Raw genomic sequence first — 59,321 nt, forward strand, 5'->3', positions numbered from 1 at the left:
CACACTGAGCTGAGCTCCCCTGTGCTTTGCAGATGAAGTCGTGGCTGTTTCTCAGCAGGCTCCCAGAAAGTGCTTTCTTCCCAAACTGCAGATTTCTCAGGAAAAAAAAAAAATCAAAATTCCTGAGTAAAAGCCCATTGGTCAAAGTGAGGCTGCTGCCCCCCCCCCCCCCCCCCCGCCCCCTCAGCACTGCCTGCTGCTCTGCTTGCCCTTTGCTTGCTCTCAGCACTGCAGAGAGGGGCAGAAAGTGGAATTGGCTCTGGCTGAGGGCTGCCAAGAGGCTTGCGCTGGCCCTTGCCTCCTGTGACCTCCATCTGCTGAACCGTGGAAGTCTGGGGTGATTTGGGCATTGGGTATGCCCCGGTGGAGGTTGGACATGAGGCTGGTGCAGCCCAGCACCTTGGCACATCCCAGTGTTTGTTTTGAGGCAGGGACCCCAAATCCTGCAGGAGGCAGGAAGGGTGAGAGGGAGAGAACACATTCCTGGTCCTGCGCAGTAGGGATTGCTCCATGCCGTGCAAGCTTTTCCAAGGCTCTTGGTAGCTTTACAAAGTCTTGGCTGTGCAGGGATATTCTTACAAACCACAGAGCTATGCAAACCCTCCCGGACTCCTGCCGAGCACTTCAGTGACATCTTGTGATCTCCAGGGAGGCAAGGCAGCTCTCTGAGATGGCTTAAGATGGTTGGGAAAGCCAATGGGATGCAAAGAGGGAAAAAATCCTCTTCTGAGCCAGCAAGAGAGAAACCGAAAACAAAAAATGTTTTCACTCCAAGCATCCCACTGGAGTCCTCCTGCTGCACTTTGCAGGTCTTTTGCCATGGTTCATTTGGTAGCACATGTGTAAATAGACAAAACTGGGACACAAAAGGACTTTTCCATTCAAGAGCAGAACCAGTGGCATGTCTCCTTGCAGAGGTGTCATTTGGATGCTAAGACAGTGTGAAAAGTTTCTTCCTGAAGGGTCACAGTCATCCTTCTTCCACAAATACTCTGGTTTGTGACAAATGAACCCCATGAGCCCCACGGTGACCTCCCTCTCCTGCTCAGCCCTGTCCCAACACCCGCGCACAGTGCAGAGCCCCAGGCCACAAGGAGGGCCACAAGCAGACCGCCACATTGCCCTCCCCTGCAGCCTTTCCCCTGATCCCAAAGCACCCACCCCATCTGTGTGCCAAACCAGGAGGATGAGGCACCGCAGTCTGGCTCCACAGACAAGAAAGCCCAGGACAGAGCGGTGGTGGTGGACCCAGGAGACCCCAGAAGTCCTGGGTCAGCCCTACTGGCTGGGTTGATGGGACAAAATCCACCAGCACCTCCACAGACTGCCATCTGCACAACAAATACCCAAAAGGGCTCACAAACCTCTCCCCCTACCACTGCCTTCAGCACCCAGATCCTCCAAATCCCTGCTAGCTTTAGACCAAGCACCTCCCAGGAGCCTTCCACCTGCCCTCCTGGGCCCCTGCCATGGATCCAGCCCAGAAGGACAGAACATCCCCAGGCAGCAGCCTGTCCCTGCCGCCCCCCCTCCACACCAGCAGCACACATGGACAGACTCATCCCTCTGCTATTAAAAGTCTCTAAATGCCAGCAGTAAAACTGGGAGAGGTTCTTTGAAACTAATAAGCCTTTACAGGAGTTATGCTATGTTTAATAACACTTAATGACTTGTCACATGCCAGAGGACTTAAAGTCCCTATTTAGCAATAATTTACAACATGCAGCAAGCTGAGGACAGTCTAACGGGGAAACTCGCGGCAGCTCCAGCTGCTGCGAAGGGAAAGTGTTGGGCAGCACTGTGTGCAGAGCAGGATGTGGACAGAGCCGTCACAGGCATTTGGGGGGGGGGATAAGGAGGGAACACCACCAGAACAAACCAGAGCCCCGCATCGCAGCCCCACAACTGCTTTCCTTGTTTTTCAGCTTCCCTCCCCGGGGGCTTTCACCCAGCCGTGATTTACAGCACACGCTGCGGACCTGGTGCTCCTGCGATAACACGGGGCTTTGCGACAACCTGACACCACCACATCAATCCTGCAGCTGCGGATGAGACCTAGGGATTACATTATATTTTTATCATAATCTTCAAAGCAAAATTGCCTTTTGATTTCAGATTTGTGCCACAGGCTAACAAAGCACACCTACACTGCCTCAGCACTGCCAATAAAAGCAATAGCACCATGTACAACATTATTTGTCAGTGTTGTGCTGTTGTTTGGCTGTTTATCATGTCTGTGACCCACCTGGTTCTTCTCCACCTATTTTTGCTACTCCGAAGCAGTTCATCCCCTGATACCCACAGATTATTTTTTGTTTGTTTGTTTGTTTTTGAGATCCTAGCACAGAGCAATGTCCCAGGATTAGCAGAGAGCTGTGCTGTGTGCCATGCATATGGGAAAACAGCAAATGGAAAACATCACCCTGCAGCTTTGCTCTCCGAGCGTTTCTCTGCATCTGTTACCTAATCTCCCCTCTCTTTGACATTGATCTTCCCTGCTGTAACACCCAGCCTTTGAATCGCCAAACCTGACCCGATCACTTTGCACTTAACCACCCCCAAAGCTGTATAAAACCTGCCCCCAGCCCCCAGATCCAAACTCTGGGGCGCCAGGATGCAGCCGAAGTGGCTCTGATGCAGACGGACGCAGAGGAGCAGAAAGGGAGGAAAGAGAGGATGGAAGAGGAGCGAACCCAGGCAAACCCCGGCCCCTCGCCTCGCCATCCCCGCAGCAGGGAAGGGAGCCGGGAGCTCTGCGAATCTGAGCTGGGGGCACGGCGGCGCTCAGCCCTGCGGGGCTGCTCCGGGGGCAGACACAGACACAGAGGACATGGAGCCGTGGGTCTGGCCTCAGAGCCCTGCCTGCCCCGGTGCCGTGCCTCGGGGTCAGCATCTTCCCTGCCCCAGCCTGCCCAGGCCTCAGCCGCAGCCCCGAGGAGGGAAAGGCCGCAGACAGCCTCACGCGGCCTGCAAAGGGGAAAAAACCCAATGGGTGTCTGAAAGACTGAGGGCAGAGGTTTATCCCCCTGCCTGGGACTTTGAGCTGCTCCCAGGGGCTGGGGTTGAGGCTTGGAATCAAGGAAGGGCCCTGGGCGCTTCCTGTAGCCCGAAGACCCCGGGGAGCAGCAAGCAGGGAGGCCCAGACCCCCGCAGCCCCTGCCCGGGCACGGAGCGGGTTTGTGCCCGCAGCCACGGCAGGGGGATCGGGGCGTCCCGGGCTGGGGGGGCACCGGGATTAGAGGGTTAACGGAGCGGGTGGGAGGGCGCACGTGACCCAAGCGGTGCAGTGGGCTGGGGTGGGTGGGTGTGAGTGTGCTGGGGGTGCTGGGCGAGCCCTCCCTTCCAGCCCCAACCCCCCCCCCCCCCCCCCAGCCCCGCACAAAATCCGCTCCCCGCGGCCGCCCCGGCCCCTCCAACCTGCAGCATGGAGGCGAGGGGCTGCCCGGCCTTCCCCACCGGCCGCCGGGCCGGGCCCCCCCCGGGGCCACCGCGGACCCCCGGCCCCTTCGTGGCCGGGCAGCCAGGACCCCCCCGGCACCCGCCGCCGCTCAGCCCCCACTGCCCGCCGGACAAGGCAGAGCCCCGGTATTTGGGTGCCACCAGCCCGGGGCCCCTCGCCGTGGCCGTCAGTGGGAAGCCCTTCTACCCGGCCGGGGCTGCAGGTACCGGGAGCTGCGGGGTGGAGGTGGGAGCCGGGGCCGGTACTCCCCCAGCCCTTTTCTTTCCTCTTTTCTGCCCCCGCACGGAGCCCGATCCTGCCGTCGGCCCCGGGGATGCGCCGTGCGGGCTGCCCTCAGTGCCTCCGGGCCCCCTTATCGCCGACACGCTCCCGCTGTCGCGACATGGCCCTGTTAGAGCACAGACCGCCACGGTCGGGCGGCCTCGACCCCGGCAAGCCCGAGGGGAGCGGGGATCCCGGCCAGGGCGGCGGGGCCGGGAGCGGGGAGAGTTCAAGCTCCGGGGATGGAAAAGCGGCCCCGTCCCTCGGGGGGGATGCGTCCGGCCGCCGCCCGGGCCCGGCCTCACCGGCAGCGCCCGGCGCCCGACGGCAGCTCCTGGGCCGGGAGCGGCGGGGTCCCGGGGGGTCCCGGCTCGGGGCCGCCGCCAGGCTCGGGCAGGACGCGGCGCTTCCCCCGGGCCCGCTCCTCTCCTCGCTCTTTCCCTCCCGGACGAGGCCGTCGGAGACCGCCGAGGGCTCCGGTTCATCCCGTCCCGCGGGCCTTTTATGTCCCCGTTCGCTTTAATAGAACCCCCCAAAAAAAAGGGGAAAAAAAAGGAAAAAAAGGAAAAAAGAAAAAAAAAGGCAGCACCGCAGTGTAATGGGAACCAGGTGGGGCTCGGCACAACAGGTAGAGAAAGCCACGGGGCACGGGGAGCCCCCACTGCCACCCCCCGGGCCGGGCCGTACCGGGGCCGCGCTTACCTGCTCCGGGTGCCGGCAGCCGCGTTCTCTCCCCCGGTTCCTGGGAGCCCTTCCCGTGCCCCGTCCCTTCACTAATGATCCCTCCGAGTGCTCCTTTCCCCTCCCGGTTCACCCAATAATCGTGCAGCTGTTCCCCAGCTGCTGGCTTCCCCAGCGCCGCAAAATTGGTCAGGGGGTGTTGGTTTGGGGGGTATCTGTGTCTTCCCTTTTTCCCATCCTCTTTGTCCCCCTGCGACTCTGTTTATTTAGCTACACGCCTGTATCCTGCTCCCTTCCTGCCTTCTCCTTTTTGGCCATTTATTTATTTGTCTCCAATGCTGGAACCCGCTGGACACTTGGAAATGCGGTGCCTTTGGAAAGGGGAAAAACCCCGAACCCGACGCATTTATCAGACCGGTTTGTGCAGCGGATTTTTTTTTACTTTGTTTTTCCTGATTTTCAGTTGTTTTTTTTTTTTTTTTTTTTTTCCGCCTTCGCTCTGCTCCTTGGTGGGGCTTGTTTTTTATCACTAAACCCCCTGGCCCAGCTCTAGCCCGGGCTCAGCCCGGCCGAGCCCTTTGAAAGACAAAGCCGGGAGGAAGCGGCAGCTCGGCCTCATCCCTTCACCGTTACCCGCCGCCGGGGCATGGACACAGGTCGGTACCGAGAGGGAAGGGGAGCAGTCGCCCCCCCCAAAATCCCGCCCCAAGATAACATTTTCCCGTTAATTCAAAGCAGATGCACCTCGACTCTTGTCTGTGCGCAGTAACCCCCAAATTGCCTTAATTATGAAACAACCAAAAATCAAAAAGGAAAGTCCAGAAAAGGCCGCTCCGGGGGCTGGTTGCGGGGGAGCACAGAGCCCCTCGAGGGTGTGCGGGGACCCCACTCCGCTGAGATGTGACGGTAACGGGCCAGGAAGGAGGATCTGTCCCCAAGGAGGTGATTTCCCCCTCGCCGGCCCCAAGCGCTGCGCCGTGCCCAGCACCCAGCGGTGGGCCGCATCCTGCCCATCTCCAGGGCTGAGCCCACCGGGAGGGCTTCTGGCCTCTACCTGCTGCCAGCCCAAGTCCCTGGAGGTGGAAGTAGTTGGGTGGGGGCAAAAGAATGGATTTCAGTTCATCTCCTGTCCGGGTAAAGCCCCTGTGTGTCCCCTGCGACTGCTGGGGGACCAGGTCCCCATCACCAGTTCTGCTCCTCAGGGGACCCCGCAGCACCAGATCCTGGCCAGAGCCGCTCAGACTCTGAGCTCTGCATGTCCCTCCATGGGGACAAGCACCCCTCCCTGGGGGACAAAGGCAGTCGTGGTGCCTCTGAAACACTGGCAGGGATTTGGCTCCTGGAGTCCATTCTGTGAGACTCCCCACAGGCCAAGCAGCAGTGCGGGGCGGGGGGGAACCCCAACTTATTGCTCTGGCTCCTGTCGTGCAGGAGGGAGGGGAAAGGAGCAAAGAGGGTGGGGTTTTTTGTTTGTTTGGTTTTTACTCCTTTTTGAATTGTTTCCTGAGAGTTACGGCTGAAGGAAATGTAGTACCAGCAGCAGGCAGAGGCTTTTTGGGGTGCGCTGTGCCTGTCCCACCTTGAACCGAGCTGAGCCATAGGACTCTGGATGTGGCCCAGGCTCTGTAGCTCCAATGGCTCTGCCCCAGGAGGAGGCAGCAGCCTGTGCAGGAAGGGAGCAGGGCGAGCTGAGCAAAGCTCGGCCAGGAAGGTGAACCCTCACTCGCCTGCCTCTGCCCCGCCGCACACCCTGTACCCATCAGAGCAGCTCCTGAGAGGCGCCCCAAGTGCGGGTCCTGCGGTGCCGAGCACCCACCAAGCTGTCCCCTGGCACCCTTGGGGAGCCAGCCCCCCGCTCCCCCAGGGCGAGGGCTTTGCTCTCCACGCTCCCTGCCATGACTTTGACCCAGACGGAGCCCCTTTCCCCTGGAGCTGCACCCACACAACTCATGGGGTGATGCGGAATGCACCCAAAATGCAGTCTTCATCCTCTCCCCGCAGGAACGGGGGGCTCCTTGCGTTAACCAACCCGCCTTGTGACTCTCCCCTCCCAGGTGGTGAGAAGGGATGCAAAGGCGAGTACCAGGTGGTGCCCGCAGCCTGCCGAGCCCCCAGCAAAGCCCCGGGACAGCTGGGCTGCATGCTGGCAGCACCCCTGGGCAGCCTGCGGGAGCACCCAGCTCCCCCGCTGCCCGAGTCCCTGCCGCTGGGCAGGAGCAAGAGCAAGAAGCGGAGGAACAGGACAACCTTCAGCACTTTCCAGCTGGAGGAGCTGGAGAAGGTTTTCCAGAAGACGCACTACCCCGACGTCTACTCTCGGGAGCAGCTGGCGCTGCGGACGGACCTGACCGAGGCCAGGGTGCAGGTACGGCTCGGGGCTCTCGGCATCTTGCTAAGGGGTCGTGCCAGGCAGGGCTGGAGGACACTTTCCTCTCCTGCGCAGCAGAGCTTGTGGAGGTGATGCTGAGTGAGGGGCTGGTGCTTCCTGGGGGATTGGGCCAAGCCCCAGGGAGGAAATCCCAGCCCTGGTGCTCGCTGCGCCCACCATCACAGTGGTGCCAAGTGCCAGCTGCCTCACTGCACCTCTTCCTTTGTCCCCTCCAAGGGACAGCAGAAGTTAAAATTTGGGAGGCTGCTGCCAGCACCCCCCAGCCTCCTCGTACCCTGTGCCCCACCAAACACCCTCCTAACACCCCCCTGGCCTCCCTCCCATCCCAACCCCAGATGAGCAGTGATGGAACATCCCCACACCCAGTCGAAACCCCCAGGGTGCAGCCTGGATGGGGCTGGGGATCCCATCCCAGGACCCCAGTTTTGTGTTGTGGGGTGGGGTGAGGCCCTCCCTCCGTGCCCCAGCTCTGCCGGCACCGTACCAGCAGCAGGCCAGCAGGCTTTTCCAGAGGTGTTTCCACGTGGTGTGACACCCTGTGCTGGCCAAGGAGACTTGGAGGGGGGCCCGGTGGAGAGAGCAGCGCAGGCAGGGGGGGAACAGAGCAGGGCACGAGGCTGGGGGCGCGTGGCATGAGGCTGGGCACTGACTGCCCCGAGCCACCGAGCTCTGGGTACTGCCCCCTGCATGGGGCAGGGGCAGGGGACACACACCCCCAGCCAGCACATACCCAGCCTCACCGTGCCTGCCATGGCCTCTGAGAGAGCTGCAAGCCCTGATTTGGGGTGCATTTGGCTGAAATTAACAGTAGCACTGAGAGCTGTGTGGCAGGAATCCCAGCACCACGTCCTGCTCTCCGGGACATGTTGCTGTACCGGTACACTCCCAGCAGCACAGAGGGGGCGTGGGGTGGGGGGTCTTGTCCTGAAGAGCCTCCTGCAGCAAAACCTGGGGTAAATGAAGCCCAGAATCACAAGGGAGAGAAAATCACCACGCGTGGAGCAGGACTGCTTCTTTTCCAAGAGAGATGCGCCATTTCTGTTCTTTTGCTAGAGAAAACATCTGGGGAGCTTGAGGCTGTCCAGAGCTGCACACGAGGGAATTTTCTCCATTCCCCACCATGGAGAGAATCAGCAGGGGAAGGGGACGATGGGGGGGCACCACAGGCTACTCTTTCTGCCGGGACAGGCAGGGGTCTCCACGCCTCAGCCCCTCCTCTGCCCCCCAGGTCTGGTTCCAGAACCGACGGGCCAAGTGGCGGAAACGGGAACGCTATGGGAAAATCCAGGAGGTGAGAAACCCCACAGCTGCCCACAGCACCCCACTACCCCCATCGGTAACCCACAGTGCCCAGCTTTTGCCTCTGCCACGAGCTGTGTGGTTGTGCCCCCTTGCAAGGCACCTGGCCCCCACGGGAGAACAGGGAAGATGCAGCATCACATTCTGCTAGGGCAGGAAGAGGCTGCTTCATGGCCCTGCCATCTCCCCTGGAAATGTGCCCCTCCGGGAAGGTGTTGGGTTCCCCCCCATGCAAGGAAACCCCTTTTGCAGGGCTGGTGATCCATCATTCCCGTCAGCATCCCCTGATGGTGTGTGGTCACCCAGGGTCTCCCTCCTCTTCCTCATCTTCCTATAAATCCATCAGCATTTCATCCCTCCCTTTTCTGCAAAACTGCCTTATTTTCAAACACTGAAAAGCATAAAAATAGTTTAAAAAGCAGTTTTGTACACATCCTCCGTACTCTCCCATGATTGCCCTGCTTGGTGTAGGGGCTGCAGCACCACAAGGGAACAGGGCTGGGGAGGTGACAGGGGGGTCAGCAGCACTGCGAACTGCACACCCTACAGGGCAGCGTTCTGCACAGATTTCCATCAGGATTAGCTCCCCCAAGCAATTAAAGTAAAGCAACGGCAGCCCTTGCATTGCTTGCTCGCTGGGGGCAAGGGGGATTCAAGAGCTGGGGGGGGCGATGTGGTCCCGACCCTCATCTGCGCATACCCAGCCTCTCCCCCGCTTCACTTCGGGATTCCTGTTCCTTTTTTTCAGCTGCAGAGCAACCTCTGGCCAAGCTCCGGCCCTGGGAGCCCAACAGGGCCTTGCCTCGTGGCCCCCGAGAGCATCCCGTCCCCGTGCGTGTCTCCGTACCCCCACGCTCACAGCAACATGGCCAGCTTCATGGGCATCCCCACCTCTCCCAGCCACCCCCCCGGCATCAACAGTCTCTATTCCCTGCACGGCCTCCCCCCGACCCTCGGTGGCCACCCCTTCGAGCCCCCTCCAGAGAACGACTACAAATCGCCCGCCCTGGTGACGCTGCGGATGAAAGCCAAGGAGCCGGGCAGCCTGCTGGGCTGGACCACGTAACCCACCCCCACGGGACATGGACCCCTCGCCTGAGCCCCCCGCAGCCCCGGGACGCATCCTCCCTGCCTGCGTCCTCCCTCCCGAGGCACACGGCACCGCTCGGCACTGGGGGGTGGGAGCGGGGTCACCCCTGTCCCCCATGCACCCCGATCACTGCCAGCTTCCCCCAGCCCAGCCCTCTCCATCGCGCTATCGGGGGGCAGCAAAAGGGTACCCCCGAAACACAGCCCACCCTGGCACCTCTCTGCCCCCCCCCCCCCCCGCAGACACAGAGAAGCAGCAAGTGGCTGGTGGGGGCCCAGCTGTCACTGCCTCTGCCATGGGGGCTGGTGCTGGGACCTGGAAATCAGCTTCAGAAAACCCTGAGGATACTCTGAGGCTGCAGCCCCCAGGGAAGGTGACCATGGGGGCAGGGATGGGAGATCCGCATGGCTGGGGGAGCTGGGTGGTTTTGGGGCACCATTCCCTTCTCCTGGGGAACTGGGCTGCTCTCTTCCCCAGCTTGGACACGTGGCCCCTAAACCAGCGCAGAGCTCCCCCCTTGCTCCCTCCATCCCAGTCTGGGTGCCCCAGCTGCAGCTGTCCTGGGAAGAAATGGTCACTTCGGGTGGGGGGGTGTCCAATTTTTGGAGTGGTCTCAGGCATGGGGAGGGAGGGGACACGACTGAATTTCCCCATGCAGCTGATGTGCTTCATTTGCTCTGTGACAGGGGGGTCCCGGAGCAAACTGCAAAGCACCCCCAAACACCTCTTCAAGGCAGTGCATCCGAGCTTACTTTCCAGACAGTAAACGCCCCGTCACCACGGCCAAATTGCCCAAATCAAGCCAACAACAGGTCTCTTCTTGCTCCTGCTGAACCCATCTTTAAAAGATGCTGTTATACCCCCTTGTGCCAAAAAAACAAACAAACAAAAAAAAAACAAAAAAAAACATATACCCGTGCTGGGGAAGGAAAGTGGAGACGCTCAGGAAGGGCCGAGCCTCACTGACCAGCCCAATCTGGGGCAAAAAAAAAAAAAAAAAAAAAAAAAAAAACAAGGTTTCCATGCAAAACCCTCCAAAACTCTCAGTACCCCAGGAGCACCATGGCCACAGCAGGTGGACAACCCCCAGGGGCCCCATACTGCACCCCCACTTCCTGCAGCCCCTGCCATCTGCAGGGATTTTGTTACTCATTTATAAACAATAAAACACACTTTAATAAGTTATTTATGGCTGGGGCCATGCTGTAAAAGCCACAGTCTGTGATCACCCGCACAGCTGGGGAACATTTCGGAGAGGCTTGATGGAGACACAGCTCGCTCACACCTCGGCTGCTCGGGCGCTGGCTCCTGCCCCGGGAGCGGAGCAGGCACAAGGTGGGTGCCGGGGGCTGCCCAAACCCCAGCAGGAGGGAAGCAGCCCTCAGCAGTTCAGCTTTGCAAACAAACACACCACAGCCCCCCCCATCCACACCGCTCAGCGGGGAACGAGGGCAGGGTGCAGCAAGGGGATGGTTTGTGCCACGGGACACCCAGCAGGAGCACCATGGGTTCAGCCTCTGCCCCTGTCTTGCCTCTCGCTGAAATCAGGGGTGAATCTTTTGGGATTCACCAACCCAAGCTACCCACAGCTGCTGCTACCCCTTGGTCAGGGAAACTGAGGCACAGCAAGGCACAAAGGGGAGCTCTGTTGTGACCAGGCTCCAGGGATGGTTTTGGTCTCCAGCCCCTCCACTGAATCACAGAATCGTTAAGGTTGGAAAATACCTCCAAGGTCACCTGGTCCAACTGTCCCCCCACTACCAGCACCCACTGAGCCATGTCCCCAAGCACCAGCCCCAACCTCTCCTGGAGCCCCCCCAGGGACGGGGACTCCCCCACCTCCCTGGGCAACCCGTCCCAACGCCTGCCCGCTCTGGCTGAGCAGAAATGGCTCCTCATTGCCCACCTCAACCTCCCCTGGCACAGCTCCAGGCCGTTCCCTCTGCTCCTGGCCCTGGTTATCTGCGAGCAGAGGCCGACCCCCAGCTCCCCACCCCTCTCAGGGAGCTGCAGAGAGCAATGAGCTCTGCCCTGAGCCTCCTCCAGCCCAGACACCCCCAGTTCCCTCAGCCGCTCCTCACAGGACTTGTGTCCCAGGCCCTTCCCCAGCCTCGTAGCCCTGCTCTGGGCACACTCCAGGGCCTTGATGTGCTTCTTGCAGTGAGGGGCCCAAAGCTGAACACAGCACTTGAGGTGCGGCCTCACCAGAGCAGAGGACAGGGGGATGATCACCCCCTAGGCCAACAGATCTGGTCCGCCTTAAGTGTGTGACCTGAGGACCACGTGGGGACAAGGATGGGAAACACAAGACCACGAACCTGGGCACCAGCTCAGCCCCACCACTGTCTTCACCCATGGCTGTTTCCCTGGGGCCAAAGGGATGAGGACGCAGACAGAGATCAGACACACAGCTCAGAGGTATCGCGAATATATATATATATGTACAGCTCATCCACCCCACCCAGCGGGGCAAGGCAAGACTGCAGCCTCCAGCCCACCCCAGCCCCTCGGCCCTGTCACCACCATGTTCCCAGCGCCCCTGGCCCCCTTGCTGTGTCCCCCAGCAGGGTCTGGTGGGGGGACACAGCTACGGTTTTCCTGCCACAGTCGCCCTGTGTCCCACAGCATCACCTCCCCTCGATTTGCTCCACTAACTGCTCTCCCTCCTCGGCCCTGGCTGGTGAGAGGAGGTGGCAGGGCGATGGCAGTGCCACATCTGAAAGGCTGGAGCAGGGGCACAGCGTCCTCCATCTAACAGGAGACACCCAGGGAACTGTGGCCTCTTTTCAAAGCCTTCACCCCCAGCACAGGATTGAGGATGACAAAGCCTGGGAGAAGGCAGAGGGGCACCATGGCATCCCGGATCCCTCCCAGCCCTGCCGCAGGGGGCCAGGCACCCACAGACCCTGCTAAAGCCACACACCTGCGGCTTCACCCCCCAGCCTCCAGCCTGTCCCCAGACACCTCCTGCTTCCCCACTATCCTCGCTGCGAGGGCATCACTGCAGCAGCTCCTCCCAGGAGATGGGCCGGGAGAAGACCTCTCTCTCCAGCCACAGGTCGTAGTTGACCTGGAAATCCTCAGGCAGCTCCACGCGCTGGCCCAGCACGCTCTGCAGGCAGTTGTCCACAGGCAGGAAGTCAGGGTTGCTGTGCGCCCGGTCATAGCGGCGTGAGTTGAAGCGCTCAATGCTGGCACGCAGGGCACACTCCTCTGCCTGGAAATCCCAGGGCCGGGCATCCAGGTCTGGGCAGAGGGAAGAGGGTGTCAGAGGAGAGCTGGGGCACTTCAGGCAACCAACATCCCCCAGGATGAGATTTTTCAAATTCTTATAAAGAGCAGAATGCATAGGCACAGAGCAGGCAGCCACCGACATTTCCAACACTGCTGGCCACTGCCAGCTCCTTCCCCACAATGCCATCACCCCCAAATCTTCCCAGACCTAGGGGCTGCAAAAGCCCTACGCAAAGGGACAGCTCTGGCACAAACACATCTCTGCATGGAGTGGAAGGACTGCGGGTAACAGGACATGTGGCAGCTGCAGCAGACATACCATTGCCATAAGCCCAGTCGTCATTGAGACGGTGCCGCACTTTCTGGTAGATGGCTGACATGGTCTTCATGTTGCTCTTCCTCCACTGCCGACCCAGGTACTTGGTCTGCACCTTAAGCAACTTCAGCACGTAGAGCTGCATCATGGCTTGCTTCACCTTCAGTGCCCGCTTCAGGATGGGCGCAGACTTGAACACCACCAGCATCTGAGGAACAGCCAGGGCCGGGTGGTGGCACAGCTGGGGACACCCGGGTGCCCCCTGCTGTACAGGTGCCAGCCCCCTCCTCCAGCCCAGGCACACACACAAACCTTCCGTGCAGCATGCACGCACCCTCCCCAGAAGCCTCCCACTCCCCACCCACCTCCCTTCACTCTGCAGGCACCCCCATTGCTCTCCCACTCTCCAGCAAGTTCTGGGGTGTAGCCTGAGGGGCACCCCAAGGTACCCACCATCCTCCCACCCAATTTAGCCTGCCTGGGCTGAGCCCGAGGAGTCCCCAGCCCTCACCATAGTGCGAGAGTGCTTCCACTTGGTCAGCTTATTCAGGATGCGCAGGAGGTTTATGCAGGAGAAAAGGTTCCTCCAGCAAAACTGGTTGTTGTCTCCTGCCTCCTGCAGGAAAGCAGAGGCAGAAGTAAAGCATGAGATGGAAGCAGGGATGCAGATATGAAAAGGAGAGGCTGTGCTGGCCCCAGGACCGTTGCCCAAAGAGGCACGGCACAGCAAGCAGCCAAGAGATGCCTGCCAGCCCAAGGGTAGCCACAGAACCCTCAGCAGTGCCAGAGGCAGAGCACAGAAGTGTTGAGGGTGCCAGGTCTGGGTGCTGGAGCCCTGCTGTCTCCCTGCGCCCACAAACCCCTCTGGAAAGCACTGCAGGTCACTGGGAGCCCGAAGAGAAGGGAGCAGCGTACCAGACTCTCCGCTGTCAGCTCCGGCAGCTCGTGCACCACACAGTATGGGTAGTCCAGGACAGAAATGCTGCAGAAAGGAGGGAGGGTGTCACACTGCTCCCATGGATCATACCCCATGCAGGGCTGTGCGGCAATGCAGTCCCACAACTGGGCCTGCCTGCACCCAAGCCCTGGCCAGGGAGGGAGAAAGCAAGCAGAACCCCCTTTCCCATACCCTCCTCCACTACCTGTTCTTGGCAGTGATGTAGGACATGATGTTCTGGTTGAAAAACTTCAGGATGAGTGGGATACAGTTGGCAAACACCAGATGCTGGGCCATATACTCAAACTGCGGAGAAAGGCCAAGTGGGCAGGTGAATGCAGACCCATCCTGGGTGCTGCCCATCCCAGAAGCTTGGTGGCCAGACCCTGGCCCAGCTCACCTGGTAGATGTGATTCAGTTTGAAGTGCTTGAGCAGAAGGAGCAAGACAGCAGAAATGGCTTTGACGATGATCTCCTTGTGCCGATTGACATCCACTCCCAACTTCATGCTCTGCAGCACTGTGGTCCTGGGGCACACAGAGGAATCCTTGGGGCAGCGCCTGCACCCTACCAGCCCCAGAGGCTGCCCCAGAGGTGTCTGTGGGCAGCCTTGCCATTCCCTGGGCTATCAAGCAGGGAATGCAGTCAGGTTCTGCTACACCACACGATAGTCAGATTGCCCAGGAAGCATCAGCCCAGTCACAGCCCCCACGATCCTGCCTGGCTCCAAACCCTTCTTCCTTCCCTCCCCATTACAACTGAACTCCTCCGCTCGCCCTCCATGGTCACTCACGGCATCTCCTCTGGTAAGACATCTGCCAGGATGTTGATAGAGTCCGTCTTAGCTTTGGATGTGGGAGCTGCAGCAAGGAGGATCTTCAGGAGAGCAATCTGGGGAGAAAAGAGAGAGATGGAAAAGGGGGTGGGGGAAACCAGCCACAAGCCACCCTTCCCCACCAGACAACAGAGGGACAGTGACACATATGTTCAGAGGGAAGAAAACGTGGGGACATGACTAGAAAAGGACAGAACAGCAGAGGCGAGAGGCTCCCAGATCGGCTCCAGGAGGATGGAGCAGAGCCGAGGAGACCCACAGTGCTCACCATGTACTGCGGCAGACTCGGCAGGAGGCCCTGGTACAGGATCTCTGCAGGGACTTGCTCTACTTCTTCTTCCCCCTGGTGCCAGGAGAGATCAGAAAACCTCACACCAGGAACAGCCACCAGTGCAAAGGGTCTGTTTCAGCCCTGGGTGTTCTGACCCTGAGGGCAGGATATCCCCGGCTCCTGCCCAACGTCCCCTCACATACCCCACTCTCTGTCCCTGGAGAAATTGCTCCTCCTTCCCTAACGACCTGCAGAGCAAACCCAGCCCTCCCGACTGCTGAAACACCAGGCAGAAGCACATGCCCACAGCTCCAACTCTGGAGCCTCATCCCCATCCCCACCCCACACTCACCCCAGAGAGCGGGGAGCGCAGGTACTCATCCTCCATGTGCACTTGCACCTCTGCGATTGACGTGTACTTGTGCTGCAGAGAGAAAGAAGAGGGTTCACACCAAGGGCCAGAGTCCTCCACCAATGCCATCACTCCCTGCCTGCTCTGCAGCACATCCTGACACTGCCCCAGCATTACTGCATTTCCCGCCCTGTCCTCTCATCTTTTTCAGTCCCTCCAGGAACCTTTGTTACTCCTATCCTACTGGTGACCCAACACTGATGGGAAGGGAGGCAGGGGGACGGTGGCTGCTGGTCTCACCTCTGGGACAACCCCAGTAAGAAAAGGATGAAGCCAGAAAGAGGCTTGGCCAGCCTGGGAAACCAGGGAAGAGATGAAAACTTGAGATCTCTCATCTCACAGGACTAAGCAAGGTGGGGAGAGGTCAGGAAAACACAGCACTGGCCCCGACCTGTGATCAGTGCAGGGGGTGGGGGACCCACACAAAGGCAAGAACTGGAGGAATCCATCAACGTACTCACCTGCTTCAGGGTTCGGATGCTTTCATGGATGGGCCTGGGTAACCCCACCACTGTGTTGGTGTCACTGGAGAGAAGGGAAAAAGCTGGGCTGGTTGCAGACAGGAGCAATCATGAGCCACCCACCCCATGGGCAGGTCAGGGACCACCACCCAGAGGAGCTGGCAGCAGAGAAGCCCTGAGCTTGCCAATTGGAGGGCAGCAGCAGCCCCCACACTAGCAGCCTCTGCCACAGCACCCCCACACCAACAGTTCCCCAGGATGGCTCTGCAGGAACCCACCTGCCCAGAGTGTAGCCGATGAACTTGCTGCGGCTGGACTCCAGGAACATCTCGATGTCCTTCTCTCTGCAGCAAAAGGGACAAGAAGAAGAGTCACATCTTCCCATCAGCCTAAATCCCCCTTGCAGCTGGGGAATCAGAGCCAGTTTTTTTTCAGTGGTGCCCAGTGCCAGGACAAGAGGCAATGGACACAAACTGGAACAAGAGGTTCCATCTAAACACCAGGAAGCACTTCTGTACTGCGCAGGTGACAGCACTGGTACAGCTCGCCCAGAGAGGTTGTGGAGTCTCCTCCCTGAAGATCTTCAAGAGCCACCTGGGCATGGTCCTGAGCAACCTCATCTACGCAACCCTGCTTGAGCAGATGGGTTTGACCAGACAACCTCCAGAAGTCCCTTCCATTCTTAACCATTCTGTGATACACCACAGCCCCCAAGCACAGGGCATCAGGAATAAATATTTGGCCTCGTGGCCAAATAGAGGGAACAGTGGGTGTCATCCCACTGACCGATAGCCACTGAAGTGACCACCTGATTGACCTCCCCATCTCCAACATCTTCCACACACCCCTGCTGAAGTCACAAAATGTAACAGCCTCTATTTTACTTGAGCAGCTCCAGCTTTCCCTGCAGCCCAGCCCAGGATCAGCCCCCCAGACTCACCGGACCTTGGGGGCCCAGGGCAGCCCCTTGGGGCAGGCAATGCGGTCACTTGGGGGATGCTGGGTGGGCGGAGGCATCACCTCATCACGTTCAAGGGGAAAGGTCTCTCCCTCCAGGCTGTTGTCATCATCATTTTCCTCCTCTTCCTCACGGGAGTCATCAGCTTTGTAAGGGTCCCGCTCATTGAAGGCATCGAGGTTATCCTGTTTAATCAGGGCCTGGAGAAAAAAAAAAAAGAGCAGGAAGGTGGGTTCTGTCCTACTGCTTACTGTCAAGCAGGGAAATACCCAGGGCACAAACTGCTCCAAGATCTGTGTCCTGACCCCAGCTTTCTCCTGATTAACACCGCTGGCCCCAGTTCTGGACTCACCTTGTGCTCCCGCCGGCCTCGCTTCTGCTGCTGCTCGATAAGATCGGAGGCTGACGCTGGTGGGGAGGCAGCTCTCATATTGCGGATGACTTTAATGCTGTCCTCTGGGAGCGGTGGGAGGCCCAGGACCTCTCGCTTCTCTGCTTTCATACTCTGGAGCTCCTCAAAGCCCCCCAGGGTGCACTGCAAGGGAGACCATGGCAACATGAACAGAGGGGTACGAGTCCTCCGTACATGGCACTGGGGGCTTCTCCACCCACCCTCCCAAATCTGCTCTCTGGGAGTCCCAAATCCTTCCCCATGGTCTAAAACAAGATCTGTCTGTCTCCACACTGCTTTTGTCATTGTGAAATACAGCAGGGATGGGAGGGTGTTCGTGTAGCTGCAGCTGAGGTATCTGGACCTTTTTTTTTTTTTACATGGAACCCTGGCTAAGGGCCTTAATTGGGTCCATCCTTGAAATCCAACTCCAGAGACCAACATCCAATGCTCCCTTAGGGGGCGAAACCTGAGAGGTTTTTAATCGGGCACACATCTACTCGGCTAAATGCCAGAAAGGAAAGGATGGAGCAATTACAGACAGCTCTGAGGGCAGAACTTCCTTCCTCTGCTAAACATAAAACTGCAAGATGCACACTGGCACGCCCAGTGTCCTTTCCCTTACCAGCACAGTCTTCCAGAGCAAGAGCAGCACCTTCTTCATGGGGAAGTGCGGGGCGTGGCCACTGCAGAATTTAGTCACCATCCCAAAGAGCATGACAGAGAAGGGCTCGTTGTTGTACAGAGGGGCTCCTGGAACCAGAGAGCAGCGATAGCCAGGCCCTTCTCACACCCTGTGCTCACCCATCCTCCTGCACACTGGCAACACTGGCCCCTGCACCTCCCATGGCTCTGACAGGCTCTCACCCCCCATCTCCGTGGCCCTCGTTTCACCCCAGGCAGCTCCTCTTTGCTTTTCCATGGCCTTGTACCCTCCACAATTTCTTAACGCTGTTTTTAGAGGAAATGACAGCCCAAATATTCAATTTCATTCCCCAGGGAGTGCGCACACAGGTTGCAAAAAAGGCTGGCTGGCTGGCCTCTTCTGCTCCCCTCCTTCACCCCATCCAGCAAGGTTCAACCTAGCAGAAACCAACTCAGAGCCCTGCTACCTGGGGCCTGGAGCCAAACCCTATCTTGCCCTCTTGCTCTTCAGCCCCAGGAACCCCCATCCCATCCTCCCCAACAAGTGTGGAGTCCTCACCTAGCTCTGCTCGGAAGGTCTGTCGCATGCTCTTCCACTCGGTCTTGTCCCCCTCAGCCTCCTGCCGGACTGTCTCCACGATCAGGTACATGATGTTCAGCAGCACCCTGCAAAGAGCAGAAGATTGGGCTAATCACCAGAGGTTGAGGCGGGTTAAGGAGGCTGCCAGCAGCCAGTGCTCTGGGGGAAGGCTTCATTTGCCACAACCACAGCTTGCCTTCCATTCACCCACTCCACACCAAGGAGTTTGGGCTCAGGCACAGAGGAAAAAAAGCAAGGCAAAGCAAGCCAGAAACTCTTGTCCGCCTCTCCTCCAAACCCTGCTCCATACCTCAGGTCTGTACTGTCAGCCAGGGAGATTGCAGGCTTCCTCACAGCACTGCTGCAAGCTGCGCTGTTACTGCGGAGGGAGAACAGCCTCGGTGAGTTTGGGGACATTTTAATTCTGCCACGAGCAACCCACACACCAGAGCCAAACCCTGGAATAGGTATTGCTGCAACAAGCCCCCCCCATCAACAAGAAAGGAGGAACACAGCTGCTTCATTCACTGCCAGACAACACAGCTCTTGGTGAATTTCTGCATTGATCACATTTAATTCTACATGACATGACCCAAAACAATGTGTGTCACTGCAGAGGCTGCAGGAATCACATTAGGGATAGACCAGGAATGGGGCTGGGACAACACACAATGACCATGAGCCAGCACTGTGCCCTTGTGGCCAAGAAGGCCAATGGCATCCTGGGGTGTATCAGAAGGGGAGTGGTTAGTAGGTCAAAGAGAGGTTCTCCTTCCCCTCTACTGTGCCCTGGTGAGACTGCATCTGGAATACTGCATCTGGGCCCCTCAGTTCAAGAACAGGGAACTGCTTGAGAGTCCAGCGCAGAGCCACAGGGATGATTAAGGAAGTGGAGCATCTCCCTCACGAGGAAAGGCTGGGGGAGTTGGGTATCTTTGGCTTGGAGAAGAGGAGCCTGAGGGGTGACCCCATTAATGTTTATAAATATGGAAAGGGTGAGTGTCAGGAGGATGGAGCCAGGCTCTTCTCGGTGACATCTAATGATAGGACAAGGGGCAGTGGATGCAAGCTGGAACACAGGAGGTTCTGCTTAAATATGAGATAAAACTTTTTCACAGTGAAGATGACAGAACACCAGAACAGGCTGTCCAGGGGGGTTGTGGAGTCTCCTTCTCTGGGGACATTCAAAACCCACCTGGACACGTTCCTGTGTGACCTGATCTAGGTGTTCGTGCTCTGGAAGGGGGATTGGACTAGATGATCTTTCCCTTCCAATCCCTAACATTCTGTGATTCTGTGAAAAAACCCACCCAGGGAAGAGCTCCAGAGCCACTTCTCAAGTGCCTGCCCACAGTACTCACTCAATCTCCATGTTCAGCAGCTCTACCAGAGCATTGAACGTCCCCACTTCCAGCAACAGGAAGATGTTATACCTCATCCAGGCCTGCACCTCAGCCTCAGAGCCGCACTCCCCAAACGTGCCTGCAATGACACCCTCACTGAATCCCATCTCTGCAGGGACCCCAAGGCCCTTCCACGCAGCCAGAACGCTTTGCAGAGGGAACGACAAACACTTTCTTAAATTTAATGCCAAAAGTCAGATGCAGAGGGACAGAACTGCTCTCTTGTGGGTAACAAGAGTCCAAATCAGGCAGAGCAGGCATAACACATAGAATACTTCTAAGTTTTGGACAAAGCTCCTACAAACTGTCTAGTTCCCTCAAGAATTAGCTTTGTTCAAGGCATCTCAAGTAGAATGAAAAATAAACTCTTCAAAATATTTTAAATCAATAGCTTCCAACCCTTTACCCAGATTTAGGAACAGGGTAAAGGCCGCCAGCCCAGTGTCAGGATGTACCTTGGGCAACGTAAAGGATTGCTCGGGCAACCCTGAGCCGCTTCTCCCGCGCAGTGACCTCCAGCCCATCGAGCAGCCGCATGGCATGGGTGCGATGCTGGTTCTTGTCCAGCTCCGTCCACTTCTTGTCCCGCACTGGAAAGCCAAAGCAGACAGGCTGAGGGCATGCAGCACCTCTGTCTGCACTGGGCACAAACATCACAGGAAGAGCTCAAAAGGATTCGGCTTGAAGGAAAACAGGGCTGGCCCAGCAAACGAGACATCGCTGGGAATAATGGCCACGCACGCGTGACCAGGGCAGAGGAACTGTCTCCTGTCTCGCGTCACACGGACGGATGAATCCCATCCATCTACACTGCCACCAGCAGCTGATGGAAAATGAGCTGGCTGCTCTTGCTGCTGCCAGTATGTTCCAGCACAGCTGTCCTGGCACCGACAAATCTCCTTGGTCATTAACAGCAGCAAATGCTGATCATGCTGGACACAGTGAGCTGTGCACCAGGGCCAGCCCACACGTGCTAATGAGGTCTGCAATACAAAACACATGAAGACTGCCACTGCCTGCTGCAGCTCTCTGATGCGGCATTAGTGCAGCAACACCTGCATCACTTCCACGAGATCCCCATCCCACTCCCAGCGGGGCGAGCACTCCAAGGGAAAGGTCTTACCATGGATCCTGAAGTCCTCCTCAAAGCACTTGCGGTTGAGCAGGAACTCTGGCCCTTCCGTGTAGCTGTACAGCTCTGCCAAAAGAACACAGGGAAAAAATCTTCACAACCTGCACCAAGCCATCAGAGAAAGCTCCAACCTGGACAAGGTAATTGCTATTTACAATGAGGGAAATGCAAAAAATAAACCCAGTGTATGGTAAAAAAAAAAAAAAAAAAAAAATCGTTACATGATATCGCATCCCTTTTAACACCAGTGAGGTATTCAAAGACAATAACAAAAACGTTGGAGTCGACAGAATTCCTTTAACCATTACCAGGAAAGCAAATCATGGCTGATAATTGATTCATCAGGATGAGTCCCTTACCAGAGAGCTCTGCTGCCCATTTATCGGTATCTGCATATTCAAACTCCAGGTCCGGGGACTCGGAGTAGCCCTAAAAGTAGAAAAAATCAGTTCAATTACAGCATTTTTCAGTAAAATCAACATCCCCAAGACAATCACAATTCACCTCATCATCCTGCAGATCCAGGACTATATCTTCTGTTTAAGAAATAACAAATTCACCCGCAGCAGCATAAACGTTACCAAGGCAACCCCCAGCAGAGCTCTCCCCAGCCCTGCTGCCGCATTGAGCTGGGCTGCGCTTCGCTGCTCGGCAGCCCCCGCCACTGCACCACCTCCGGAACAGCCCAGGAGCCCCTAAACACCCAAACACGAAGCAGGAGGCAGGGCGTGCCCAACCTCGGGAAAGGCGTGGGTTAGACGAGCCCGAGCTGTTCGCCCTTTTTGCACAGATTTAAGAAAACTTCGACGATTCCCCCAGCGACACGCAGATGTCAACAGACGTGAAGAGCGTGCCCGAAACAACCCGAGCTTCTTTGGCGGGGCTGGGAAAACGCCCACGGGAGGCCTCCGGGGGCTGAAGCCTGGCTCCGAGCGGCCCAGCGGAGCCGAGCCCCGGTGAACGCTGCCCAGCCTCGGGGCTCCGCTCCCGGGGGTGCTTCCCCTGCCCCCGCCAGGGCAGCTCCGGAGCCCCCGGGGCCGGGACGCTTCGGGCACACACCGGGAGGGCCGGGGGACGAGGCAGCGCCCCGGCCCCGGCCCGGAGGCCCCTCACAGCCCGGGGACCCCTCGGGGGGCTCCGTCACCTCTCGCCCGGACCGGGCCCGCACCGAGCGCCCGCGGGGTGCCGGCACCGAGGCGCTGCGAGCCCAGAGCAACCGGAAAGGGGCTGGCGGGGCCGGGCCCGGCACCACAACCGAGCGGCGGGGCCCAGGCCGGGGGGGAGTCGAGACGGAACCGGACCGGGAGCACCGGGAGCGGCACCGGCCGGGCCCCGCCCCTCCCGGGAAGGCCTCCGCCCGCCCCCCGCACAGCCGGGCCCGGCGGCGGCGGCGGCGCTGACCTCGGAGTCCTTGCGCGGCGGGCGGCCCAGGTCGCGGCCCTTCCCGGGCGGCGCCGCCCCGCCGCGGGCCTTGTTGTTGGCCGGGAGCGGCCCCGCGCCGCCGCCGCCGCCCGGCTCCATGGCGGCCGCCCTCCGCCGCGCGCGCCGAGCTCTCGCGAGGACTCACCCCCCCTTCTCGCGGGAGCGGCAGGGAGAGCCGGGGCAGCGCCGCCGCCATGTTGGGAGTGGCGCCGGGCTCCGGCCGCTCGGGCGGCTGCGCCATGGCTCCGCCCGCCCGTCCCGCCGCCCCGCCGCGGCGGCCGCGTCACCGCTCGGCGTCGCCCGCCCCCGGCGGCCACGTCCGGTGCGGTACCCGGCCGGCACCGAGCTCCGCCCCCCGAGCCGCCATGTTAGGTGTGGCACGGCCCCCAGAGCCCGCAGCCATGCTGGGAGCGGCGCTTCCGCCCGCGGCTCGACGGCTTCGAGCCGCCATGTTGGGAGTGGCAAGAAGGGGCGGTGCTGGGGACAGACCCCAAAATGAGGGGCCCTGAGCCAGTGAATCCCCAAACCGAGGGGACTGGGGGTGCTTAGACCCCAATTACAGGGGGACGAGAGAGGCCCCATAGAACTCTCAGTCCCTCAGAGGGCCAAGAGGGGCTCAGAGAAGATCAAAGTCCCCCTCAGTGGGGTCAGGGGGGCTCAGACCCCAAAGGCAGGGCCCTGGAGGAGCTCCCCGGGGGCAGGGCCCCCGCCACACACGGGGCTCAAATGCAAGCCCCAGGGGGTGCATTCAGTGCTCTTCAAACAAAAGGCCCACAGGAGGAGTGCTTTGTTTTTCCTAATAGTTTAATTAGACTTTAATGATTTATTGCTCAACTGCAAGGATTAATATTGCATTCATTAAAAATCATTCATATACAAAATAAACCTCTCTCTCCCAGCCCGACGCCACCACCACCCCGGCTGCCCCGCACAACATGGCTTATACAGAGCTGGAGGCCCTACTCCCGGGTTTGACGCCCGACAGGGGTGGCACAGAGGGGGACGCTGTGCTCCCAGGGCGGGGGGCCCAGCCCAGGCCCCCAGAGACCCAAGCCCCAGTCCCCCGTGAAATCTTAGGGACAGCAGAGGGCTCCCCACATAGCTGCTGGGCAAGTGCAGCTCAGCAGAGGGATAATCAGAGGAGAAGGTGGGGACAAGAAGGTGATCAAAGCCACACCGTTCAGGGTTGCATCATCCTCCCGTCCCCACCAAGAGAAAAGGAGCATTGCACCCTCCGCTATCAGCAGCGTCCACAACCCAGCACTAAAACAGCATCCCCTGTCCCCAGGGACAGGGCAGCAAGAGCAGCCCTCTCGTGGGTACCACAGCATCTCACAGCCCTGTACCGGGCAATGCAGGCTGCACAGGCAGCAAGGGAACAAGAGAACCAAGGGCTAGGGGCCTTTCCGCTGTGCTCTGGCCTTCGCCAGGTGAAGAAAGAGGCATTGGGGGGGGAAAAAAAAGCTAAGAAAAACCTCACTGGGTTGCAAGGACTTTTCCCTGTCCTGGGGCTAGATGCAAGAGACAGAAAAGAGAAATATTTGTCACCAGCAAGGATAGGGGAGGAAAGAACAAGGCAATGAGAGCAGCTGAAACACCGTAAGAGGGCAGGGGAGGCAGCTGAGAAAGCCCAGCTCGAAGGATGAGGCAGCAAAGGGGAGCCCAGGCTGGGACAGGGGGAAGGTTCATCTCTGCATCCATCTTGAAACAAAAGTGAAATGCCCCCCTGAAAAACCCAGACACCATTAAAAACCACCCTCACTTCTTGCTGGGAGATGGGGCCGCTCTGATGCAGCAAGTGCTCAAACTCTGCAGCCAGATGCACCCCCAGTGCTTTTCCCCTCTTTAATACATCTTTTTAAGAATCAAAAAGGAGAAAGAGGGGGAAAAAAGTTTTAAACTCAATTAAGGTGCAGTTTGGCTAAAAAACAAAAACAAACAAAAAAACACATTAGGAGAGATGAGGATAATGCTGGGTGAGTGACCCCCATCCAAATTCAGATTAGCACCCTGGAACAGTGAACTCCCCGTACCCAGCCAGCCAAACCCAGGCCAGCAGCCACCTCCACACATGGACCCTGGCCGGGTGGGGACAGTCACCTATTCACGAGGTGGCCAGCAGGCGCCACTCTGCTCCCAAGCAGAGCTAGGAGCATAGATCTAGCAGCTAAAACTGGGCTCTTTAAGGCAATTTAGAAGTTGCAGATAATCCACACAAAGAAAGAAAAATGTAAGATAATGTAGAACAGCATCTCCATATCTTCAGATATCCTGGACAAGACTAACATGGGCTGGAAAGGTCAAAAAAACAAACAAAAAAAAAAAAACAAACAAAAAAAACACCACTGCAGGAATTAATTGCCCTTCGCACACCAGGAAAGGGAACCAGGGCTGGGAGCCACCAGCGGCTTCAGCCATATCAAAGCAGGAAGCAAATCCCAGGTTGTCTGCCAAGATCAGACAGAGATGTGATCACATAAAAGGGTGAAAACTTGAGAGGAAAAAAAAAAAAAAAAGGTGACCTTAAAATCACACTGATAAATGTAAAAACAGGTTTCTTTGTTGGTTTAAAAAAAAAAGTAGGTCAAAAAAAAATGATTTTTAAAAATAATCTCTCATGTTGCCTTGTGTGGTCTGGTCCTTCATAGGTATGGTCCATCAGTATCTAGAAGAGAAGGGAGGTGACAGTGAGGCCACGAGCACCTGGGGACACAGCTCCCATCTGCAGAGGGGTCACAGAGCTCCCAGTGGAAAGCGATGTCCCCAGCAACATCCAGCCAGCACTGACCTGTAGTAGTTGGGTTTGAAAGGCCCGTTTTTGTTGAGTCCCAGGTATTTTGCCTGATCATCCGTCAGTTCCGTCAGGTGGGCATCAAACGAAGGCAGGTGCAAGCTGGCAACGTACTCGTCTGGGAAGGAGAGGAAAGTGAACTCATCACACCACAGCAGGGCATGGGAACACACAGTGGTCTAGTTATGCTGTCCCTGCCATTTAGTATCGCTGATTCACCATTAGGCAACCCAGTGGCAGAGCTGAGCCCAAGCCCTGGTGCCGAGCAGGGCCAGATGTGCACCAAAAGGCACATGAAAGCCTCCAAGCAGGAAGCCTGCAGGATGAGGGACACCTGACACACCACAGAGCATTAAAGAAAATAAAGAGGACAAGGTGCAAGTGTTTCAAGATTGCTGCTGCTTCCCTGAACTCATCCTCTAGCTGGAAGATTTGTCCCACCCAGATCTGAATTTCCCCTTATATCCAAAACTGCTGCCCCCCATCAGTCAGGGGACAGGTCAGTGCATAAAGCAGCTCTGGACACAGCAGTTTCTTCACTCACCCATCTTCTTCGGCAGCAGGTACACGTCCTGCTTGTAGCGGCCCTCGGGAGCATTGTAAAGCTCAATCAGAGCCAGAGCCTGCAGAGATCACAGGGGACAGACCGGGGACAGTCAGGGACAGCCACCAGCCAGGCAGCACTGAACACCTGCAACCAGCACAAAGCTCCCAGCAGTCAAGATCAGGTTTAGAAGCCTGAGAGAGGGGGGTGACCATTTCCAAAATGCCCTGAAGGAGGTACTTCTACCCAAGGGTGAATCCCTGTCCAGGTTCCAGGATCCCACCACCACCAGAGAGGTCAGAGATGAGGTGCCACCCAGCCTGTTTGCAGCACGGGGCTTAAAGCCCAAGGGAAAACCAGAACACAAGGACGAAGGAAAGGGGAGCAGCTATAACTCCCTTAAACCGTAAGGCTGCTGCATCACATGGAAATAAAGGAATTGCTCATTTTAAGCTGGCGGCATTGCTCCAAAAACCACAGCCTCTCCTTTGACAGAAATAAAACTGCATCTTCCCGAGGGCCAGTTCATGCAGCTGAGAATGAGGTCCAAAACACAGCCCCTGTCCCCACCACTTTACACAGACAAGTGTGAGGAAAAGAAGATTCCCCACAATTAGCATGATCCCCTTGATCACAGCGGTGATTTTTGCCCAGATGTTGGTCCCCCCCCTGTGTTTGCAACCCTCCCACCACTTGCAGAATAAAGGCTGTGCTGTCCTCGGCTGCCTGCGGCACCATGCTGCTCATGTGGCCAGCGCTGAGCACAGATCACAGAGCAGAGCCAAATTCAATCATCGTTTTCTTTGGAAAGGTGGAGTCAGGGCAAACTGCAGGACACAAGCCATGTCCGCCCAGCTGAGACGGTGATGATGCTCAAAAGCATTTAACCACCGACTCCCAGATCTCCAAGAGTCACTCCAGTTATGTGTTTTTGTTGTTGTCATACAGAAAGCAGAAGTCCAAAGACAAAACAAAGCCTTGCTTAGAAGTAAGCTTAAACCTGTGCTCAGCGAGCTCTCCAGTTGCTTATGGTACAACAGGAACTTTGCCAGAACAAAGCCTGACTCATTTAAAAGTTATCTCCCAGCTGTAACCAAAGCAGTAAGTTCACGCCATCGTTAGCCACATTCCAGCCAAGAGGTGGTGCCTACCACATCTGTGGCGCCAGCACGACCCCAAGCACTGCGGGTTCCCAGCTTCTTACAAACCGCCCCCACCCCAAGGCTCTTACAAGACCCTCAGGGCACACGCCACCGCTCGCACCCCTCAGCCCCACAGTGTACAGACCTGAGTGGTGGCTGTGATGGAGAGGACAAAGGTGGGAACCGTGGAGCAGCTCAAGTTGAGAAGACGGCCCTAGGAGACAGCAGAAGGGTGCTGAGAGCTGAACTTGCCTCCAAGGCGAATTGAATCACCTGAGATATGACTCACCTCTACCCTCTCCCTGGGCCAGGGGACAACCACAGGGCAATAGTTCAAGGGCCATGCACATGACCAGGCTGCCCAGACTCTGTCTTAGTTTCCACCCTACCCCTCAGATTTGGTGCAGGGAGATTTTGCAGTCCCTAAAAACAGGGAGCCCCTCCTAGTGCCAGTAGAGCTTGAGAGGCAAGAGGAGACACCCAGCCAGTTTGCTGCGTGGGAAACCCTGTCAAAGCCAGATGCAGACGGTGTTTGGCTCTCAGAAATGGCTCCTGGCTCAAAAGAATGAACCAGATACTCTATGGCTATATGTGGTGCACAATACTTCCCTTACCTCAAGAAAAAATAAAATAAAATCAAGTAACCCTTTCCTGCGCTCTGAACCTCCTCCTAGGTTCCAAGGATCTCGGGACCTTTCCATCTGGTTAAGTCTGTTTCAAACTCCAACCCGCCTGGAAATCACTGCAGATGCCCAAAGCAACGTGGCAGCACAGCTCTCAGCGCACCTCGGCCAGCAGCACCACCCGCTTCCCGTCCGGCCAGATGACGTGGTCCACTTGTGAGCGCACCCGCTCCCAGGTCAGCTCAGGGGTCCGCAGGCTGGTCTGCAGGGGCAGGAGGAAGAGGCTGGAGTCACTGTGGGAGGACCACAGGGCAGACACAGCCAGTAGGCACACTCACCACATCGATTTCCGTGTTGGAGTGGCCCATGTTGCACACAATGCAGCTGTTTTTCATCCGATCCAGGTGTTCTCTGGTCACAACATTCTTGTTTCCTGCGGCAGGGCACAGATGAACCCAAGGCAAGGGCAATATAAACCCTCAAATTTCTCCTTCCCTGCACTTGGGTCTGAGAAGCCCAGCTTGAGACAACATCAAGTGGATGTCAACCAGGACAAGCACCCTCCCGGCTGGCCACAGAAAAACATTTCCTCATCCCAGGGGCTGGGGAAGAGCACAATCAAACAGCAAACTGGGGGTTAAGAGAAAAAACTCTCCCCACAGAGTAGCTATTGCTGGTGTAGAATCAGCAACACGTGGCAACGAACTGTCCTCCACCCCCAACAGCCCCAGAGCCCTTGAGACACCTGCTTGGGAACAACTGCTCCTTCTCAGCCTGCTTCAAGGGTCACCCAGGACCTTCTCCATCCCTACCTGTGCAGGTGATGACAACGTCAACCTGACGGATTACTTCACTCAGCTTCACCACACGAAACCCATCCATGCTGGCAAAAAAGAGATTGGAACCACGATGAGGAGGAGAAGCCCGGTCCCTCTCTGCCTTAGGCCAGGAGGGGTCTCAGTGCTATCACACACAGAATTGAGGTCCCTTCCAACCCCTACAAGAGATCATCAGGTCCAATCCCCCTGCCAAAACAGGTTCCCTACAGCAGGTTGCCCAGTTAGGTGTCCAGACACTGCTGGAGCAGCTCTGAATCACTCATGACAGCAGCCAGGCTACCTTTCCACACCCCCAGAGATGCCAGATGCAAGAGGAGGGGCTGTGCAAAGGATCCGGCATCAAACCTGCTCTCACAAATGCTGTAAGAGCTGGAGGATGTATGAAACAGTCAGTCAGCCCTGCAGGAACCCTTAAGCAGTCTTCCCAAGCCAGCTAGGCAGGTGCCTAGCAGCTGATATCCCACCACTGAACCAGTCCTGAAAACGCCCCAGTACTTCCCTACCACACCCCAAAAAGATGGACACTCTGAAATTAGCCACAGAATCTCCTGGCTCTGTTTAGCCTCTGTCAGCCTTTAAAGGAAGCCAGAGAGCAGAAGGAAGAGGTGCTCACAAGCTACGTTTAACATCTCACCAGGCTTGGAGAGCACAGATGGGGTCGATCTCCGTGACGTAGACGATCGCTCCCAGGGCTTTCAGAGCAGCACAGCATCCCTTGCCGACCTGCAGAGGCAAAGCACCAGCATGAAGCCAAATGCAGGACACACTGAGTGCTGAAATCCCTTCCCCAAAACCGCCAGAGTACATCCCAGGCTGGGCAACACTACAGCTGCCCTTCTGCCTAACGCCAGGAGCAGCTCAGCAAGGCAGAAGCCCCATTTGCTGGGTACCATGTGCCCAGCTCCCTGTTCGTGGCCACCTGCCCCCCCAGCACAGCCACCAGGAGCTTCTAAAACCACCACACTCCCAGTCAGCACAGCATGGATCAGCGTGTACTTCCCGCAGTTGCCCCTAAACCAAAGGGCTTTGACATTCAGAGCTGTTCTGCACTGATGGGGGGGACAAATCCTCCTTCCCATGCTTCCCACATCAGCATGTGGGAGAGCAGAGCTCCTTTTAAAGCATCTCCAACTCTAGCCCTCTCTCTCCACTACAGAATTACACAGGACATCCCAGCAAAGCCCTGGTCTCCGTGCCACTTACCCACACGAACAGCTGGCTAGTCTCCACATGCCCATGCTCAGCCCTGTTTTTGGGCCAGCTCTGCTGGGTAAGGAACGTCTCCAGAGACACCCTCACTTATCACCCAGCTCCAACCTCAATTACTGAAAATAGCCAGGAAGGACAAACTGGGACTCCAACCCACATCCAAAGGGAAACCCGTTGAGGGTGGAAAGGCTCCCTTGATGTGCAGAAATCCAGTAAAACTCAGGACAGGCCCCAGAGATGACAACGCCCAGCACAACACACAGCTAGAGAAGCACACAGCACCACAGAGGGCCTGGGCAAGAGCCAGTGCAACCTCTTGGTCAAGCAGAGCTGGGTTCCACCGGTGTCTAAATAAATTAGTAAGCATGTTCCTGCCGGGAAGAGCATTTGCAGCTACTGCCAGGCCTTTGCAGCGCAGGAAGATAAACACCCACACAGACAGCGCACAGATGGAGGGAAGGTGTCAGCTCCCGGCTCCGTGCTCTGCCAGGGCAGAATCATTTACAAGTTTGCGGTACGATTCCCCCCTGCCAGAACATTATCGACCAGCAAGATGCAGCCCGCCCCTCCACCTCCTCTGTCACAGGCAGAGTGACAGCCAGGCTGGATGCTGAACTTGGTCCAGGGACAGCAGACGGGTGCACCCATGGGTAGTTATAATTCAGGCCAGCGCTCCCAGCAGCCGTCATATTTACAGCCCAGCTAATCTACAGGCAAGCTGGGAAACCTGATGCTTGTTCTCCAGCCTCCCAGTAGGCTCTAGCAAGATTTCCCCCATAATGGCTCACCCGATCTGATCTCCTATATCAAGCAAAGGTGAGTGGCCTTTGAGCAGGGAAGGAGCAGGAGACAGCCTGGGGGAAGGACAGCTGGGCAGGAGGCTGACTCACGGCTTATGAAACTCACCTCCCCATAGCCACAAACCACCACTTGCTTCCCTCCAAACATCACATCTGTGGTCCTCTTCAGGCTGGGGGACAGAGAGAGACCTGTGTTGGGATTAGTCAGGCGCACACCGCTGACAGCAAGGAGCCCCAAAACCAAATCCTGCAAACACACAGTGAGGGCGAAGCAGCAAAGAGCGCAGTCTCCACTCAAGAGCAACCAGAGCCAAATCCACCATTAAGAGTTGAAGTGGGGATGGGGAAAAGAGATGGACTCACCCATCCAGGATGGATTCCCGGCAGCAATACAGGTTGTCAAATTTCTGTTTGGTGACAGAGTCATTCACGTTCATGGCCGGGACACAGAGTTTCCCAGCCTTGGAGAGCTGGTACAGCCTGGAAGAGGACAGAGCCAGGTCAGAGCAGAAAGCAGCAATTGGATAAGAGATCTTCAGATCAGCCTTCCCAAACCTCCTACCTGTGCACACCAGTCACACTCTCCTCCACGATCCCTCGAATCTTCTTGAATATGTTGGGGTACTTCTTATAAACCCAATGGGTCAGGTCCCCACCATCATCCAGAATCTACAGAACAGGCAAGTAAGAGCATGGGGCAGTCAGTCTTTCCACTGGGAACAGCACTTTCAGGGGACAGGACGGGGATAGAGATGGAAAGGATCTCCAGGCACTGATGGAAGGCTATTTGGGCCTGGGGACTGGCTGTTTGAAGACTGGGGACCAGGACTACCAGGTTCTCCTAGATGCCAGTGATTCAGGGACTCCTCTGGAAGGGAGGATGTGGAGCTGATGAACCCTAGCAGGGTTTTCTGCCCCTGCTACTGTTCTGCAGCCTGGAAACACGACCGCAGACAGCACTAACTAAACAGTCTGAGATTGGAAGGAAGATACAACATTTGTGCTCCAAAAGCAAACAGCCAAGAGGAAAGGCTACAGGAGCTGTCACAGCCCTGTGCCACATGCTCTCGCATGACTGGTCATCACAGACCCTAAGCCAAGGCAGCGAGAGGCATCACTGGCTCTCAGCAAGGGAAAGGTCTCCCTCAAAGACCCCTGCAGATGGGATCTGTGTCAAGACAGCAGCAGCTGGGGCAGCTCCCATGGGGCTGCCCCTTTGGGGAAAGAGGTTCTGTGACTTCTCAGCTCATTGGCAGCTGTGGCAGGAGATGCTCCCATGCCACTGGGCTATACAACTCTGGACACTGCCTCCACAGCTCCCATAACCCTCACAGTGGCCCCCAGCCCAGCTCCAGCTGCCGTTCTGCAGGACGCTCGCTTTAGCAGGGTCTCGAAGGCATCTGCAACACCAGCAGGTGCCGACGCAGCCCCAGCACGCTCCTAGGAACAGCCCCAGGAAGGGAAGGGTGAGGAGTCCCCAGTGACCGCTCCACAGAGGAAGGGCTGGAAGAAGGCTCATTACCATGTTGGCCTGCCAGCCTTCTACGTTAACACAGCGGTCAATGCACCACCAGAAGTCATCCTCTGACTCCCCTTTCCAGGCAAACACAGCAACACCTAGAAGGAGAAAGAGGAGTATCCTTGGCACCCGCTGAGTTTGGCAGAGCTCTCTTCTGCTTGGCCAGCTTGGGAAAGCCACAGACAGGAGGGCCACGCAGGGATCAAATCCCAGCCCACACCAACAGCAGACCTGCTTATCCCTCCCTAAAAGATATTTGGTCCAACCCTTTCCTAGAACAAGGCCACAGAGCCAGGAGAGGGACTGGAAGGGACTCCGCTCACCCAGGCTCAGCTGTACTCACCTGCTTCTGCCAAGGCGGCCGCCACCTCGTTCTGGGTGGAGTAGATGTTACAGGCAGACCAGCGGCACTGCGCTCCCAGCGCACACAGCGTCTCGATCAGCACCTGCGAGACAGCAGGGTGAGCCACAGCACCAGCACAGCCCGAGCACAGCCTTGTGCTATGGGCAGCCAGGAATTATATGAGCAAGGACCGGCTTCAGCAAATATCGCCCTGGGAAAAGGTAGGCAGCAGAACCTCTCTGAGAGGTTACCAGAAAAGTGAAGGTGCCTCCACCAATTCCTCAAGGCTAGGAGACTTCAGAGACTTTCCTCTCCAGGGAAAAGCTGGTCTCTCCCACCCCAGATGCCCCCAACAAGCAGCCACTCACCGCAGTCTGTGCTGTAATGTGTGTACAGCCTACAATTTTAGCTCCAGCCAAAGGCTTCTCCCCTTGAGCTCGCTTCCTGAGTGAAATCAGAGCAGACATATCTGCAAAAGGAAAAGAGAGGTTTTAATGATGGCTTACTCTGGAGGACTTCCTTTCTGCCAGACCTGCTCCCCTCTCAGTGGTCTCACGGGACACATCCAGCCCCACAGTTCTTCCTGTAGTTGTCATACAGCCAGTGAGAAAACTCCCCATCCCCAGTCTGACTGCTCTGTCCAAACTGGGATCAAGACACAATCATCATCCATCATTTGACAGAGCCATTCAGGACACAGCATCCTCCCAGCCACATAACAAAGAGGGTGCAGGGCAGGCACTGCCCATGGCAGGTAACCAATATGCCCCAGCTACGGAGTCACCAGCCTGGCAGCAGAATTACACCGAGGAAAAGCACATAAAGCCATAAACGGTGCTGCCACATCTCAAAAGAGCTGCTCTAAATGTGCCTGTATTGTCTTCCCCTTCTCTGGCTTTGTAGCATGTGTCTAAAAGGAGCCTGAAAGCAAAGTTACCCAATCAGCCCTGTGGGAAATGGTAACTCGGCTTCCCGCAAGCCCCAGGGGAGGGGGTTGGGGCAGTCAGTTTTAGTGTCTCTGAAGGCGTTGCAGGACCCTTGCCCACTGAGGTTTCCCATCCAGAGCCACTAGGACATTAAACCCTACAAGAGCACTCGCTGTCACTAGAAGATGGATGCAACACGTTGTTAATGCTTGCTGCTGCGTCTAGCTCTTCTCCACATCATCTGCTGATTTGGGGGTGGGGGTGGGAGACAGTGCAGTCAGGCTATCCAAGGCCATAATGAGAATTTTGGGAATCACCTCGTCTCAGTTCTCTGCCCCCAGTGGGCACAGGACCCAGCCACAAGCCCCACAAACCCCTCGCATCCCACACTCCCTTACCCTGCTCGGCGATCTCAATCTCCCGGCGTCCAAACTCTGCCTGCTTGATGTTCTTCACACAGAAATTGCTGCTGCCTTTGGAGTTGGTTTGCTGCTTCTCACGGGGGGACACCTCATCATCAGAGCTGTCTGTGTAGGAGGCAGCTAAAGCCAACAGAGGAGCGCATGTCACCCCAGGGACCCTTTTCCGACCCACCCTTTGGGCAGGTTTCTGTTCTGTTTCGCTTTCCGGCTTTCATGCACACACACGCCAATGGCTCTAACTACAAATTTCACAAGGAAAGCCAATGCCCATAAGGGATTTTGCACTCTCATTCTCTAAAACAACCCAGAGCTAAGTGATGCACTGAAGTTTAACTATGAGAGTGAATAAGGCTGGTTTACCAAAATACAAACCTCTCAAAGGCAGGTAAGTTAAAACCCAGCTTTGTGGAATATGGATGAAGTCCACATAGCCAGAGAGGAGGCAATCAAATAGTATAATCCCTTCCCCAACATCTTCTGGAGCTCACTAAGAGACTTCCTCATGCTGCATGTACCCAGTCTGTGAGATCTGCTCAGAGCACAAGGCACTGCCAGAGAGACAGCTCTGCACCAGGCTGGATTTCTAGATTTCTACAGAACCCAGCACTCAGCACGTAGGGAAGGGAAAAAAAAAAAAAGCTTTTGCCAGAGAAAGACCAAGAGAAAAGGAAAGGAAGAAAAAAAAAAAATAAATCAATGTCTGAACTTCAGAAAGCCTGAGAATTATCGCCTCCACACCTGAGTACCACCCAGCAGCACGGAGCATCCCAGCACCTACCAGAGCTGTAGCTGTCTGTGGAAGACTGTGAGATGGAACGGGACAGCGACCGGCGGCCAGTCTTGGTCGGGAACTTGCTGAACTCCTGCATGTCATCTGCAAACTGGATTTGCTGAGATATGCAAAGGAAGAGAAGTTCTAAGTCAGCAGGTGCTCCTCATGGCATGCCATCATACAGGCTGTATGAGCCCAGGGCTCCCTTCAGTCCACCCTGACTGCTCTAGACACAGAAATGAGCAGTACCAAATGGCTCAAGGAACAGATGCCCAAAATTGAACCTCCTCAGCCCAGTCATCTCTGCCAATTCGACGCCTAACACCTGAAGTTAACAAAAAAAAAAACAAAACAAAACCAAACCAAAGGCACCCAGCAGGCCTGGAAACATCCCCTTCAGCCCTCCTCTGGCTCACAACACTCCTCCAGGAAAGGTCTGACTGCCCACACAACACAAGCACCGTGCAACCCTCCAGACATGCACTGGGCAGGCAGAGGTCCCCACGCAGCTCAGAGGAGCCCAGGCTCCAGCAGCCCCTGCCCGAATCAGGTCCACCTGGTCCTGCCTGAAAACGCAGCAGCGGCAAGAAAGCTGGGGTGGTCCTGTTAGAAAAGTAGATCCCTGGTGCTTCTGGGCTCCTTCTCAGGAGCAGGGCATCCCGCAGGTTAAAAACACGGCACATTCTTCCAAAAGCAACACTAAAAGCAGGGGGAAAACCCAACGAGAGAACATTTCAACAAAAAGCAGTTGACATTGCATTGACTTTCAATCTCCTGTGTGTTACAGATGTTTCCATTGTAAAAGAAGTCCTAAATCAGCCACCCTTCCTTCCTAGCTCAGCCAGAGGCAACTCGAGGCTCCAGCACCTACAGCTGGCTCATCAAAGCAGTGGAAAAACAGCCCCAAACTGCTCTGCTGCTGCTGACATGCCGTCTGATCAGGCAGAAAAAGCCCTATTGCTGCTTCTGCAAGAGAAAGACAGCAGAGATTAAAGGGAATTAGGAATAGAGGCTGATGCCCACCCCCCCGGCATGCTGCCAGGCAGGAGACCCCCACCCTGCTGACCAAGACCCCCAGCATGGTCTCCTCCCTCTGATCATGTTGCTGCAGGATTTTATTTTGCCACTTAACAGGGATGAAACATCATCACAGGGAGTGGGATTAACAAAGCATCCCTACGGACCCAGGAGACCTCGAGAAGAGTCCTGAAGAGATCAAGATGATGGAAAGAGACAAGCCACAGTGGCCTCAAGGAGGGGTTTTCCATGTCACAATAACCCCAGAAGCTCCCCAAAAGCTTTGATGCGGCAAACAGTCTTCATGGGGAGAAGAATGAAGCCATTTAGTTGAGACCATCTGTCCCAGAAAGGAAGAATCTGCAGAGCCTGAGACGGGGCGGCTGCTGTGCTGTTACGGCTATTTGGGCTGTAAAATGGAGACAGCTTCTGGAGAAAGGCAGCCGAGGAGCCAAAAGCAGCATTGGTATTCTGCTCAGGAGGGGAAGCAGGGACGCGAAGCCCACTGCACAGTCCAAGCTAGCAGGAGGATACGCGGGTGAAGGACACAAACCCAGCGTCTCCTCCAGAGACAGCCTGAAGACACCCTTTCTGCAGGCCAGGTCCATCAGCGCTCCCAGGCAAGCATCCCAGGCATTTCTGTGGGTGCTGCTGCTAAAAGGTTTTCAGCCAGCAACTCTGCACTGGGTACAGAACAGCCTGGCATCTGCTGCCCAGACCAGCCTTCCCAGCAGACGCCGTGTGATTCAGACACAAATTGCATGAATTTGCATTAGTGGAAGGAAAAAGAATGCTAAATGGAATTTGCAGGTTTGGTTTTGCAATCCTTTTAGGCTGCTCAGCACAGAGGGAGGAACCCGAGGGCATCCTAGCTGCAGGATGCCAGGAGATAAGAGGTACGGGAATGCTTCCAGCAAGTGGCGTCAGGCAGGTAGCAGCAGTGTCCTCGGGGCTGGAGCTGTTGTTGGTCCCCAGCCAAGAATGGCATTGCTGGACTCGGTTCCAATGTCTGCCGCTTGGGTCAATCTTCCACCAGAGAGCTGGAGAAAGGCCTGCATCAACTCTGCATCGGCAAATTGCTGGTGGGCATTTCCAGGGCGAAAACAGAGCAGCAACATCAGCACAGCAACATCAGCACAGCAAGACTTCCACCCTGTCCTCCCCAACTCTTCCTCTGGCAGCTCATCAAACCAGAGGGTGTAAACATGCCCCATAAAACAGCTGCTGGCATTAAAACAGCTTAAAGTGTTAGCTGGGGAATTTTCTCCATCTCAGAAAAACATTTCCAGGAAAGGTGTGAACCCAGGAGGTAAAAGAAACAAACCACCAGATAAGCCAGGCTTCACTGCTGCAGCCCAGGTCACAGACACACAGCTGTCCCTGCTTACAGCTTCCAGGACATCGGATCCCCAGGCAGGGGCACAGCATCTGTGTGGCCTGGATGGCTTCCTGGAGGAAAGCACATTTGGGCCATGATGGGAAGGAGGTTGGGCTGCATGTGGAAGTGCTCTGCCCGTGCCGCCACGACAGGCGAGATCTACCTGCCACCGTGTTCCGCCGTCCCCTCCAGACTCTTGTCCCTCCTCAGGGACTGGTCGCGGACACTGAGCCAGCTCCCGGGCACAGCCCCACTCTGGGGGAAGCACGCAGCTCTGGGACCAGTCAGAATCCAGGGAAGAATAAAAATCACTGCTAAGGAAACCAAGCGCTGAATTAACCACAGTAATCCCCGCCGTGGCTTTACCAGGGCTCATCTCAACTCTGCAGCTTAACAAAATCTGCCCTGTCTAAAATTATCACCAAACACCACAAGCAGCTCCCAAATCTAAGGCACCATTTGCACCTCAGGCCCCCTCCAAGCCCAGCAAATTAACGCAGCCTCGGCAACCTGCCGAGAGGCAGACGAGGGGGGACAGCAGGCACTGCGGCCAGGCGAAGCGCGTCACCTTCCACGTGCCAGACTCTCTAGCTGCATTAAAGCAAAGGAGAAAATCTCGTAATCCCGTGGATGCCCCAGGAGTTTGAACGAATGGCCGGGGGCTGCAGAGGCAGCCACACAACGCCGGGCTGGCAGGGGCAGAAGGGGAGCAGGAACGAGGGGCTCCACGCCTGGCTGCAGGGGGCACGCTCACAAACCGCGTCCCAGCCTCCGTCCTGCTGGAAGCGGCTTTCCCAGCCGGGTGGAGCACGATGGTTGAGAGCAAGGAAAATATTTTTCGGCCCAGCAATTCACGACCGAGGAGACAAAGCAACAGAGCACTGATTTCTCTGCGCAGTACGCCCCAGAACAGAGCCCGTGTGTTTTCCACGGCAGGTCAGCATCGCTTCCCCACTCGGGCTGGGCAGCAGGAGATGGGAACAGGGTCCCAAGGGGCACCAAGCCCTGCACCAGGCTCCTCGCTTGGTACAGCGGGGTTTCAGGGAGAAGCCCTGCAGGATCCAACACCAGCTGGCCAAATTTGAGCCCAGCAGTGCTGAATGCTGCCGGCTCTCAGTCACCCCCACCAAGGCTGAAGTACATTTTCTCCCCTTGCAAAACCTGACACATCCACACCCATCCCCACGCCGACCGACGACTTCCAACAGCGGCCGCTTGTTTTCAGTGGCAGGGACCCCTCCGGCTTGGTTGTGCCTTGCACAGCCTTGGGCTGTGGAAGGAGAACGTGGGTTTGAAAAGGCATCAACCACCTCCAGGCCAGCCCCAGGCCAGGCGCTGACCCGGTTCTTCCAGGCACAGGCTCCACAGGGAACAGACACGTGCCGGGGAGCGGCGCCAGGCTCCCCCATACCCCAGGGAAGGGAGCCACCGGGTTTACCCCTTTTTTTCCCCTCTCCTTACAGACAAGGTGAGCGATGGTGCAGCCACACTGGGACAGGAAGGTGCCCTTGCAGACACTTCTGCCCTGCAGGAACACAATGGGGACAAGAACAGGCTCTGAGCTCCAAACATGATGAGAAAGCAGCAAACCACCTAAAACCACTTACACTCAGCTGCTGCTAAGGCACACAGACTTTATCAGCAGCTTTTTGAGTTCTGCAGGCTTGGAGATGGGAAGCTTCAAACACCCAGGCTACTGCTGAGGGTTCGTTGTCTGCAGAAAGTCCATTCCCCCAGCACGGTTTCCCCCAGGGAAGCCACGACTGTTTTCTCATGCAGAGCCGAGTCCTGCCGTGCTGGTGAGCTTGGACATTTCTAAACAGCAATTGTTTAAATTCACTTATTTTCAGAAGCAAGTCATCACGTTCAGTCAATGCAGCAGGAAGGAAGGGAAAAAGCACCCCAGGGGCTGATGTCTCTTCAGCTACACAGCAGCCAACAGGGAGAGGAGGGAAAAAAAAAAAACAGCATGAGGCTTTTCTTCTTTTCTAGGTCAATAAGAAGAGCAGAGCAGCAGGTTTGCCTGGGCCACTTCCCCAGAGAGGGGACAGCACTCTTCTGGGCTCCGCTCCTGCAACCACAGGGTCTGGAGAGGACCAAAATGTCCTAATGGGGAGCAAACAGCCCTCCCCGAAGTGACCCGCAGCCTCCTGCCACAATCGCTGGCAGCAGCCCCGAGCAGGCAGCGCTGCCGCTGTCCTCAGACCCACTCTGCCCTACTTGCAGGCTGGGTTAGCCCAGCCCCGTTCCCGCAGCCTCCCAAAGGACAGCAGCGTCTAGACGAGGGGCACGGACCCACCGTGGGCTGGCCGCAGCCCCCAGCACGCAGGGGACACGGATCCTGCTCGGGACCCAACGGGACACACGTGGTTTTGGGGTAGAAACCGTTAAGGCAGCTACAGGTGTTTTCAGGTTCCTACCCTGTGAGGATTATCCAGCCCCAGGGGGCATTTCTAGTCTGCAGCATCCTGCAAGGACTGACAGAAAGAGGAAAAATCAGGCACTTGGATGGGGACATCAGAGCCAGCAAGCCACAGCAAGCAGCTTCCACCTCGACCTCTCACCATCCCTTGCCCCAAACCTCCAGCAAGCGGAGGCTTTCAGAAGGGCTTCAGAGGTGCACCTGGCTCCACGATCCGTCCTAGCAGCCCATTTCACCTCCTCCCAGCTCTGGCCAAGCGAGCCAGCGCAAGGCTAGCAGGCAAGGGACAGCACGAGTTCACAGGAGGCTGTGGCCAAGCTCACGGCACAACCAGACTGCCAGCTCCAATCAGTTTGGCAGCAGGAGGCACCCAGCCAGAGCAGGAGGCAGGGCAGACCCAGACAGCAGGTGCATTAGCAGTGCCCAGGGCTTCAGCCATCACCGCCTGCTGCCCACACACAGCCAGCCAGGGACACAGGAGAGAACAGCCCAGCATCAACATCAGCATCTTCCGAACCTCCCCACACCTGGAAGAGCACCAAGGGAGAGCACGCAGGGGCACGGCACGGGCTGCAGGCATGATGTCCATGAGCAGGACCTGCTTCAGCTCCAGGCACGGCCTCCACAACCAGAGGACTTCACCTGCAGCTCCTCAGGGACATGACAGCTCCCCAGCTCAAATCTTAGAGGGCATCTCAAAGGGCTTCAGTGCGCTGACACCAAGAGCTGCTGGGCAGATTCGCCACCCAAGGGTGCCACTCGACTTTGCAGACCCAAGTGGGATCATTGCCACGTTCAGTGCCACTCCAATCTGTGCCTTTGGCTCCAGGAGGGCTCACAGGGCAGGTTTTTCTACTGGCAAGGCAGAGCCAACTCCCTGAGCAGGAACCACAGCCAGGCCTCTGTCTGGAAACCTTCACACCGTTCCCGACAAGGAAATAAAGGGCACTGAGGTCCTGGCAAAGTAAACCAGCCAAGCCCTAATACCAGCCTCCATCCTTCGCTGGCAGATGAGATGGCTGGGTAAAGCACTGGGAAGAAAAAAAAAGTTTCCATGAGTACAAGAGGAAAATTAAGAACTTTCACACGAGACCCAACGCTCGGTAGAAAAGAAACACCGGGAACAAAATGGGTCCATTCCAAAGGTTAATAGGCTGGAAACAGCCACAAGATTTCAGCCATCACGGGAATCACTGTGACTGCTAGTTAAGGGAAAAATAAACAGAACACAGGATTAAATAAAGTAAATGCGATTTTAAGTGTCCAACTGTTAAAGAGTAACTGGGAGTAATTGCTGCCTTATAAACGCCTTGAGGTCAAAGGTGTGCTCCCTCCAGCAGGAGCCAAGAGCTCTCCCCCAGCAGATAAGGCACCTGGTCCTTGGACTCCAGGAATCGAGGTAAAGGATCGCTCCCACTGTAAAGCGGAGGGATAGCACAGGTCAGGTGCCCACAGTCTTTAAGGACAGTGAACGCCCGTGGTGTTTCAGAGGTTAACACTAGAAAACCAGCACGCTGCAGCGTGGGGCTGTGGCTACCCGGGCAGGAAAGCATCGCCTTCCACAGTGCAAAAAGCAATCAGCTCTGCTTGCTGGGTCAGCTAATTAGCTCACACGTCCCCCCAGCAGAGATAGCAAGGGATGCAGAGGACAGATAAGGCCTGGAAACAGGGAGAGCACAGCCTGGGAGAAGTCTTCAACGGGCTTCTTGCTCAGAGCTGGCTGTGAGGGGTGTAAAGACATCACAGCCCTACCGCCTGGCAGCACATCCGCAGCAACACCCCAGCTGTGCACCCGTGGCAAACCACAGGTACAGGCAGTAAGGTAACTGGTATTAACTGGAGCCCCCTTGCTGGGTTAAGCCATCCACAGGGGCTGGCAGGCAGATGGAGGACTAACAGCCCCAGTGGGGTTTCTGGCCACTTTAGAGCTTGAAGGCCACAGAAACTTGTTTGTGTAACAGTAATTAACTCTGATTTTTGAGTTAAATCAAACTCATCTACAGTCACAGCTGGACAAGACCACGGGAACATGAGGAAGCACTCTCAGAGTCCATCCCCGCTGCACAGGCCAGAGCGAGGGTTAGCCACAGCCAGCAGCCAAACACAAGAAAACCCCAAACCTCTCCCTAACCCTAAGGCATCATCACGTGTGCTTGGGGAGCAAACCAGCCTGTTCAGCCCTGGTTCCCTGCACAGTGAGTGTCCCATCTGCCCCCGTTTCTTCCCCAGAACTGGCCTGCAGCGTCCCAGTATTTCAAGAGATGAATATGGCAAACACCACCCCACCCTGACTCCAGCCACACTTAAAAGGTGTTCCATCCCTAAGCCTTGGCTCTAGAGAAAAATGCCTGGCAGGATCAGCATCCAAACAGAAGCGGCCCGTTTGCAGCACATCTCAGCGAGTCGGGAAATAGCCATGCAGATGGAAATGTAACAACAAGCTCTGCTATTTCCTCGTGTTCCCTGCCCTGGCCAACTGCCCACCAGCCCCTCGCAATGGTATTTCCATGGATGCATCACCTACAGCTGCCTCTCACTCACATGGACTCTTTCAGCCTTAGAGAAGTCCTGTGTTTTCTGCATCTGGTTGGAGGGGCTGCAAGGCAGGAGAGGAACACCAGGCTTCAGTGCAGGCGGTTTGCTGCTCAGGGCTCACTACCAGGACGGACGCACGTCACTCTCCTGGACACTGACCCAGCATGCCAGGGCAGAGCCTCCTGCAAACAGGATTCATTCCATGAAGTTAAAGGCTGCAGGAGGGCTAAGAAGTGAACGGGCTCTCCTTGAGGGGACAGCAAGTGCAGAGAGTATTTGTAGAAGGAACTGAAACGTACGGAGACACAGGCTGCGCTGCCTGCAGGAGGCAGACAGCTCCAAGCCAGGTGTTCTCACTCCAGAAGTTGCCCAGATTCCACACAAGCCTCTCCCCATGGTGCAAAACTGTAATATTCAGGGCTCCCTGCAGGGAGGTGAAGGAGAAGAGAGAAAACAGCAGGCACAGGTTGATCCTCACACCGCAGGCCATCAGGAAGTTTCAGCGAGGCAAAGCCCCGAGGAGGCTCCTTTCCACGCCGCCTACCTTCCCTCTCCCTGCAGAGGCTGCAAGGAGCCGTTCCCTGCACCCGCACCCCGCTCGTAAACCAGCATCCACCCAAAGCCCGGCCCGCAAAGCCGAGCAGCACCCGCGGGCCCTGCCAGCGGGCTCCAGGAGCAGCCAAGGAGCAGCCGTCCCCACCGCCGCGGGCTGGGGAGCCTCACCCGCATTACAACGCGCCCTGATTGACTTGCGGGAACATCATGTCCTCGGCCACCAAAGTTCTTTGGCTGTCACCAACCTGAAGTAAACAGATTCTGCAGCAGCAATAAGCTCGTTACCAAGGCCACCGTATTGATCCCCGAGTGTAATTAAAATTCACAGTTCAAGCAGCCCAACGCGACAGGGCAACCAGGGTGGCCTCCCAAAGGCACGAAAGGCTCCAGCTCCCACCTCCTGCCCTGGTTCTCAACCACCTCGCTCCGTGGGACTCCAAGAGCCCCCCCCAGCAGCCCCAAAGCTGTCCCCACGCTTATTGGGATTGGGAAGGGGAGGCCGCGTGTTGCTGTAGCACTGGTACAAGGTCCTCTGCGGTCTGCGCCCCACGGGAGCGGCAGGGGCTCCGGGCCAGCCGCCTCCAGCGGCACCGCGAGCTGCTGGGTGGACACGGGTCAGAGCCCCCCAGATAAGCAGCCCCAGTCCAAGGGCTGAGCAGGAAGCGCAGCAAAGCCCTCTGCAAACAGCAGCACTGCCCGCAGGAAACTGCTGATGATAAAAGGCCCGGCCAGATACGAGCAAATCTCTTTGACTAAGCACTGCTCAAACACCTGGGACAAGGAACGTGCTGGCTCCTGGAAGGAACGATCTGGGCAGGGTCCTCAGCTCACAGCCCTGCGCTGAGCCGGCTGCTTATCTGCAAGGGCACCTCCAGGCTGGCCTCCAGGAGCTGCTTTCCAGAGCAAGACCCCATGCCCAGCAGGGAGCACGAGAGCAGGCTCCGGCATCTGCGCAGCAAAAAAGGACGGGGTCCCAAAGAAAGTACCAGCATAGACAAGTCCTTCCACAAGGCAACTGCACATTTGGGGTGAGGCCAAAGGAAAGCAGCACCCTCCTGCCGCCAGCAGGCTTCCCAGGGTCCAGAGGGAAGGGAAGGAGGCTCCCAGCGGGGCCAGGAGACTCAGTGCCATTCAGGCACACTGCACTGTCAATGGACAGGAGCTGCTTTTGGGTGGTGCTGCGAAGGGACATGCACCTCCTTTTCCACCTCCAGCAGCGCGGAAACAACCCACCTCATGTGCTGAAGGAGGGGGAGAACAGACAAGCAAAACTGGACTGTTTTCATAGAATCACAGCCGCTTTTTGAGATGCTTCAGGTGCTTCACCCTGACACATCGCTTTGAAGATGGTTTGTGTCAGAGCCCAGAAAGTCTCCCTTCTTCCTGCTCTTCAGTTCAATATTAATTAATTAAGCACTTTCTGACCCTGCAGAAGTGCTGGGTCACAAGCAGAGGCCTCCCTTACATACATCACTGAGACTCTCCAAAAAGTCTGGGCGATGAGAAGGACATACATGTAAAGAGCAACTTCTATCAGAAATAATTAAAGATTCTGTCATTTAATAAAGCACCACCAGTGACCTGCCTGCTGCCAGCCCCGAACAACCACCAAGTAAATCACCTCAGTTCCTAACACTCATCAGGGGTCCAGCCAGATCAGCCCCAAGCCCTCTAACCCAGCGTGTTCACTGCCTCCCTACACCCTGAGAAAGGCCAGATCCACCGCACAGGTCTCTGCAGAGCAGCAGCCCTCCAGCAGCATCCCAGCCTGGGCATCTCGATGGGAAGGCAAATCTGCTGGGAGAAGGTGATGAGAAACCAAACGATGGTTTGGGCAAGGAAGCAAACACAATCAAGCACACCACGTCTGGAGGAGGTGGTGGCCAGAGCCATGGACAAGCTCACAAAGGCAGACAAGGATCTATAAGCAGTCCGTCTAAGGGATGAAATTAAAGAGGAAAAACGAGTGACTCCAGGAGCAGTGTCAATACACACAAGGGCAGCCCTATTCCCCCTGCACACCGAGGGGGAAGGCGAATTTGTGAGCATCTGGCCCCGGCAGGACAGCAGGAACCAGAGACAAGCCAGGACCGGCAGAAAACCCAGCCTCGGGAAGGGGCTGCACAGAAAGCAGCGGACCGCAGCAAGGTCAGGCAGAGCTCAACAGCAGGAGAGCAGCCCCGCAGGCGACCTCAAAAAGCCACAGCAGAGAGGATGCTCGGGGGACAGCCCTGCCAGGGGACTGCGGGCACCGGCAGCTCCGTCCCCTGCTCCCACCGCCTGCCACCCCCGCGCGGCTCCGGCTCAGCACCACTGCAAAGCTGCGGCGCTGTGCGTTAGCATCCCCGTTAGCATCCCTGCCGCGCAGCCTCCGCAGGACTCCTCCGGCACTGGCATCCGCAGGGCCACCACACCGAGCCCAGCGGGCCGGCAACGGGCTCCATGGCTGCTCGGGGTGCGGGGCTGCCGTGCGGCTCTCACCTCCCCGAGGGCAAGTCCGAGGCCGCAGCCCGTTTCACGCTCCAGCTGCATGAATAAGCAGATCTGTCTGCAGAGAGGGACAGCGTCTGTCTGTCTGTCTGTCCGCCAGCACCCGCCTGGGAAGGAGCGGGCTGCACAGGAGGGAGGCACGCAAAGGGCACGCAGCCCGTGTGGGCACCCGAGCCCTCGCAACAAGGACACGGCACGGATCAGGTGAAGACACGAACAGGGACAGGGCTTACAGAGCCATCCCCTGCTCTGCCACCAGTCCCCAAGGACAGCGCCACATCCCCCAGGCTCAAGGGCACCCACAGCACAGCACGGCCAGGAGTTTAAGGCTCTGCCGAGCAGCTGATGCAGACTGGAAAAGAAACTGCTGCCAAGGGCACCTGTGGGTCCCCAGGGCAGAGAAGTGCAGATGCCCAGGCACACACGGGGCTTTGGAAGAGCACACCCTACCCTGCAGCTCTCCTTCACCCCCATGCCCGTTTTCACTTAACCTGGGCAAGACACAAGCCTCAGTGTCCCCAAAACCCCCCTGCAACATCAAGGCACACATTGAAAAAAAGTACAAGGCTCAACATCACTCACCTCTGCCTTTAAACCACTCCCCACCAAGGAACCGCCTCGCTCTGACCAAAGCTGGTGTTATTTTGCTGACAGACCGATTTCCCATAAACAGTAGCAAAAAAGGAGTTTCAGTGGAGCCAGGCAACCCCAGATCTTGGAGGAAAACCAGCCGCATTTCTGCAGAAAGGCTACAGCTCTGTTCACCTCTACTGCTGCGGCTCCAACTTAAATCCAGAGTTGATCATATTTAATCTTTTAATCTCTTACCTCCTGCTGTTTCACTTTTTCACCTTAAACAACTCAATGACAAGAGGGGAAAAAATACGTCAGCAATCCTCTGAGTGTGCTGCGCTGCTCAGGCTCGCGCCAGTGCCCGGGGCAGCGTTAGCAAAGGCAAGGGAGACACAGACTGCACAGCATCCACGGGGCCAACGCAGCTCCAGCTGCACCCGAGGTCCTCCCCTCAGGCCGAGAGGGGCCTCAAGCTGGGGACGGCAACGTGGGCAGGCTCACACCAGCCCTCCTGCTGCACGCTGGCACTACCCAAACATCAGAACAAGCCAAAGCCCCTCTTTGAAAATCCCTTCAGCAGCAGGTCACGCAGAGGAGACCGAGCCTGTGCTCGGCTTGGCCACAGTCCCACCCTCCCCCCCCACCCCCAAGCATCTGATGCGAGCTGCAGCCCCAAGCTCAAGGAGCCCAAACACCTGGAGGCCACGCACGACATCCCCCACCTTGACGCAGGTGAATCACGTCTCAGGCCTCTTTTTCGCAGGCCACACTGAGAACTGCAATAAGCAGCTCTGACTTGCATTAAAACTGGAAGGCATTGTAATGGTTTAATTGCGATCCTGCTCTGAAGGCATCCGAAAACGCCTTGAGCTGGAGGCAGTCAGTGCCTTATCTCAGGAGGGCAATTCTCCCGTTCCGTCCTTTTATCCTTCTGCCAACGCCTTCGCCATTACCGAGCTCTATTTGCAGGAACTAGCCAGGCAAGGAGAACAGTGGCCCGAAGCATTCTGTTCCTTGACCTCAGCTGCATCGCACGATCCCCAAGATCTCGCTGCCTGCTGATGTTATCAGCCTCCGCTGCCTCGTGCTGCTCAGGGCACCTTTCATATCAGCACCCAGCTGGGAGAGGCCGCAGCAAGTGCAGAGCCGGACGGGTGCTCTTCACACCGCGCAAGGAGCCTGTGTGTACAGCAGCAAATTCAAGGAAATAAAACTGCCCCACACCCCCCAGCAACAAGCAAACCTCGTCTCTCGGGATGCTGGGACGGTGCCCCCCAGGCACACGGGGCATTGCTTTCTCCTGCGCGTATTTTGGCCCCGCAGGATGCTTCAGGATTCACAGCCTGCTCTGCTCTTCCTCCCAGCTCAGCCGGCCACAGCCGCACGCTGGGAACTTCCCAGCCTCGTGGAAGAAAACAGCAACAAAAAGGAAAAAAAAAACCACCCCTGAGCTCGGGCCGGGCCGGGCCCCCCCTGCAGGAGGCAGGTCCCAGCTCCGCGTCCCTCCGCTCCTTCCTCCGGGCTCCGTCCTCAGCCCGGACACAGAGCGCCGGGCCCGGGGCCGCCTCCAGCTGCCGGTCCCGGCCCCAGCCCGGCTGCCTCCGAGGCAGCTGAGCCACAGCAGCGGCCACGACCCCCCCGCAGGGCCGTGCCCCGGGGACCGGGCGCCTCCGGGGACGCCTCCGGGGACGCCCCCAGCCCCCAGCGTTCAGCCCCGCGGGGACCTCGTGCCCCGGCGGCGCGGCCCCGAGGCCCCCCCGGTGGCCGTGCCGGGAGCCCCCCCCCGGTGCCGGTACCTTCTTGGGCGCCTTGGTGACGGTGGCCATGAAGGAGAACTTCTCGGCGTCCTCCGCCTCCTTGGCCTGCTTCGCCTCCTCGCCGCCGGCGGGCTCCGGTACCGACATCCTGCGGCGGGGCGGGGCGGGGCGAGGCGGAGCAGACCGGGCCGGGGCGCGGGGCACGGGGCCGGGGGCTGGGGGCGGGGCGCGGGGCGCGATCCCGCGGCGGAGGCTCCGGTGCCGGCGCTGCGGGGGGACTGCGGGAGCCGCGCTCGGCACCGGAGGCTGCCACGCCGTGACGTCGGCGCGCGCTGACGTCAGCACGCACCCGGCGGGCACGCGAGGCCGCGCGCGGCGAGGAGCGGGAGCGGCGCGGGGGCGCCCCCTGGCGGCGGAGGCGGGGAGCGGGGGGAGAGCGAAAAGCGGCACAAAGAGAGAGGGAGAGGGGAGGAGGGAGCCGGGGGGGGCGGGACGGGACAGAGGGACAGGGACGGGGACAGGAGAGTGACACAGAGACTGGGACCGTAACGGGGAGGGGAACGTGACAGCCACAGCGGAAATAACAGAAATACAATAAGATACAATAAAAAGAGAAAGAGAAAATACAATAAAAATATCAACAATAATCATGAAATTACAATAAAAAGAATAAAAAGAAGTGAAGTAATAAAAATAATAAATAATAAAAAAGATAAATACAGAAATAGAAATAATAGAAATAGTAGAAGTAACACAAATAATAGAAATAACACAAATTAAAAAAAAAGAAATAGAAATAAAAATAAAAATAAAAAATAAAAATTTAAAAAATAAAAATAAAGAAGTAAATCACAAGAGGGGGAAATAGCTTAAGTAAATAAATAAACCACCAGAAAAAGCCACAGGGGCAGGCTGGCCCGGCAGCAGCAGCCCCGCACCCCCTGCCCCGGCCAGCAGAGCCTGGGGGTGCCCAGCCCAGGGGGTCCGGACCCCATACCCCACTCAGGGCCAGCCCCCGCAGCTCCACAGCCCCCCGCTCAGTGGCGGTGCCGGGGGGCCGCACCCTGTGCCGTGCTGGGATCCCCAAGGGTGCAGGCGCGGGGCCCGGCCCTGCGGCCGTTGCCTGTCCCCGGCTGCCCTGGGGGGCCGCGGGCTGTGGGCACCCCCAGGCCCCAGGATCCGGCCCGGCTGCACCCGCGGGCGCCAGCCACAGCCCCTCCAGGCCTGACCCCGCCGGGGCGCGGCGTTGGCCTTCCCGCAACACGCGGAGTGGGCCAACATCAGCATTTTGGTTAACAACCCACTGGGGCCTGCAGATAACGTTTTTAACCAAAATCACTCTGTCTGGCCACAAAACGGCCCCGGGCTGGTTCTCGCCGGAGGCGCCGAGCATCACACAGGGGTGGCCGCAGGGGTGGCCGGGGCTGGCTCGTGCCGCCTGAGGGCCATGGGGGGAACCACGGCCCCGCGGCGCTGCCCGGGCCGGCGCTGCCCCCTCAGCAGTCTGTGGCCAGGCTGCCCAGGGCCCCTCAGCATGGGGGTCACGAGCCCCCCACGATGCAGGGAGGGTGCCCCCAGGCCGAGCCACATGCTGCCCAAGGGTCTTTCCCCCAAAACCACCCCATTTTAACACTGCTGAGGCAGATCATCTGTTTTTAAGGCATACAAAATAAAAACACATTTTGGAGGGTCTCAGGCACCCACCGCCTTCTTCAAGCCCCCGGGGATTATTTTTGACCCTCCTGTACGTGCGTGGAGCGATGGGAACGGCTCCACCACTCCCCCCCTACTTATATGGTTCCCAAAAGTGGGCACTGAAAGCAGGTTTTGCTCCCCCGGATCTCCCCTCTGTGCTTTTGCCAGTTTGGGGGTGTCAGGGTGAGTACAGGTGAGGTGTAAATCTGGGAGGGGTTCACCCCCCGCCCCAGCATCCAGGATCTTTGCTCTGACAGCACCGCGTTGCCGAGCTCTGCTGCGTGGCCGCATCCCTGCCATCATTCAGCTCCAGAGTTAACACTCTGTCCTCTGCTGCCAGCTTCCACCTGGAGCTGCCTGCAGGGCAGGGGCTGGCTGCCCCCAGCCCTCCCAGCCCGGGCACCCTGCCCACCCCCTCCCCACCGCCCAGGCAGCCTCTGACCTTAAACACCCCCCCACCGAGACCATAATGACTGTGGCCTGGATCGGCGGGATATATATAGGTCCCACTTCCTTGGGAAGGGGATGTGGACCTGGGAAACCCCCGGCTGCTGCTGGGGAGAGGAAGGGCAGGGCTGAGTCAGCTCTCCTCGAGGAATCCTGTTTGTCAGCAAACAAGGCCCCAAAGCCCACAAAGGGCTCCCTGGCCCCATCCTGCCCCCCCCCACGCCCCCCCCCGTGTCCCCAGTGAGCGATAGGGGCAAGCGATAGGGGCTCAGCCCCGCACTGCCTGAGCCGCAGACCCCACTCAGGCCCATCATGGGGCTGCAGGCAGTGGCAAAGCCCCCTCCTCAACCCCCCGTGTGCCCCCGGGGAACCGCCTGTGTGCAGCAGCAGCAGGACAGGGGCTCGGGCAGCTGGAGGGGGGAGAAGGAAATAGCTTGCGGTGCGCTGCCTCGCCAAGCAAAGTGCTCGCAGGAAGCAGCCTCAAGTGTGTTTGCTTTTAGCAGCTGCTTCAGCTCCTTCCCATGCATTTTGGGGTTGGGGGGGTGGTGGTCCAGCCCTGCACCCTCACTCGCAGCACAGGGCTGCGGGTGGAATGCCCCAGGCAGCAGGAAGGCCGGATCCATCTTGCCGCCCTCCTGCCGTGGCCGTGAACTCCAGGGCGCATCAACAGGAAAAGGGCAGGGGCAGCGCATACCCTGACCCCAGCACCGGCCCCATGCCTTGGTCACAGCCAGACCTTGCCCTGCAGCCCCCAGCCCCCCCGAGGGGGCTCCCTGCAGATCTGAGCCTCGCTCCTTAGACCAGTCCCAGGTCAGTGCTGGGGCAGCTGGAGCACCCCAGGGCCGGGACACCACCTCCCCCGGCTTTCCTGCAGGGGAAGGGAGCGGGACAGCCCCCAGCTTGCTGCCAAGGGGCAGGGGGCCAGGCAGAGCAGCTGAAATGCCCCCCCCCCCAGCACAGGCAGAAGTCACAGATACACAGCTGCAATGAGCATGGAGCCATCCCTGTCCCCATCCCCACATCCCTTCTGCTCTGGGAGCCAGGGTCCCCCTTCCACACCCCACAGAACGTGCCCTGCATCAGCACAGACATCCAGGCTGGGACACCCCCACCCCAAGATGCATCCCCCTACTCCCCACCTCCCCCCCCAGTCAGTTCCCACCATTGCAAAGTGCTACACATCTGTGTTTATTAATAATATTAAATATACAAGCCATTTTCTATTCTTTTCTTTAAATAGACTTCTTTAAATGACTTTGTATAAAATATTTCACTGTATAAAAAAAAAAAAAAAAAGAAAAAAGAGAGGCAAAATGAGCCCATCCCGGTCCGACCACAGGCTGTCTCCCCCCTCGCCTCCCCCTCCGTGCAAAGTGTTGCCAAGTTGGAGGCTTACACCAGCGGGCACCCGGCCTGGGCACCCTGCTGCGGGGCTTCTCTCCTGACTTATACTGGTCTCTCACCCCAGGAAACATCTCCTTTTGGCCGTCATAAATACACATAGAAAAATTAATAGTAATGCTTTAAAAAGTGTGGTTTGTTCCAATTTTCTTCCACTGTATAAAAATAATGCTTCAAATCCAAAGAGCAGCACGGCCACGCTCAGTGCGGGGCCTGGGGAACGCTGCAGGGGGGCAGGATGAAGCCCAGGGGCCAGGACAGCTTGTGCAGGTGCACCCCAAGGTGCTGCCGGTGCACCCCAAGGCAGTGCCAGGGGGGCCGCTCCAGCTCCCACCCACACAAAAGCAGCCCCTGCAGCGCTGCCTTCCCCTGCTCCAAAGCACAGTTGCAAAAATCCAGTCTGGAGCGAGGCCAGCTCGCGGCAATAACCTTCCGGGGAGGCAGGAGTCCTCTTCCCCCTGCCCCCCCCCCCAAAAAAAAAAAAAAAATTCTGTCGGATAAAGGCATTTATCCGCCACATTAAAATAAAACCCTAATGCACAAAGCGGTGCCAGGCAGCTCCCAAGGCCAGCTCAGGTGCGTAGGACGTGCCACAGCGGCAGCAGGACGGGGATGGCACCAAGCGTCGCCCCCCTGCCTGGGGGCATTAAATATTCACAGTGTGAGGGTTTTCCCCTTGCAGTTCAGGGCATGCAGTCTGTGCAGGCACGGGGAGGCAGAGGGGTGGGGGGGTCCCGGCCATGGCTCCTCGGCAGCTGGGGTGCAGGAGGGGTGCGCAGGGTGCCGTCCAGCTCCTGCTGTGCCAGGGTGGGAGAGGAGCAATGGGCAGCGGCGAATCCTGGTTGGATCCGGGGAGCTGCTCCTCTCCGAGCTTCAGGCAGTGCAGCCCAAATCCGACACCGTCCCTGTCCCGCAGCCAGCGCCACGCTCCGTGCACTGCAGCCCTGCCTCTGCCGCCGGCCCCGCAGAGCCCCTTGGTGATGCTCCAGCGCCTTCCAGCCATGTGCTCCCAGGTGCTGGGGTTCCGCACGGGGTGCGTCCCCCTCACCCTTCCGTCTTTGCCCGTGGTTTTGCAGTCTTCTGCCATGGGGCTAGGGAGGGGGGGGTGTGAGCATCATCGCCGCCGGGGGGAGGCTGCAGCAGGGCCAGCGCGCACCGGCCCTTCTTCGCACAGCGAGGAGCATCCCCGTCCGTCCCCCGAGCAGCTTCACATCCCACCTGGGGCCCTGGGGAGAGCAGAAGTGTCAGTGGGACATGATGCTATGGAGGGGAGTAATATATTTTTTAAAATGGAAAAAAGTAACAAATGCATTTTTTAATATATTATTTAAACGTATATAATCCTAATAATGAATTAATAGGCTGCAAAACTGCACACCGGCAGCACCAGGGCACAGCCCTGCTCATCCGTGTGTCCCCACCCTGCTCAGCACTGTCAGCAGCTGAATAAAAAACAAAGTCAGTGCCTGCAGGGACAGGGAGGGGTCCAGCCCCTGCCCCTGGGCCCCCCCACTCACCTCACAGCTCCTGCATCTCCACCTCCGGGCACCCCCTCGCTCCCTGTAGCGGCCTGCAAAGAAAAATCCAGGAGGGGATTAGGGCAGGATGGCCCCAGCCAGGGTCCCCAGGGCGGGGGCCACAGCCAGAGTGTGTGTTGGGGGGCTCCCTGGAGCCCTCTACCAAGAGCTGTGATGGCACTGGGCGTCCCTGCACCCACCTCTGCTCTGGCTCCTCAGGGTCGCAGCCCCCCTCTTCCAGTGGCCTCTCCAGGACCTGCATGGAGGGAGAGGGAACGGGGGGGGGGTGAGCCCTGGGAATGGGGCTCCCCATGGGGGAGGCTCCCACCCCCTACACTCAGTAGAACAAAACCAGGAGACGGGGGTAGAAATCCCCCCAGTAACACCCCTCCACCCTGCTCCGCATCTCCCTGCCCCGTAATGGGGGGCACTGACAGGAAGGGGGTTCACACGGTCCCCACGTCAACCCATGCAGCACCCCACTGGAAATCCAAGAGATGAGAGGGGAAACGGAGGCAGGGATGGATGAGGATGCTCACAGCCAGGGATGGGCTCACCTTGGATTTATACTTGTAGAAGAGCAGCCCGCCCATGGCCAGCAAGACAGCCACAACGCTGGCCACCATGACGTATATCAGGAGCTCCCGGTGGCTCTCCCTGGCTTTCGGCTCCTTCCTATGTTGCTCTGCGCTCAGAACAAAGCTCGAGTCAAAGCTGGGTCCGGCCCCGCCGTCCTCGGGATCCCGCAGCCGACTCAGCCCCCAGCCCCGCGCCCTCGCGCTGTCCCCAAGGCTGCCCGGTGCCCGGCCCCGTGCCGACGGGGCCATCCTGGAGAAGCGGAGCTGCGTGACCGGCTCAGGGGTGTCCGTGGGACGGATCCTGGCCCCGCGGTGGCCCACAGAGACAGTGCTGGGGGACGCTGCTGGCATCTTGGTGCTCATCCTCTGGGGCGAGGAGGGCTGATCCGGGAGGACAGAGGCTCCGGTGCCCTCCTCCGCCATCCCTCGGGAGGGGATGGAGATGTCCTCAGCTGCCGGGTCAGCGGTGGTGGCCGGATCCAGGAGGGCTTCGGCGGTGCCGCCGGCTCCAGCCGTCTGCTGCATCCTGGGGGACACTGCTGATTCCGTGTCACTGAGCCCGATTCCTGGGACCTCGTCGGTCCCTGAGCTGCCCTCCAAGCTACTGGGGGACTGAGACAGGGCGCTGCTGCCTAACTCAGCGAGGGTGCCATGGAGGAAGCTGAAAGGGACCCGGGCACTAGCGGGTGCCATTTCTCTGCTGGCATGGGTGGCAGAAGATAGGGAGGGCTGGGTGGCAGAAGGGAGGGCAGGGGACAGGCAATTGCAGTCAGGATCTGTCCCCACACCTGAAAGAAGCAGAGAGAAGAGACGGCCGTGGGGTCACTAGCCTCCAAGAAGGGCAGGCAGCAGATCTGGGGCAGGGGAAGCTCCCCCAGCCCCCCGTGTTCCCATGCGAACCAAACAGCCCCAGGAAGGAGAGCGAAGGGGAGGCAGGAAGCAGGCAGGGCCAGACACGGCAGCAAGACAGAGGTGGCAGGAACCAGGCAGGATGAAGCAAGCCCCATCACCGGGTCCCCTGAGCTGACAGCAGCGGGTTATCCACAGCACAGCATCGCTGACAGGAGCTGGCCAGGTTCAACGTCCCCATGGTCCCCACGGTGCGGTGGCAAGGCACAGCCCAGCACAGATGACAGTGAGACATCTCCTCCACAGGCATGCAGACAACAGCGTGGGTGCTCGCACAAGCACAGACGGCAGCAGGGGCTCTTCCACCCCAGCGGGCAGCACTTGGCATGGTGGCTGAGCCTCACCCAGCCCAGAGGCATTTACTCCACAGGACCATTCCCAGGGGAAACTGAGGCACGGGGCAGCAACGGGGCTCAGCTGAGGTCATGCAGCATGCTGGCTCTTTCGCCAACCCAGACGCTCAGTCCTTGGAGATGAAGCCAAGCCTGATACCTCAAGCCGAGCTGATGGAGCTGCCTCCTGACACTCCTCAGTGCCTCTCTCTGGCCTTGTTTCCAGCTGCATTTCCCATCCCAGCAGGATGCGGCCCCCCCTCTGAAGCTTTTCCCGCCCCCAGAGGGTGGTTGGCCCTTCCCCAAACGCAGACACAGAGCTCACCAACACCACGGGGACGGGCACCAGCCGAGCAACACAGACAGACCCACAGACACGAGCTGCACCCACGTGTGCGCAGAAGGTGCACGCGCGGCTCTCAAGCTGTCCCATGCAGGCGAGCCCGCGCTGGGTTTGGCAGGCAGGGGCAGAGCCCCGGTGCCTTACCTGGCGAGGAGCTGGGCTGCCGGGGCCCCACGCACATGCTGCGGTACACCTGGCTGCAGTCCTTCTCGAAGGTCTCCTTGCTCTGCAGCAGCAGGTTGATGTCCTGGAAGAACTGCTTCACCAGCGCCAGCATCTCGTAGGGGGACGTGGTGAACTCCTCGAAGCACATCTCTGAGAGCTGGAGGAAGAGCTGGGCTCAGCACCGGCTCCCAGCATGTGCCCCGATCCTGCCCGGTGTCCCCATTGTGGGTACGGTGCTGCACCCGTCGCTGGGTCTGACCCGCTTAGGGGCTCCCCACAGCCACCCAGCTCCGCTCCACTTCCAGGGTGCGCCCACCCCACGGGCAAGCGCTCAGCCCCATACCCCTGTGGGTCTGGCAGCCACCAGGAAGGGCAGAGGACCCCATACCATGCGCTCCTTGTCATCCTCCTCCCTGATGCAGGGGTCCACGTTCTCATCAATGCTGTCATACATCCTGCGCACCATCTGCATCTTCTTGGCATTGGAAGAGTTCTCCTTGAACACCGTTCTGTTTAGGATCTTGCCCAGCAGAGGAAAGGCAGCTTTCACGTAGCAGACGGAGTCACTCTGGGAGGGCACGGACCCCCAGGAGGAGAGACTGGTTACTGCATGGGTACAGGGAGCACCATCGTCCCACCCCCCCTAGGGAAACTGAGGCACAGAGACACAAAATGCCTTCCTGTGCTCCCACAGTCTGCCTGAGCTGAGACTTCACAGCCTGACCAGAAGGGCTATGAAGTTCCCCACGAGGAGCCTGTCCTGCCTCCTGCAAAGGGGGACGATTGAGGGGACGTGGGGTCTGTGGGCAAAAGGGGTGCACCCCAATATGGACACCCCAAAGCACCCAGGGAGCCAACCCCAGTCCCCGTCCCCTTCCATCTCCCAGTACCTGGCGAGGAGCCACTCACCAGCTGCATCTTATTGATGAACTTGAAGGAGACCCTGCCCGGATGCTGCATCTGGGTGTCCGCCTGCAAGGACAGAGGGGGGTGTCAGCCCACAGCCACGCAGTGCAGCGGGAGGGGGCACGACCCAGCCCTGCCGCCTGAGTGTGCACAAGCCCCCCGGACCCACAGTGCTGGGGGCTCTGCTCCCCCACACACCGATCCCACGCCCTTCTTCTCCTCCAGACACTCCCCTAAGGTCAAGGCCAGATCTCTCCTCCCGCCAGGATGGCCCCGTACCAGGGACGTCCTGCCTCCCCCACCGTTCCCTCTCCATCCATCATTCTCCTCCTCCCCACCCCCCTCCCAGCCCAGCTCGTGCTGCAGCCAAGCTGCAAAAGAGCATCTGCCACCTCCTGCACCGGGGCACTTCACAGCACGCCAGGATGCGACCGTGACACCGAGATCACAGATCACCAGCCCTGCACAACACCGGGATCCTGCAGGCAGCGCTGCCGCCCAGACCTGAGCAGAGCCCCGTGCCACGAACATTTCCCAATGCAAAAGGAGGAAAACCCCCAAACAACCGCCCCAAAGGCAAGCCCTCCTCCAGGGCGTGCAGCCCGCCTCCGGGCCCGCATCCCAGGCTGGGAGGGTGCGGGCTGCCAGAAGAGCTGTGCCGTACTGGAAACAATTGCTCCATTATCCCACGGGGCTGCAGCGAGGGCCGGCTCTGCAAACGCCTTTGCACAGCCAGAGGAGGAGAGGATTGCGATTCCAGCAGGGAAACCATGGCTTTCATTCAAACCTGCACCAGCCCCTTTCTCCCCCCGCCACGCGCCCGTTTTTGATCCCGGTGGGCTGCAAAGCAAAGGCTTCCTGGGGGCACAGGGCTGCAGGAACAGCCTGGGCAGAGGAAGCCAAGCTTGCAAATACAACATCTGCCAGCTCCTGGCACCGCAGCTTGATGCTTAAAGAGGAAGAGGTAAAGCGAGCCCGGACATAGCGGTTACATGCTAAGAAGTGGCGGCTGAGCTCAGTGCAGGACTCAGTGGCACCGCCGCTGCCTCTTGCTCCCTGTTAGCTGCGAGGCCAGCAGCGCCACAACGGCAGAATTTAATCTGCGACAAACGCATCCGTACAAATCCCTGCGTGCCCCTGATTCCCGTGCCTCCCCTGAGCATCCGCGGGCAACCACGTAATTCCCACTCAAAGAGGTGAGCCAAGGGCCAGCACAGGATGCGGCCCCGGCAGCAGGGATGGGGCCAGGATTCATCTCCCCCGGGGGAGAGTGCGAGCACCCAGCACTGCCCATGCGCCACGCAGGGCAAAGGCACCCATCGCACCAGCCCGGCTGGCTCCATCGCCTGGCCAGCGGCCCCCCTCACTGCCTGCCACCCACCCACAGCCCCATTGCCAGCCCAGCTTCCAGGCAAGCAGCTGGACTCAGGAATGCAGCCAGATTCCTTGGCTTAACCCCTGCGCAGCCGCTGCAGCCCGGAAAACACCACAGCCCCAGTCCCCTCTGCCACTTCCCCACTGTCCCCTGCCTCGTGCTCTCTGTGGCAGATGCTGGTGCCCGTTGCCCCCTTCCAGCTCACGTTCCCAGCTGTTTCTCCCACTGGCACTTTTCTGCAGCCACGCTCACTCCAGGCATGACGGTGCATCCCTCCCAGCTCCCACTCATGTCGGCTGCCCACTGATGCTTGGCTCCTGGGTGCTGTCACTCTGCTCGTGGAGCTGCCAAAGAGCTCGCGGGGGCTGATTGGCACCCACCCGGCCCCAAGCAAGCCTCTGTCCTGCAGCAGGGCCCAGGAGGGCACTCACCAGCTCCTCCAGCTCGGCCAGGTGCTTCTCTGTGATGATCTGCTGGCAGTAGCTGTTCTGCTCCGTCTCATGGATGCTGCAGATGAGGAGGAGGAGGAGGGACGACAGCAGGGTGCAGCGGAGCAGGCACACCTGAGCACAGCAGAGCAACGGCTCAGAGCGGTGCTGGACCAATGAGCCCCCCGCCCTTCCCTGCCTCCTCCCCCAGAGGAGCCAATTTTGCAGTGTGTGACACACACAGACACACACAGACACACACGCAGACACACACCCCCCCGTCCTCCCACCCGTGCCCATGCCATCCTGTTATTTTCAGGCACCAGGTCAGAGGGGAATTTCCCAGTCGCCGGCAGGCACAGGGGCTGAATGGCCGAGGCACAAGCTCCCCCCCTCCCCATCCAGCCCCGTCCCCTGTCCCCACCGTGGCTCTCATGCCTCCGCCCCAGCTGCGGGCAGGGGTACTGAGCCACCCACCCCCAAAAATCCTCTCCCACCCTCCGGACTCCCCAGCCTCCACCGTCTGCACCCGCAGGGCTCTTTCCACGCGTCGGCTCTGGCATCACCCCAACCTCCCCCCCCCAGCTCCCTGCAAGCCGCGGGGAGGCCCGAGCACCCCGCTGGGCAGCGGGGCTCCCCCGGGGCTGAGTCCCCCACGACAGGGGCTGGGCAGAGCCCCCCCGTAGGGGACACGCGTGTCCCTCATCCCAGCACCGAGAGGGTGCCCGGGTGGCGGCCGGGGGGAATTTCCCTGGGAGCCAGCCCAGAAATCCTCCCGGCTTGTGAAACTGCGGATGCTGCCCGGGGCACCGGCGGGCCACGGCCACGGCTGGCTGGAGCCTCGCCCCGCCGGGACGGGGCTGAGGACCGGGACCGGGACCGGCGCTGGGACGGAGCCACCCCGCGCCGGGACCGGGACGGAGCCAGGCACCGAGCCGGGGTCCGAGCCTCCCGGGGACGGGGATGGAGCCACACCCCGCCGGGAACGGGCTGCAAGCGAGAACCGGGACGGGGCTGGAAGCGAAAGCAATCGGACACAGGGGGCCGGGACGGGGCCGGAGCCTCCCGGAGCCGGGGACGTGGCCGGATCCGAGGGTCTCCAAGGGGGGGCCCTCGCCACGTCCCCTCTGCGAGCCCCGGGTGGGGACGCGGGGGCCGGAATACGGCGGGGCGGGCGGGGGGCACCCGGGAGGACCCCGTGCCGGGGGGGGCGCACAGGTGGCAACGGGACCGGAGCTGGGAGTGGGGGGGGGGGGAGCGAAAAGAAGGGGGGGGGCGGCAAAGAGGGGAGGGGGTCTCCCGGAGCCCGGCGAGGAGCTTAAGGGGTGGGAGGGAGCTTAATGGGGGGGGGCGCGAGGGTACCTTGGCTCCGAGGCGGGGCATGGGGGCTGCCGTGGGGCCGGGGTGCCGCGGGCCGGGCGGTGCGGGCGAGGCGGCGAACGGGGCCGGGCTGAGCCGCCGCCGCCGCCGCGCTGCCCTTTATAGGGCCGCGGCAGCATGTGGTTTATGAGAAAGGGCTTGGCGGGCGGCCAGCCCCCGGCGCGGCGCGGCCCCGCTCGGCTCCGCTCGGCCCCGCTCGGCTCGGGCCGGGGGGCGCGGGGCGGCCCCGCCATCCCCTCCCCCCCCCCCCATTGGTATCCCCCTGCCCAGCTCCCCCTCCCCATCAACCCCCCCCCCGTCTGCCCCGTGCGGCTCGCGCACGCAGGCACATGCACGCGCACACACAGGCACATGCACGCGCACACACTCGCGCGCGTCCAGGCCTTGGAATGGGGAGGGAGATGGGGGGGGGGGGGCGTTGGACACCCGCTCGTATGCGCGGGCACGCCCCGGGGACGCGCACACTTGGACACACGCAGGCAGCTGCGTGCACAGCCCTGGAGCTTGCACGCGCGTGTGCACGCAACGCACACCCCTCGGAACATGCGCACGTGCACACGCGTCCAGGCACGGCCCTGGCATGTGCACAAGTGTCTGTGCACGCACAGCACTGGGAATGTGCAGATGTGCGTGCACACACATCCAGGCACGGATCTGAGCCGTGTACGCACCTGGATGCACATGCACGCCCCTTGGAACACACACGTGTGCATGCAGACACAGCCCTGGGATGTGCACACATGCATGTGCATGCACACCCCTGGGATGTGTGGGTATGCACACACACATGCACACCCCTGGATACGTACACACGTGCACACACACACAAGCACGCACGCACAGCCCTGTGCACATGCACACACGCACACACAACACACACACAGCACCTCACATGCATGCACAGCCCCCACACCTGCACACGGACACAGTCCTGCATGGACACCTATGCAGGCACAGGCGTACACGCGTGCATGCCCGAACAAACACTCTTGTCGTGTACAATTGCGTGAA

At 58.5% G+C, this 59,321-nt stretch overlaps 4 protein-coding genes across 7 annotated transcripts; 1 reads left to right on the plus strand and 3 right to left on the minus strand.

Moving 5' to 3' along the window:
* Positions 1-3,379: 3,379 nt before the first annotated feature.
* Positions 3,380-10,137, plus strand: ALX3 (ALX homeobox 3). The gene is made up of 4 exons (XM_038168542.2): positions 3,380-3,662; positions 6,457-6,767; positions 8,020-8,082; positions 8,839-10,137. Exons 1-4 carry the CDS (start codon positions 3,425-3,427, stop codon positions 9,154-9,156), a joined length of 930 nt encoding a protein of 309 aa, XP_038024470.1. The 5' UTR covers positions 3,380-3,424; the 3' UTR covers positions 9,157-10,137.
* A 1,455-nt stretch (positions 10,138-11,592) lies between these two features.
* On the minus strand, positions 11,593-22,460 carry STRIP1 (striatin interacting protein 1). 2 transcript variants are annotated; one of them, XM_027443520.3, is made up of 21 exons: positions 22,323-22,460; positions 21,115-21,184; positions 20,747-20,821; positions 20,079-20,213; positions 19,582-19,702; positions 18,531-18,599; positions 18,200-18,306; positions 17,621-17,748; positions 16,957-17,139; positions 16,587-16,804; positions 15,925-15,990; positions 15,647-15,710; positions 15,126-15,197; positions 14,771-14,845; positions 14,461-14,558; positions 14,068-14,194; positions 13,873-13,973; positions 13,646-13,712; positions 13,242-13,346; positions 12,734-12,938; positions 11,593-12,426 (listed from the first exon to the last, which is right to left on the minus strand). In XM_027443520.3, the coding sequence occupies exons 1-21, from the start codon at positions 22,416-22,418 to the stop codon at positions 12,179-12,181; spliced, it is 2,430 nt and encodes an 809-aa protein (XP_027299321.1). In that variant the 5' UTR covers positions 22,419-22,460; the 3' UTR covers positions 11,593-12,178. The 2 variants fall into 2 exon arrangements, with proteins under 2 accessions (XP_027299321.1, XP_027299319.1); XM_027443518.3 differs by lacking the exon at positions 22,323-22,460 and adding an exon at positions 22,157-22,314.
* Positions 22,461-22,963: 503 nt separating this feature from the next.
* AHCYL1 (adenosylhomocysteinase like 1) lies at positions 22,964-47,151 on the minus strand. 2 transcript variants are annotated; one of them, XM_027443523.3, is made up of 17 exons: positions 46,874-47,151; positions 34,114-34,225; positions 33,312-33,455; positions 32,356-32,456; positions 31,988-32,090; positions 31,648-31,742; positions 30,688-30,794; positions 30,489-30,605; positions 30,232-30,295; positions 28,751-28,839; positions 28,090-28,160; positions 27,616-27,710; positions 27,441-27,539; positions 26,800-26,868; positions 25,513-25,591; positions 24,966-25,086; positions 22,964-24,842 (listed from the first exon to the last, which is right to left on the minus strand). In XM_027443523.3, the coding sequence occupies exons 1-17, from the start codon at positions 46,979-46,981 to the stop codon at positions 24,836-24,838; spliced, it is 1,581 nt and encodes a 526-aa protein (XP_027299324.1). In that variant the 5' UTR covers positions 46,982-47,151; the 3' UTR covers positions 22,964-24,835. The 2 variants fall into 2 exon arrangements, with proteins under 2 accessions (XP_027299324.1, XP_012950830.1); XM_013095376.5 differs by lacking the exon at positions 46,874-47,151 and adding an exon at positions 45,333-45,512.
* A 2,997-nt stretch (positions 47,152-50,148) lies between these two features.
* On the minus strand, positions 50,149-58,447 carry CSF1 (colony stimulating factor 1). 2 transcript variants are annotated; one of them, XM_038168396.2, is made up of 9 exons: positions 58,293-58,447; positions 56,934-57,065; positions 55,131-55,193; positions 54,610-54,789; positions 54,201-54,378; positions 52,452-52,579; positions 52,095-52,150; positions 51,895-51,947; positions 50,149-51,603 (listed from the first exon to the last, which is right to left on the minus strand). In XM_038168396.2, exons 1-8 carry the CDS (start codon positions 58,311-58,313, stop codon positions 51,896-51,898), a joined length of 810 nt encoding a protein of 269 aa, XP_038024324.1. In that variant the 5' UTR covers positions 58,314-58,447; the 3' UTR covers positions 50,149-51,603; position 51,895. The 2 variants fall into 2 exon arrangements, with proteins under 2 accessions (XP_038024324.1, XP_038024323.2); XM_038168395.2 differs by having other exon boundaries at positions 52,452-53,260.
* Between the last annotated feature and the right edge of the window lie 874 nt (positions 58,448-59,321).

Source organism: Anas platyrhynchos, chromosome 27, assembly GCF_047663525.1.
Source record: "Anas platyrhynchos isolate ZD024472 breed Pekin duck chromosome 27, IASCAAS_PekinDuck_T2T, whole genome shotgun sequence".
NCBI lineage: Eukaryota > Metazoa > Chordata > Aves > Anseriformes > Anatidae > Anas > Anas platyrhynchos.

Coding starts and splice junctions, on each gene's coding strand:
- ALX3 (XM_038168542.2), top strand. CDS start 3,425: ATGGAGGCGAGGGGCTGCCCGGCCTTCCCCACCGGCCGCCGGGCCGGG. Junction 3,663..6,456: donor CTACCCGGCCGGGGCTGCAG/GTACCGGGAGCT, acceptor CTCCCCTCCCAG/GTGGTGAGAAGGGATGCAAA. Junction 8,083..8,838: donor GCTATGGGAAAATCCAGGAG/GTGAGAAACCCC, acceptor CCTTTTTTTCAG/CTGCAGAGCAACCTCTGGCC.
- STRIP1 (XM_027443518.3), bottom strand. CDS start 22,276: ATGGAGCCGGGCGGCGGCGGCGGCGCGGGGCCGCTCCCGGCCAACAAC. Junction 20,214..20,746: donor GGAGGACTTCAGGATCCATG/GTAAGACCTTTC, acceptor TTGGCTTTCCAG/TGCGGGACAAGAAGTGGACG. Junction 17,749..18,199: donor GACCTTCCGAGCAGAGCTAG/GTGAGGACTCCA, acceptor CTCTGGTTCCAG/GAGCCCCTCTGTACAACAAC.
- AHCYL1 (XM_027443523.3), bottom strand. CDS start 46,981: ATGTCGGTACCGGAGCCCGCCGGCGGCGAGGAGGCGAAGCAGGCCAAG. Junction 30,795..31,647: donor AAGGCTGGCAGGCCAACATG/GTAATGAGCCTT, acceptor CCTGTTCTGTAG/ATTCTGGATGATGGTGGGGA. Junction 28,161..28,750: donor ATCTGTGCTCTCCAAGCCTG/GTGAGATGTTAA, acceptor CTTTTTTGCCAG/CATGGATGGGTTTCGTGTGG.
- CSF1 (XM_038168395.2), bottom strand. CDS start 58,313: ATGCCCCGCCTCGGAGCCAAG. Junction 53,261..54,200: donor GCAGCCCAGCTCCTCGCCAG/GTAAGGCACCGG, acceptor TGCTTCTTTCAG/GTGTGGGGACAGATCCTGAC. Junction 52,151..52,451: donor TCTACAAGTATAAATCCAAG/GTGAGCCCATCC, acceptor CCCTCCATGCAG/GTCCTGGAGAGGCCACTGGA.